This window comes from Castanea sativa, chromosome 11, assembly GCF_040712315.1.
Source record: "Castanea sativa cultivar Marrone di Chiusa Pesio chromosome 11, ASM4071231v1".
In the NCBI taxonomy this organism is placed as follows: Eukaryota; Viridiplantae; Streptophyta; class Magnoliopsida; order Fagales; family Fagaceae; genus Castanea; species Castanea sativa.
The window spans coordinates 3,116,198-3,188,286 of record NC_134023.1 but is presented as its reverse complement, the minus strand read 5'-3'; the positions used below and the strand labels follow the sequence as shown (position 1 = coordinate 3,188,286).

Sequence of the window (72,089 nt, the reverse complement as noted above, 5' to 3'; positions counted from 1 at the left end):
TCCATACCTGAAACAGTTGAACCTGTTCCTAAAATTGAAGAGAATGTAGATGATGATTGTTATATATCAGAAAGGTCAGAAGGTACAGCGGCTATTTCCTTTCAACGAAAATCAGATTCTCACATTTCAAGTTCTTCATACTCTAGGCATTTTGAAGATAGACAGTTAAATAAGGGAAAAACAATAGACAATTAACTCATCAACAAAATTCTAGTAAAACCTTTTTCTCAAGTCATATCAGCATCCACTTTTGCTTTAGCCAATTTCATTCTCTCCAAAATCAGTCAAAATCTCAGTTTCCCTTGTGAATTAGTTTCAAAAATGTTTCCCTTGAATTGGCATTTACTTCTCCCAGAAAACTTGCACCAGAAAAAGAATTTCAGTTCTCCTTCCTCATACAAAATGCAACTTTACACCAATAGAATGGCTTTCTCTAATGGGGTATTAATCTCCTTTGGGAATGAGACACTTTTTTCAACCCTTCCAACTCCCTCTTACAGTTATTATGATTAGCATGGTTTGATGCTTTCTCTTTCAGAAAATTCAGTATCATTCTCCCTCAGTTCTCTCCAGATTCCAAAGATTGTTACTCTTCTTTATCCATTATAAGTTACCATTAAGGATTAAGTATGTTGTCAGAAAGACTTCGGTTGTGACAATATTGTATTAGAATGTGTCCCGAAGGATCAACATCAGTTTGTTGTACATAAAAGTATGAACTATGCTAAGTTTGCTTCAGTAGAATAAGGGAAAAAAATGGAGAATAGAAAAATGTTGGAAGCAGCAACTCAAATATCAGATGAAGACCAAAGTGATTCTCCACTTCCAGATTACTTTCAAGATGCTCAAGACTTGTATGGGATAACATTTCAGTTGAATTATTGCACCAGATCAGTATATAAGATTTTCAGCATTTTTTGTATCAAAATAAATTAGAGGATTTTACTCTTGGTATTATTAGACAAATTACTTTCGGTGAATTATACAGTTCTGGCAGCTCGTATCAGACCTTTCACTATTCATTTGCAATCTGCAGTATCATTTGAATTTTGGTGGTATCAGGAATTATTCAAGACTTTTCTCTATTCATCTATCATCCTCTTTTGGCAGTATCGGCGATTATTGGAGACTTTTCTATTTTTTTGGTTAAACTTATTGGAGATTTTTCACTATTGGTGAATATTGTTGTTCATTTTACTTTCCATTGTATTATTGCAATTTTATTATTTACTTTTGTAGCTATATAAGACACACCTTGTATTGGGGCACTTAATTTCAGCTCTATGTTTTCCTCAGTTTCCAAACTATCCTTTGCAACCTTCTTTTGTATCCCAAATCTTCATTTTTATTCCTAACCTCAATCTTCCCTTGTAATATTATAAAATATTTAAATGAATTTTAGAGTTTCAATTATTACTTATATTTTGTAACTTTCGTTTAACCTTCCTCTAAAGGAAAAAATAATCATCTTAGACTATAAGAAAAACCATAATTTTTTTCCATTTAATTTTTCAAAACCATGTTTATTGTGCTCAAATTGGACCATCAAATTAAAAAGATATGACTAGATCAAGTTTTAATAGTCAAAATGCATTTGCATAGCTAAGGTGAATCACATGTGATTACTACTAATTAATTATGATTGATCTATTAAAAGAATTAATATAATTATTGTGAGAGGAGTAGATTCAATTCTGGGCCGAGGCCCAAAGGGCCTTAAAGCTTGCACTAAAAAGTACGGGCTAGGCCCACTACTATGAATCATTAAGGAAAGTGTCCCCTAGGTGATTCTCGAGGAGTTCATGATATGTTATCAACACTAAAACTCTCATCTAAGGAAACAAATATGGGTGACCTCAGATAATACAAAGGAGTAATCATGGAAAACTAGTTTCCTTTTCATAATCAAAGGTACCACTCTCATTAAGCATATCATGGGAAACTCCCTGAGGGGATAAGCATCACAGAGATTGCCACCTCCGCTTTAATGAGAGGTTCTTTACCTAATCCCTGCTTTACAATCTAAAGTCTTGAACAGTACTAATATCCTGAACAATATTAATATCCCCAAAAGTCCTTTCAGGATAAGAATGAGGGAAACCAATAGGAGGAAAAATATCTAAAAAAGATCTAGTTTTTTTTTTTTTAAGGGTAAGCCAGCTAGAAGGATAAGGGAAGGAAAAAGCTTATAAGAAAAGAGGGGGGCGGGGGGTATGAGAAAAAGGGATCCCGAAAAAAGGGAGAACAAAAAAAAGAAAAAAGAATAAAAAGAGAAGAGTGGAGAGATTTTTTCTTATCTCCAAATCCCATCACCACAGGAAAAGTGTGTAATGATTGTCACTAATAATATTACTACAATATTGCTTTCATAAATTAATTGTTTGAGTTTTTCATTGTAGATTTTTCATTTTGTACATTAGATAAATAAATTATGGTATTTGGATATCCAGGCTGAAATATATCTTTAAGGGCTTTTTGGCCTTTTTAGATTGTTTTTGACCTCCACAATTAATTAGATATATATTTTTTGGGTTGTCTTTTTTATATATATATATATAACTCAAAGAAAATTTAATTATATTTTAATTAAATTCTCAATTTTGCATCACGTGTCCCATCAAATTTTTTAATTTTTGTGCTAAGTGAATTATTGAGTGTAAAAATCGATGAGTCCAAATTCATAAATTTTAAATTGGATTTTAATTGGAGTCCAATTTTGTGGCACGTATCTATCTAATTTTTTTAATTTTTGTGGCAAGTGACTCATTAGGTGCAAAAACTGAATAGGATAAATCCAATTAAATTCTAAATTATATACTTATAATGAGAAATAATTATATATTTTAGAAATGCATAGTTTAAAAAAAGTATAAGCTAATACTATGTATAATTTGAACATCTTCTAACAAAAATCTATTATTTGAAACGTATAATTGTGATTATTTTTAATTATAACTGTGTATATGCATAGGGTTATACACTAATAATAATAATGATAAAAATCTATACGTTTTAGATATTCTAAGAGATTGGATTATCAGAAAGTTCATAAGTTTTAAACAACTAATTTATTTTAAGTCATTAAGTGTCTAAAAATGATAAATATTATGAAAAAAAAAGGCCAAATCTAGACGGTTAGGATAGTAAATTAGGACTCTAAAGTCAGAACAAGTTCAAAAATTAATTCAAAATAGTCAAACACCCAAAACTTAAAACAGAGAACCCAAAAAAAAAAAATTGTGATTTTTCAGATTCCAGCTCAACTCTTAAACCCAAGGCTTTTACCTTTTTATAAATAGAGGAAATCCCTTCATTTACAAAGCACACAAAAATCCTTTGAAAGGGTTTTTGAGAAAAGAGACATAAGGTGGTTGCTAATCGTTTTTGTCATCTATTTGCTTGGAGGTTTTTTTCCCCCTTGTATTAACACAAGGTAATGCTTTTTGTTGTTAGGTATTCCTTAATTGCATCCTGCCTCAAAATTTAAGTTCTGATGACAAGCAATAATCATGATGTTTGATTCTGCTTATGTTGAAATACTTTTGCACAATGTAAACTATTCATGCTTGTTAGGCATGTTATGAAGAAAAGTATTTTATCTGCTTTTTGTCAGATTTTACTTTAGATTTTCTATTTGAGATCCTTGTTTCCCTAGGAAGATTATCTTTGTAAAAATTTTGTATTCTCCTTATTTTTTTGCACCCCCTTCTTTGATGGTCTTTTTTTTTTAAATTACATTTTTGAAGTAAATTTTTCTACATTTATGTTTTTGAAACTATCCAAATGTATCTGATTCTTTATATAATTTATCTTATTTTCAGTTTCTATGAATCATTTTTTACCAATTATTTCCTTAATTATGGAACCTTTTCTTTGTATGCTATTGGTATTCTTATTTACACTTGTTTGACAGTTTGTCTCAAATTTGTTTATGAGATTTTCTCAAACTTTAGTGTGCTTTTTCAGTTAAAATTTTCTTTTTAGTGGTTCATTTTGTGGGTTGGCTCTTCTATTTTAAGGTTAATAGTAATAGAAGTGATTGCTCCATCTTAGTGCCTGTTTGGTTCGGCTTTTTAGGGCCAAAAAACACAAAACCAAATTGTAACTTTTTTGCCACGTTTACACGTTGGACCCCAAGCAATTTTAGATTTTGCATTTTCGGCCCTAAAACAGGAAAAAACACATTTTCACATTAGACCCTTAGAGGTACAATACTGCAATGCAAAAATGCAATACAAATCGGGAACCGTTTGAAACTTTCTCCCATATCCTTTAATAACCTTTACAATTTTTTCAAAAACCCACCAATTTTACCCTTTTACCTAACCACAAAACAAAACCCATTCTCAGAAAATCACCATGTTGCTGGACTCACCTTGCTGGTACATTTTTCCTTTATGTTTTCTTGCGTTTTCTTGTGCATTTTTCATCTATTACATTTTTCTTCTACATTTTCATCACAAAGCAACTTCAAGTGACCTTGTGAGATGGGCAACCACAGTTGTTGATGAGAAATTGGGAGGGAGTGAGAACTAAAGAGAACTTTAGGTGTTTACTAAAGAGAAGTGACGACAAATCTCTCTGGTCACGTGTCCTTGGATGCTTGTCACTTCTCTCGGGCCACCACCTTAACATGTATGCTGCAAACAAGGTTTCAACACATACTAAGAAATTTTATTTTATGTACGTGTTGTCATTTTTGGTAATTTATAATTTAAATTACAATTTTGATAAAATTTAGTCAAACACTGACAATTTTCAAAAAATACTTTTTAATTTTTAGAAAACGCTTTTATTTTAAATAGAAAAATCTAGGGGCTGTTTGGTTGTATTGTTTAAACAACAGTTTTCATTGTTTAAATAACACAACATATATTTCTACAACACTTAAACAACGTTACTAGAACATTTCCAAACAGCCCTAATATCATACCTCAATTTTAAAAAACGCCTTAAAAAAACACAATTACAAAAAATTGAACTAAAGTGACTCTAATTTGTGCTGGATTGAGATTAGGTACATTAGTGAGATTTTAAAGTGAAAAAGAAAAAGAAAAAGAAAAAGTAAAAGTAAAAAAAGTAAGAGAAAGTAAACAAAGAAAGAAAGTAAAAGTTAACCTCGAAATCATTTCATATCATGGCTTTATGTTCGAATCAGACTCTTTTGGCTCCACCAGGAAATTATTGAGTACTATTTGAGAATATTACTATACATATTTTACTTTTTACTTTTATTGTTCATCGAATTATTGTAATATTACTAATTACTTTTGTACTCTATATAGTTATAAGGATGCGCCCTTGCTTTCTACACCCTTTGTTATCCAGAAAAAAATCTTTCGTCCATTACCTTCTTCCATCTAGAAATCTTTCCCTTTGTCATATTTGTAGAATTGAAATCAATTGCAACACTTGATCTAAGTAAGTCTCTAAACTGTTTTCTTGAACTGTCATTTGGTTTTTTGCAATCTTCATCACTTTTTTGTTCTCTGTTGCTCACTTGTTCTCTACTTAGGAGTGTGTTGGGTTATCGTGCTAAATTTGCTGATTCTTGATTTTGCTAATTCTTCTTCCTCAGGGTCTCCATGTCGAACCAAAATCAAAGCGATAAAGTAGTAAATAATGAGGAGATTATTATAGAAAGAAATCTAAAAGATTGGAAAATGGCTTCAGTACCTATTAATCAAATTTATAAGCAATCTATTTTTTCAAAATTTTCAACTAATTCAGATTATAAAATAAAAACGTTTGAAAGAACCTTCTCTTTAAATAATGAGAACGAGTCAATACAATTATTCAATGAGGAATTAATGCAAGAGCATAGGCAGGAGTATTCATATATTCATCTTGGATTAGTTCAAGTTGCAATTAAACCACTAATAAGACAGGGATTAAATACAAGTGTGTTATTATGTTTAAGAGATTGTCGACACCTTCGTTTTGATCAGTCTATAATAGGAAGGATTGAAACATCTTTATATGAAGATCCACTTTATTTTAATTGTTTTCCTAATTTTCCTTTATCTTTGACTGATCCACACTTATTGTGCGCATTAACATTGGATGTTAAAATTAATAATATGGTGAGAGGATCACAACCTTTAACAATTATGTATAGGATTTGTTATAAATTGATGAATACATTAATTTCAAAATCATCATTTGGTATTAAAAGCACTCCGTTATTACAAACAAATGCTAGGAATTCTAGTATTCTAAGTCTGTGCTGTGTATCCAAGAGTTAGACCCTTTTGAATATACACTACTGTTAGTTTCTTTAAGACATTTTCTTCTCTTCCCGTGTATGTGTGTTAAAATATTTAGTATTGTCAAAAAAAAAAAAAATCGTATGTAAATTGAACGGAATCAAATTACACTTCCAAATCAATTGATGTCAGAAACACTTGAACGTCCTAATGTTGGAAGCAGCAACTCAAATATCAGACGTAGAGGATGAAGACCAAAGTGATTCTCCTTTACCAGATTACTTTCAAGATGCTCAAGACTGGTATGGGATATCACTTCAGTTGAATTAATATAAGATTTTCAGCATTTTCTGTCTCAAAATAAATTAGAGGATTTTACTTTTGGTATTATTAGACAAATTACTTTTGGTGGAATTAGACAGCTCTAGCAGCTCGTATCAGACCTTTTATTATTCATTTACAATATCATTTTGGTGGTATCAGGAATTATTGAAGCCTTTTCACTATTCATCTACTGTATTGTTCTGGCAGTATCAGCAATTATTGAAGACTTTTCACTATTCGAGAATATTGTTGTTCATATTACTATTTATTGTATTATTGTAATATAATTATTCACTTTTGTAGCCTATATAAGACTCCCTTGTTTGGGATCCGCTTATTTTCCAAAGTTTCCTTTGCAACCTTCTTTTGTATCCCAAATCTTAGCCTCAATCTTCCCTTGTAATATCTAAAATATTTAAATGAATTTTAGAGTTTGAAGTATTATTCAAGATAGCTTCAAGTAAGTTTTAGAGTTTTACTTTGTCTTGCAGCATACTTTCTTCATGATTCTTATTTCCTTGTTATCCTCTTTATTGCTTCGTGGGATACAAAGAAGAGCACAAGTAACAGCTTCACCTATTAAAAAAAAGTAAGCATCAAAGATGAAATCTTGAATTTAGAGAATATAATTGTAGACACTTATATTTTGCAACTTTTGTTTTACCTTGTTCCAAAGGAAAAATTAATAATTTTATATTATAAGCAAAATCGTAATTTTGACCATTCGATCTTTCAATACATCATTGAAAATAAATATAGTACTTCTTAATGATCAAAACAATGTATTGTGTGCTCAAATAGGACGATCAAATTAAAAGATATGACTAGATCAAGTTTTAATGGTCAAAATGCATTTGCAAAGCTAAGGTGAATCACATGTGGTTACTACTAATTAAATACGATTGATCTATTAAAGGGATTAAGTATAATTAATTAGATATAATTTTTTTGGGTTGTCATAATAATAATTGTAGAGATCCACGTGTTTAAGACATTCTAAGAGATTGGATTATCAGAAAGTTCATAAGTTTTAAACAACTAATTAGTTATTTTAATTCATCAAGTGTCTAAAAATGATAAATATTCTAGAAAAAAAATCTAGATGGTTAGGATGCTAAATTAGGACTCCGAAGCCAAAACAAGATCTAAAAATTAATTCAAAAGAGTCAAAACACTCAAAACTCAAAACAAAGCACAAATGTAGGATTGGGTCCAAGTGCCGATTTCCTCCTAGATTCAATTGTTTTGTGATTTTTCAGATTCCTGCTCAACTCCTAAGCCCAAGGCTTTGCCCCCTTTATAGATAGAGGAATTCCCTTCATTTACAAATCACACAAAAATCCTTTAAAAGGGTTTTTGAGAAAGAGAGATAAGGTGATTGCTGATCATTTCAAATCACTGAGAACTATTGTTATTTTGCTCAAATCTTCAACTAGCACAAAGAACATCTGGAGCACACTTCGAATGAAGGAGGTGTTGCCCATCTAGTACAAGTCCCAATTCACATCCATACATCTAAAGGCAGGGGCAGAGCCAGAGGGTCAAGGGGGGCTGGTGCCCCCCTTGGCTCCTCCCAAAAAAGTCATTCATATATTTATAAATTTGAGTTGTGCTCCTAAAGTTAAAATAGAAAAGAAACATTTTTTCTCAAATCGTACCCTTGACATCAAATGAAAAATAAATAAAATACACATTTCTATTTAAGAAATTCTAGAGACACAACAAAATCTCACAATATTTTCACAACATTTTTATTTTTAGTTGGAATAAATCCCAGTATAAATAGATTTTATTTTATTTTGACTAATGATGTACTGACATATCAATTTATTGTAAAAGTATTGTGAGATTTTGTACGGTTATTCAAACAACTTCTCCCACTGTAAACAATTAGCCTACATTAAATAAATGCCACCAAACCTGGTTACACTTTTGACCAATATACTTTTTTTTTTTTACTTATGCAAATTTCTTTCCTTTCATTTCAGGTTAAGTAAGTGGAACTCAAACTTTACAAAAAATAATAATTATATAATAATATCTTTGAGTATTAATTATTTTAACACACACACAGGAAAAGAGGAGAATGTCTTAAAGAAATTGACAGTGGTGAATATCCAAAAGGGCCTAATTATAATTGTGAGGATATATGTGAACATTGTTAGAAACATATATTATGTAAATTGGCTAATCCTTTGACAAAACACACTTTACTTGTAATTGGGTAGATCTCGGATGGGTTTAATACTTCTATTGAGCATTTTAATATTAAATAATTAAAATGAATAAATTTTATAACATAAATGTAAAGATGTGGGAGTGAATGTGGAAGATGAGGAGTTAGTGAAAATATTTAATCCCACATTGAAAAGGAGAGAGATTATTTTGTTCTTTTTAATTGTGGTGATTAATGGGCAAGCATGAATTGTCTCAAATATTGGACCAGATACGTGCGCAAGGGGGAGGTGAAGGGTGGATGGGTCAAATTTGGAAATGAATCAGCACCTTGGATCCTCCTACTTGACAGCCCATTCAGAGTAATTACCATATCCGTTGGTGAGTAAATGACCCGAATTAATATTCCATTTTTATTATGGAAAATAATGAGCCATTAACCCACTTAATGGACTATCCGTTTGGGCCTTTTCATTATTCAGAAAACTCCTTATCTTACCATTAATTATGTAACTCTAGCCCATCAGAATAATATCCAACAATTAATCTTGTAACACCCACTATATCAGAATAATGGACCTAATTAATCATATTAATTTGGGTAGTAATTTCGTGAGGCCCATTGAGCCTATAAATAGACCCATTCAGACACAATCTAAGTTACTGCAATATACACTAAAAAAAATGGAGAGATTCTTGGAAGAAAGGGTGTTCTTTCTGGTGGAGCTTTGGGCTTGAACACTTTGTGCAGAGGTTGTTCTAGCCATACGACACTTGTTGGGCTGTTGTATCCTGGGGGAGACAAGTCAGAGACGGTCTGTACCAGTTACAAAGTTTATCCAACCAAGGGCTTGAATCTCCTTAAAGAGAGCGAGTATCACGCCTCAGTTCAAATAGTGTTATGTAATCTCTTTCTTTAGATTAATAAAAAATTCAGAAGTATTATTCAGTTTCTCTTCATGTTATTTCCATTATCATTGTGTTTGCACCAACAATTTTAAGGAGATTCAACACATAGAGTATACACAAGAGAAACCAAATGAGCCTGTTGGAGATCTTAACAAGCCATTTCGCTTTAAGGGAGCCCACTTCAAGAGGTGGAAAGGAAAGGTCCTCTTCTACTTGAGCCTTCTCAAAGTTGCCTACATCCTCACTGAGAAGAATCCGTCAAAGATTCCTACCGATGAGATGAGTGACGAAGAATATATTCTTCATCAAGAAAAAATAGATAAGTATACAAAAGATGAATATAATTGTTGCTCTTATCTATTGAATTGTCTTGCCGATCATTTCTATGATTATTATGATACAACTTACAAGTCTGCTAAAAAAAATTGGAAAGCTTTACAAAGCAAGTATGATACCGAGGAGGCAGGTGCAAAGAAGTATACTGCTTGTGGATTTTCCGTTACCAAATGGTGGATGGAAAATCGGTGGTGGATCCAGCACATGACTTCCAAATGATTGTAGCAGAGTTGAGATCCGAAGGCATAAAGATCGGAGACAATTTGGTGGTAGCTGGCATAATTGACTAACTACCACAATCTTGGAGGGATTTTCAAAAGACTTTGTGGCACAAACAAAAGGAGACATCCTTGGAGACCTTGATCACACGCATCCGTGTGGAGGAGGAAGCTAGAGGACAAGATGCACTCATGATACAAGAGAGCAATGGTAATTCCACCACAAAGATAAACCTTATTTCATCCAATAATAATATGCCCAAAAATCATTTTCCTAGAAATGGTCAATTGAAGCCAAAAAAGAAAGCCTTTAAAAACAATAATAGATCACCTCAAGGAAGGGGAAATTCGAATAAAAATTACAATAAGAACCAAGGACCCCCTTCACAAGATCAATTTAATAGATCCTGTTTTGTTTGTGGCAAGAGTGGGCATATTGCTCGATTTTGCAAATTTCAGAAACGTGAATCTGTCCCGCAGGCTAATGTAACCGAAGAGCCTTTAGTGGCTATGATTATAGACATCAATATGGTGCAATATGTTGAAGGGTGGTGGGCAGATTCTGGTGCTAATAGGCACGTCTGCTATGACAAAAATTGGTTCAAGTTGTACACTCTTTTTGAAGAAGAAAAAACTGTTATGCTTGGTGACTCTAGTAAAACCAAGGTTCTTGGGAGTGGTGAGGTTGAATTGAAATTCACTTCTGGACGTGTGCTAACATTGAAAGATGTACTTTACACTCCGTCCATGAGGAAGAATTTGATGTCAAGTTTTTTGCTTAACAAGGCTGGCTTCAAGCAAACTATGGAATTTAATAATTATGTAATCACTAAAAAGGGATTATTTGTGGGCAAGGGTTATGCTTGTGATGGAATATTTAAATTGAATGTTGAGAATAATAAAGTATCTACCAGTTCAGTTTATATGTTTTCTTCTATTAATTTTTGGCATGCTCGTTTGCGTCATATAAATAGTAGATATGTGTGAATTATGAGTAGTTTAGGATTAATTCCAAGACTGTCAAAAGATTTTGAAAAATGTGAAACTTGTAGTCAAGCTAAGATTACAAAAAAGCCTCATAAAAGTGCTGTAAGAAATACCAAATTGCTTAAGTTAATTCACTCCGATTTATGTGAATTTGAGGGAATTTTAACTCGTGGAGGAAATAGATATATTATCACTTTTATTGATGATTTCTCAAAATATACAACTATTTATTTGTTGAAAAATAAAAGTGATGCTTTTAAAAAATTTCAAGATTTTTTAAAAGAAGTTGAAAATCAATTCGGTAGAAAAATAAAAAGAATAAGAAGTGATAGAGGCCATGAGTATGAATCAAGTGCATTCAACTCATTTGTTCAATCTTTGAGAATTATCCATGAAACTACTGCTCCATATTCACCTGCTTCTAATAGTGTAGCTGAAAGAAAAAATAGAACTTTAATTGAGTTAACAAATGCCATGTTAATTGAATCTGGTGCACCTTTACATTTTTGAGGTGAAGCTATTTTAACTGCATGTCATGTTTTAAATAGGGTGCCACATAAAAAGTCACATACCACACCTTTTGAGATGTGGAAATGACATAAGCCAAATTTGGGATATTTGAGAGTATGGGGTTGTCTTGCTTATGTAAGGCTTACTGACCCTAAAATACCTAAATTAGGTATAAGAGCTACTACCAGTGTTTTTCTTGGTTATGCATTTAATAGTGCAGCCTATAGATTTTTTGATCTTGAAAACAAAATAATTTTTGATTCCGGTGATGCAATTTTTCATGAAGAAAAATTTCCTTTTAAATTGAAAAATAGTAGGGGTGAAGAAAATATTTTGTCACAACCTAGTTCTTCTACTTCACATTTACAAAATCAAGAAAATTTTGAAATGAAACCTAGAAGGAGTAGAAGAGCTAGAGTTGAAAACGATTTTGGTCCTGATTATTATGTTTTTAACATTGAGGAAAATCTCCAAAATTTAAAAGAGGCCTTAACATCACCTGATGCTATATTTTGGAAAGAGGCTGTAAATGATGAGATGAAATCTTTAATTTCTAATAAAACTTAAAAATTAGTAAATCTTCCACCGGGTTGTAAGACCATAAATTGTAAATGGGTCATTAGAAAAAAGTTGAAACCGAATGGATCAATAGATAAGTTTAAAGCTAGACTTGTTGCAAAAGGCTTTAAAAAAAACCTGATCTTGATTTCTTTGATACTTTTTCTCCGGTAACGAGAATTACATCTATTAGATTGTTAATTGTTATTGCTGCAATTTTTGATTTGAAAATTCATCAAATGGATGTAAAAATTGCTTTTCTAAATGGGGACCTAGAGGAAGAGATTTATATGGATCAACTCGAAGGCTTTGTAGAGCCTGGACAAGAAAGCAAGGTATGTAAGCTAACTAAATCCCTATATGGCTTAAAACAAGCACCTAAACAGTGGCATGAAAAGTTTGATTCCTGCATGATTGAGAATGGTTATAAATCAAATGAATGTGATAAATGTATTTATTCTAAATCATGAATAATTTATATGTTATTATTAGCCCCTATGTGGATGATATGTTGATTTTTGGCTCAAATATGCATGTTATAAATGAGACAAAAAATATGCTTAAAAACCATTTTGATATGAAAGATCTTGGTGAGGCTAATTTTATTTTGGGCATGAAAATTACAAAAACATGTGATGGAATATATCTTGATCAATCACATTATGTTGATAAAATATTGAGAAAATATAATTTTCATGATCACAAAAGTGTAGCTACTCCTTTTGATTCTAGTGTTCATTTATTTCCTGTGAATAATGATGATGAGATTTTTAATCAAAAGGATTATGCTAGCATTATTGGTAGTTTGCGTTATGCTACTGATTGTACTAGACCTGACATTGCATATGCAGTAAGAATACTAAGCAAGTTTACTAACAAGCCTAGTAAAGATCATTGGCTAGTTATTGAGCGAGTCATGAGATATTTAATTGGTACCAAAAGTTATAGCCTATTTTATAAAAAATACCCTGCTGTGATTGAAGGTTTTAGTGATGCCGATTGGAATACTTTGTCAGGTGATTCTCTCTCTACCACTGGTTATATTTTTACCTTAGGTAGTGGTGCCATTTGTTGGAAATCTAAAAAGCAAACAATAATTGCTAATTCAACAATGGAAGCTGAATTAATAGCATTAGCTTCAGCTAGTGAAGAGGCAAATTGGCTTAGAGATTTGTTATATGAAATTCCACTTTGGGAAAAGCCAATTCCATCTATATTAATTCATTGTGATAGCACTGCTGCAATTGGTAGAGTTGGAAACCGTTATTACTATGGTAAATCCAGACCTATAAGAAGAAAGCACAGTACCGTGCGATCTTATTTGAGTAGTGGCATCATAAATGTGGATTATATTAAATTTAATGATAATCTTGCAAATCCATTTACCAAGGTCTTGGCAAAAGATAGAGTCTGGAATACATCGAGGGGGATGGGACTAAAGTCCATAGAATCATGAGCCATGTATGAGGATACCCAACCCAAAGACCAGAGATCCTGAGAATTGGGTTCAATGGGAAAAACGAATCATACGATGGTCGTAAGAAATGCACAATTTATTTTTGTTAATTATTTATTTTGTAAATAATTTTTTAATTGTTCATCTATATGATGTAAGTGCATTTATCCTGTAATGTGGAGAGGTTGAGTAAAAAACTCTTAATAAAATTTGTAGCTCGTATGAGTGGGGTGTCAGAATTACAGGAGCACCCTTGACAAAATTTCACCTATGTGAGTGTGGGGGTGGGGCCGCTCCCTATGAGATTTGGACTTAATCTCAAATACACTCATGAAACTGGGATCAGCACATGGCCGTAAAGTGCTAGCTATAAAAGCTCATGTCAACACTTGGGTTGTTATGTGTAAGCAGTAACGCTTAATTTCCCTAAAGCAGTCCTAGTTCAAGTCGGAGACCACTACGACTTTGGAGTTGAGATCGCTGTTTTACTAAGTGAAGGTTCAATGCAGAGCACACCTTCATGATGCATAGTGACCCATCTTTGCTTGGTAATCTCTCTTTAACTAAAAATTTAATATTAAAATGAGTGGTGGATTGTTGGAACATTTTAATATTAAATAATTAAAATGAATAAATTTTATAACATAAATATAAAGATGTGGAAGTGAATGTGGAAAATGAGGAGTTAGTGAAAATGTTTAATCCCACATTGAAAAGGAGAGAGACTATTTTGTTCTTTTTAATTATGGTGATTAATGGGCTAACATGAATTGTCTCAAATATTGGGTCAGATACGTGCGTAAGGGGGAGGTGAAGGGTGGAGGTGTCAAATTTGGAAATGAATCAGCACCTTGGATCCTCCTACTTGATAGCCCATTCAGAGTAATTACCATATCCGTTGGTGAGTAAATGACCCGAATTAATATTCTATTTTTATTATGTAAATAATGAGCCATTAACCCACTTAATGGACTATTCGTTTGGCCCTTGTCATTATTCAAAAAACTCCTTATCTCACCATTAATTGTGTAACTCTAGCCCATCAGAATAATATCCAACAATTAATCTTGTAACACCCACTATATTAGAATAATGGACCTAATTAATCATATTAATTTGGGTAGTAATTTCGTGAGGCCTATTGAACCTATAAATGGACCCATTCAAACACAATCCAAGTTATTGCAATATACACTAAAAAAAAAATAGAGAGATTCTTGGAAGAAAGGGTGTTCTTTCTGGTGAAGTTTTGGGCTTGAACACTTTGTGCAGAGGTTGTTCTAGCCATACGACACTTGTTGGGCTGTTGTATCCTAGGGGAGACAAGTTAGAGACGGTCTGCACCGGTTACAAAGTTTAGCCAACCAAAAGCTTGAATCTCCTTAAAGAGAGCGAGTGTCGCGCCTCAGTCCAAATAGTGTTGTATAATCTCTTTCTTTAGATCAATAAAAAATTCAGAAGTATTATTCAGTTTCTCTTCGTGTTATTTCCATTATCATTGTGTTTGCACCAACAACTTCAAGGAGTAAGAGTTCAAGTTTAGTATTGAAGCCATGCAAAACTGTCCAAAAAACAAGTGAAAAAGTGTTGTTCATTAAAGCTATACAGATTTATATCCGTCGAGGTTTAATGATAAAGCTTGACAACAACTCGATAGAAGCTGTATCTATCGAGAATTACGAAATTCAAATTTCCAGATCTGATTTCATGCATATCCATGTGTATTTGTGTAGGGTTTTTTTTCTCACAATCTTAGACATGTATAAAGATTTTTTTAAGGGTCGTCTAAATTGATGCAAAGTGATGCATCTACCTTGCAAAACAAAATAAATCTCACCAAGAGCTCTTGAATCTTCACCCAAAGCTTTGATCAAACCTTGTACAACTTGATCTTCACCTCAATGATTGTGTGTGGCTAAGAGTGTTGGCTCATCCTTTGTTGAAAAGGCCATAGAACCGAGTATACTAGGAGAGAGAGAGATTAGGTGACTAGTGTTATTAATTTAATGTGTAGGAAAATAGTTTATAAAAATTAAAATTTTAAATTGTTTAGAAAAATTGATTGTCCATATTATGTCAGCATACTCATATCATTCCTTTGTTTTTTTTTTTTTTTTTGAAACAGATATAGTTTTAATTGTATTAGATTTAGCTCACAATTTTGGGATAAAGTTCATTTCCATTTTTGTTTCTCAAAAAAAAAAAAAAAAAAGCTCACAATTTTGGGGACCTTAGGATAGGGAAGAGAGTGTACAACCAACCTATGTTGTTGTTGTTGTTTTTATTTTAAAAGCCAATTACCCCCTTCCCCCCACTTCCCTAACAAATTTGAAGCGTTTTGGGGGCTTCATTTTTTTTTTTTCAAAAAAAAATTGAAGACCTTAGGTGAGTTAGGTCTACGCTAAAATCCATGGTCTAAAGCTGGCCATGAGTGCTATCATTGTAGCTTGTCAAATACTGTACACAATAAAGCTCTTTTTAATTAAAACTATTTATCGCGAAATCTCTAGAATTACAATTCTATAGATGAAGCTCTAATTTTTGAGAGGGTACATAATGTTTTGGGTCAGGGATGGAGCCAGGACTTGTAGTTAGGAAGGGCGACTTTGCTGATGATTGTGTGCGGTAGCTTAGCCATTAAGGGTGTTTTTTTTTTTTTTTTTTTGTGATTTTAATGCGTGTTGTTGGGTGGGGACAATTATTTTGTTTGAAATATTTTAAAATTAGATCGGGTTGTTTGTTTTGGGTAAAATTGGTTGATTAGACTTAATTATTTTTTTAGCTTTACTATTGGCAATTTTTGTTGTTGGGCTAATTAATTTGGCCTTGTATATTTTGTTTAAAATTTAAAATTTATAGATTTTTTATGGTCTTTTAAAAGAAGAAAATGCTAGAACTATAAATTTTTTTTACAAATTGCTGATGTAGTAAGTGATTATTGGTAAGTAAAAAAGTGGTAAGTGATAGGATCTAGATGCGAACCAATAAGAATTTACTACCTCAATAATTTGTAAAAATATTGTAGAAAGATTTATGGCTATAACATCATACTTAAAAGAATTAATGATATTATTAAGGGGGCAAAGTATAATTTTAAAGAACAAAATTGCTAAAATTAATACGTAGTATATATTCTAATATTTAAAAAAAAAAATATTTGGGGGGGGGGGGGGGGGATTGCTCCCCAAAGTCAAGGGCTACCTCCGTCCCTGTTTCAGGTTAAATCCAAGCTCTCACAGCATGTGAGACCTAATAGTATATAAGTCTCACATGTTGTGAAAAAGCAGGATGTTTACACCCGAAATATAATATCAATTTGCCTATTTTCTATTGTAATATACAACAGAACAACCCCTCTCTCCCACTCCAAGATTAAAAAAAGTATAAATAAAAATTATGATTCTTTTGAAGGGGGGAGAAAAGAAAAAAAATGAGAGTAGAATATATATACATAATGTACACATGCGGGTAGAACTCGAAGACGTCAGTTTGAGACTTTTTGAGTAAAATAACATATTTATAAGAAGAGAGGTGTTACGTTCACAACATTTTCACAATAAATCACAGGTGGTTAATTGTTATTGGTTCTAATTTGAACCTAACACTAAGATTACTTTTTTGCCCCAATAATAACAACCAGTAACAACCAAACACTACTGTTCTTAGGAGGCTAAGAACGGCTTGTGAGAAGGCAAAGAGGCTCTTTCTTCTGCTATTGAGACAAACATTGAAGTCGATTCTTTGTATAAAGGTATTGATTTCTTTTCAACTATCACCCATGCCAAATTTGAGGAACTCAATTCTGATTTGTTCAAGAAGTGTATCGATATTGTGGAGAAGTGCCTGACTGACGCTAAGATGGACTAGAGTTGTGTCCATGATGTTGTTGTTTCGGGAGAATTCCTAAGGTGCAGCAATTGTTGCAGGACTTCTTCAATGGGAAAGAGCTTTGTAAGAGCATTAATCCAGATGGGGCTGTGGCTTATGGAGCTACTGTTCAAGCTGCTATCTTGACTGGTATAGGTAATGAGAAACTTCAAGATATCGTGCTCTTTGATGTCACCAGTGGCGGCGCCAAGTTCATTCTAGGGTGTTCCTAGGAACACCTTGAACTGAAAAAAAAATTATATATAATAATTAATTTTTTTTATTTGTTTACCCTTAAAAAAAAAATTGGAACACCCTCAATCAAAATTAGGAACACCCTCAAATAAATTCTTTTTTATTTGTTCTACTTTCAAGCAAAAAAAAAAAATTGAACTAAAATCTAGAAAAAAAAAATTGTAACATAGCAAGCGGCAAGCGCACGGATTCTCAAAAAAAAAAAAAAACAACGGATGGCAAGCCCACGGCAAGCCCAACAGATTACTGATGGTAGCAAACCCACAGAATCTCAAAAAAAAAAAAAAAACAAAAAACAAAAAACAAACAAACCAAAACCCAATATAGTGAAATCGGAAACCAACGGACGACCAAACACTAAGAGATGTTGAAAGAAAGAAAGAAACCTAACCTAAAGGAAAAAACCTAACCCAACGGACGGAGAAGGAGATCGCCACCACTAAACGGACGACAACAAGTTGGTGTGTTCACAGATCTTCATTTCAGGTTCGTTTTTTGTTTTCTCTTCCTTTGCCTCTTTCGTCTTCTTCATGGTTTGCTTCTTTCGTCTTCTTCATGGTTTGCTGCTCTTTTTTGTTTGTTCTCTTAAATTTTGATTTCTTTAGATTTCTCTAGAAGGCTATGGAATGGTCCGAATGGACCCACTTAATTTTGTTTTGTTTTGTTTTTTTTAAGAAATCAGATTTAGTGGAATGAAGTTAAAGTATTGATCCAGTGATCCTAGTCTTACACGTTTTTTAAAGTATTGATCTAGTGGTCCTAGTGCAACATGTTTATTTTTTATTTAAAGAAATCAGATTTAGTGGGATGGAGCCATAGAGGGATAGTGGGCGGGTCTAAGGGTCTTAGTCTAAGTGGATCAAGTTGAGTCCTACACATTTTGCTAGTGGGCTGGTCTTACTTCTTAGTGGATCCATCATCCAATCAAGTTGAGTCCTACACATTTTGCTAAAAAAAAAAATGGTTTACTGCTACATAAAAAAAAAAGAAAAAAGAGTATTGATAAAAAAATTATAAATTTAGAATAATTTACTTTGTATTAATATTAATTTTAATTTATTTGTGCAGGTTTAAAATGTAAAGTGATCATATTAAGTAAAGCTGCAATTGTGCTTTCGATAAACCAAGTTCTATTGTTTTATACATTAAATTTATATTATTCTAGTTAAATTGTAATTTTTTTTTTTTTATAGATTGTGATTCATTTATTCATAAATATTTTTTAATTACAAATGTCTACAATTAATTGTCTTTTAGTGTTGGTGTCTTTTGCTAAGATACAATTAATTGGCTTTATCTAATTGGCTCTAGTCTTGTGATTCGGGGCCATGGGGGCATTGTGGCTTGTCTGTTGAATTGGGGGGTGGATGGGGGCATGGGGCCGGGGTAAATGCACATGGGGTGTGTGGCTGTGTGCTAATGCAGCAGTGCAACTAATAAACAATCATTTAATTAACCAATAATTAATTTGAAGAAACAACTAATAAACAATGATGAATAATTTAATTAACCAATACATTATAAAAGATCTTGGAAAAATTCCTGGGAATACCCTGGGAAAAATTCCTGGAGCCGCCACTGGATGTCACCCCTTTATCTCTTGGCATATCAGTTTGTCATACGAATGATATGTTTGTTTTGATTCCAAGGAATTCTTCCTTTCCTGCCAAAAAGGAGAGAAACATCACCACTATATCTGACAACCAAACTTCAATGAGAATCTCAGTTTATGAGGGTGAGAGTGCAAGAAATAGGGATAACATCTTCTTGGGGGAATTTGTGCTTCATGGTATTCCTCTAGCACCGAGGGGTGTAGCTAATGCAAAAGTTTGCATTGATATAGATGCTAATGGTATCTTGAGTGTTTCTGACAAGGAGATTACCTCTGGTTCGATGAGGAAGATCACTATCACTAAATATAAGTCAAGACTGTCCAGTGAAATGATTAACAGGAGGGTCAAGGATGCAGAGATGTACAAGGCTAAGTGTAGACGACTAAATTTCTTAGATCGAAATAAATCAAACAAGTAAAATAGTTTCACAAATGCGGATTTGTATTGATGAATATGTGGTACAATTCTCTATAATTACAAAAGAGTGATCCTCTGATTCGATCTCCTTGAAAGATTTGTTGATTGGAATTGTGGTAATGTGATTTTGATTTGAACACAAGATATCCTTCAATTTAGCTGAGGAATGGATCGAAGATCTTTGAAACGGAATTACAACGAATCTCTGGCTATGAGCTTGTTAGAAATTCTTTGTTCTTCGTGTTCTTCGTGTGTTCTTCGTGTTTGAAGGTTTATAGTGGAAGTTCTTCGGTGCTTTAGAGGCTTGATTCCGCAGAGCTTCGTTGATTTATGGTGTGTTGAGGTTCCTAGAGGCTTTTGAGCTTGATTCTAGTGAACTTTGAGATTTAGGAATATGATTTGGATGATTCCTCTTCGATTGTTCTTCGTATTTGAAGGTTTGTGGTGAAAGTTCTTCGAGGCTTTGGAGGCTTGAATCCGTAGAGTTTCACCAATTTGTGGTTTGTTAAGGTTTCTGGAGGCTTTTGAGCTTGATTCCAGTGACCTTTGAGATCTAGACAAGTAGTTTGGATGACTTTGCTTCGAATGTTGCCTATATTCGAGGTTGAAGTTCTTGAAATTCCTGGAGGCTTCGGGGTTTGATTCCGGCGGAGCTTCTGGATTTCTGAACTCAAGATATCTTTTTCTCCGTCTGTCCTCCCTTATGTCCGTCTGTCCCTGTGTGTCCTCCTAAATGTCTTAGGAAGGCTTCTATTTATAGGAGTTTAAGGGTGGGTGAGCGACACGTGGCGGAGTCTGATTGGTGACACATGTCATAACCTGATTGGTCCGCTTATGCCATCGCTTACACGTGCATGATTGCTTGTGTCATCGCTTACACGTGTTGGATTGCTTGTGTCATCGCTTACACGTGCAGGGCTGTTTGTGCCATCGCTTACACATGCTGATGCAGTTTCATGCCTCTATTTCAATGACACTTGGCAAATTTCTATTGGAATCTGAATAGTGATGGCAAAACCTAGCAGCAGTACGTGGTGCTTTGTAATTGGTTGTATTTTGTGGACTTGGTAGTATGATGTGTTAGTTTGTGATAGGTTGGGAATTTTCCCTCTCTACAAATGCCCCCTCGAGACTCGTTCATGCACATAGTTTTGGAGTGTGGTGAGTGAATGAGTCTTGAAAGAAAATGGATTTTTTTATACTTGACTCTTTTAGTGAAATAGTTGAAGGTGGTGGAGCTTTTAACAGGATGAAGTAATTGCAGAAGAGTAGACCCACCCATATGAAAGGCTTTGATGAGACCGAGAAGGGGTCTGCGAGTATTTGAATGTACTCGTGTGACCGAGCTTTCTCAACAGAGGTTAAGTCAAAGTAATTTCAGAAGAGTATTTTGGATCGTTGGTGGCGATCACAGGGTGTTGAAGATGGAGAAGAGGTGAGAATGTTGGCTGGGTACAGCATGCAGAGCTCTGGAGCTAGCCCCTTATTTTTAAGAGCTTTTGGTGAAGTTATATCTGAAGGGTATAATTCGGATCACAGAGAGAACATGTGGGAGTGTGGTTGAATGTGCTTGTGTTATCGCATCACTCAGGTTAAGTTGAGGTAATTTCAGAAGAGTGTTTTGGGTGTGTTGATGTTGATGGTGAAGAAAATGGTGATGAAGCAAAGTGAATGGGCGAAACATATGACACCATGGCCCTGACCCTGCATGTTGGGGACTCTTTGGCGTAGATGCCTTTGGGATGTACACCTTCCGATGTGGGACTGGCTGCATGATAAATGAGGTCCGACAGCAAGTCGTTGAATGCGCATGTGTAACTGGACCATACTGACGAACATTAAGTTGATATAATTTTAGAAGTATATTTTCTGAAATTCTTCAAGCTGATCTTAAGTTGGAGTAATTCCAGAAAGTGTGTTTTGTGGTACCAGCAACGATGACCTTTGGACCCCGCGTTGGTGGAAACATGGAATGAGGCTTTTTGCGACCATTTGCCGACACCAAAGGCTAATTTCTGATGAGCTGGTACCTTGAAGGTCATTGTAAGTGTTGGATGGGAGACAATTTGTAGGATACCCCAACACTTTTTACCACTTTCACCAAATGCAACTTTGTTGGGAAAACACAACAAATGAAAGATGGAGCTAACTTGCGATCTTAGTTTTAGAAACCAGTCAAGCTACTGTTTGTTCTGAACCACTGCTTCCGATGGGAGACCAAACAGTTTAAGAGAGACTACGGAAGCCCTGATTTTAGGAACAGGTGTCTCTGCTGGACTTGGATTTCCTGGCCAACCAAGTCCAAGGAAGCATGGGAGGTCAATGCAGACCTTGTTATGAATAACTTTATGAACAAACGTGGTCATTATATGAGAAAACAAAATTTGTTTGAATCCTAAAACAGTGATGATGTTGTGAGAAGGGTTACTATTGAACCATGAAAGGGTTGATTTCAAACCGATTATGAAGCAATTTTGGTTGCTAGGTATTGAGAATGACGAGGCCATAGTGAGAACTGGCTGTGAGAAGGAGGACTTGAAAATTTGAAAGAAGCAAATTTTCATTTCATGATTCAGTGTATGTGTGTGTTTTTTTTTTCTTGATGGGCTTTAGTGAATCCGGCCCTTCTATTTATAGCGAAAAGATGAAGAACGGTAGTTGGGTAGTTAAGAACAGCGGACGAGACCTTTTGGTGAGAATGGTGGACGAGAATGGTAGGCACCGAATGGGAATGTTAGGTTGGAGACTGGTAGGCACCGACGGAAATGGTAGGCTGAAGTAGTGACTCAATGTAATTTCAATTTTGAGACATACTTGTGAGAGTTCTTCTGTTCTTTAAAAGGAGAGCCTTGATCAAGTCTGGAGGATAATTTTGAGGGAATCTAGACCAAATGGATAGATCTCAAATTATGATCTTGAGAGCTTAAATTTTGGAAACCACTAGTACTTTGGAGAAGTGGGTCAGATTGGTAGTTTCTAAGTCCAAAACAAATACCTAGATTTCAAAATCAAAATCTTTGTGAAAACCTGATAGGACAAGCTTTGATCGAAAATCTTGATTTTCGGTCAAAGTTTACATCAAAGCCAATAGTTGTAGAATCACAATATTTGAGCAATTTTGGATTCTCAAATGAATAAATAGACCCTAAAATTAGAACGTACGCGAAAAATCAAGCAAGATAGGACCATTTCAAAAATTTTGACTTTTGGTCAAGATTTTGTGCAAAAGTCAACTTTTTAGAAATTAGACTGTTGTGCAATTTTCGAGTCTCGGTTGAAGAAACAGACCCCAAAATTGGAAAGTACGCAAAAAATTGAGTGGGACAGGTCCATCTCAAAAATTTTGACTTTTGGTCAAGATTTGTGCAAAAGTCAACTTTTTAGAAATTGGACTGTTTGTGCAATTCTCGAGTCTCGGCTGAAGAAAAAGACCCCAAAATTGGAAAGTACGCGAAAAATTGAGTGGGACAAGCCCATTTTTAAAATTTTGACTTTTTGGTGAAAGTCAAAGTTTCAACTTGTCAAAGCATTTTTTTTTTCAGGCGGTCCGGATCCGGGTCAGTTTTCCAGGTCAAACCGGGTCGGTCTGGACAAACGGTTCAAACCGGGTCGGTGGGAGATGACGTCATTGATGACATCATAAGGGCGCGTGTGAGCGCGTGAAGAATCCTAGAAATGCGTCGGAGTGGTCCTAGCGCGTGTGAGCACGTGGTCTCATCTAGCGGCGCGTGGGAGTGCGTGCATCTGAAGCTGTGATTACCGGACCTTCTAGTGGCGCATGGCAGCGCGTGGTTCATCGCTTGGGCTTGAAATTTTCAGGTCTTGTAGATCGGTGGCCGCAGGATCGAGTGGCAATTTCTGTTTTCTGAATTGGTGGCCGGATTTGCACAGAAGTGAATGAAGAGGCCGCGATCCTCTGAAGCTTTTGGCGGAGCGTGGAGGTGCGTGTTTTCCCCGGTGTTGATCATCTTTCTGGGTTTTGTACATCGAGGGCCATAGAAGACTACTGTGGTGTCAGTTTTGTGAAATAAGGTCTGGATTTTCACAAATTTGGATGAGAAAGTCGCGGGTCTTTGTTGGACTTATGGCCTTTTGGTCTAATTTTGTGGTGGCCGCCTTGACAGGATGGTGCTAGGATTTTAGACTTTCCAGGTGGGTAATGAGCCATTATCTTCTGTCTCCATGGCTGAATATGCTCTTTCATTTCAAAATTCAGCGCAAACTTCTCTGATTTTAAGTGCATTTGAGTTTGCAAAATCTGACTTTGAGTTCCAATTGTTTTCACATTTCTGAAACGTGAATATAAGTTTTTTCCATTGGTCGGTTGGTAGAACTATTTAATGGTTTGCTGACTTTCTTCATTTTTCTTGTCTGCTAGTTTAGCAGAAGTTCTCTATATAAGATGTGAGATTGGCTTCGTTCATTTGGTCATTCTTAGCCTTCAGTCTTCTTCTCCAGTCTTTTAAGATTTTTTTTTCTTTTTCTTTTTCTTTTGTCCTTTGTTTAGACATGCAATGAGATTTTCGTCTGACATTTTTTTTTCGTTGTTGCTTGTTTTTGTTTTGCAACTCAATTTCCTTGATCTTTGGGTTTTGACATCAAACTTCACGTTGACGTTGTCATAGAAGTGTTTGCCTTCATTTGGTGACTTTGTATTTCATTGATAGCAACGTTGCAAGAACATATGCCTTCATGTTGTTACATTCTTTTCTTGCATCAAAAATCTTTTAGTGATATTCGTCTTTGCAACGACGTTTCCATAAGGATATTCAGCTAGGCAATAATGTTATCACCAGTACTCGTCTTTGAAGTCGTACTAGCTCTGGTGTTGGCTTTAAGCCGTATCAACACTTGTCTTTGCAACGTAGCCATATTAAGAATCTTTGCACCGTAGCCACATCAAGAGCCTTTACCATGAAGCCGCGCCAGCATTCGTCCTTGTATTAAAGCTGCATCCATATTTTCCTTTGCATCGAAATCGCGTCACCACTTATCTTTGCCATGAAGTTGCGCCAACACTTGCATTTGCATTGAAGCATCACCATTTGCCTTTGTAATGAAGATGCATTGACACTCTTCTTTTGCCATAAAGTTGCCTCGACACTTTATTCGCATTGAAGCCATGCCGATATTTACCGTTGCCATGAAGCCACAACAACACTACATTTGTACTGAGATCGTGCCAACATCCATCTTTGTCGTGCTAACATTCATCTTTGCCATGCCAACACTCATTTTAGCCATGAAGTCATGTCAACACTCCATTTGCACAGAAGCCATGCCAACATTATTCTTTGCCATGAAGCTACGTCAACACTTCATTCGCATCGAAGCTGTGTCGACATTCATCTTTGCCATGAAGCTATGTCAACACTTCATTCGCATCGAAGCTGTGCCGACATTCATTTTTACCATGAAGTTACATCAACACTTCATTTGCACAAAAACCATGCCAACATTCTTCTTTGCCATGAAGCTACGTCAACACTTCATTCGCACCGAAGCTGTGCCGACATTCATCTTTGTCATGAAGCTATGTCAACACTTCATTCGCATCGAAGCTGTGCCGACATTCATCTTTGTCATGAAGCTATGTCAACACTTCATTCACACAGAAGCCATGCCAACATCCATCCTTACTATGAAGCTATGTCAACACTTCCTTTGCATCAAAGCCATGCCGACATGCATCTTTGCCATGAAGCCACGTCAACATTCCACATTGGCATTTGCATTCGCATTGATGTTGCACCAATATTGGCCTTTATAATAAAGCTTGAAGTTTCAAGAAGCTCCCATCAAGACTTTGAGGGTGCAAAGAGATTCCAACAAGACGTTGAAGTTTTAAGAAGCTCCCATCAAGACTTTGAGGATGCAAAGAGATGCCAATAAAACCTTGAAGATGTGAGAAGAATACCGCCATGATTTTGACATTGCACGAACATGCCCTTAGAGGAGAGATGATGCAACACCAACTTCAGATGTTGGAGGAAGGTGACATTGTCTAGATTTCAGAGACATTATATGAAACAACACCACTCAGAAGGGAGATGCTGTGGTTCAAATTTCAGAACTATGAAGTGGCACAACCTAGAAGAGAGATGATGTAACTTAGACTTGCAAGGTACAAGAAGATGCCCTCAGAAGATAAGTGATGCAAAATATACTTCATACATGTTGGAGAATGTCCATAGAAGATAGGGAATTCCATACAGAAGTCTTCGTTTTCTACTATAACGATCTTTGAAAAACTCCTCAAGCTAGACTGGCAATCCTTCTTTTTTTCATGTGACTGAACTTAGTGAAAAGTATTAAGCTGCCTACGTACCCCGGAGAGGGATCAAGTCATTACGTAGTTCAACCAAATTTTTTTTTTGATGATTTTTTTTATTTTTATTTTTATGGTTTTGATGATTTTTTTGTTTGTTTTTGTTTTTGTTTTTGTTTTGTTTTTATGGTTTTGATTTTTTTTTTGTTTTGTTTTTTTTTTTGTTTTGTTTTTTTTGTTTTTGTTTTGTTTTTGTTTTTTTTTTTTTGTTTTTTACAAAAAGGGAGGGCTTACGTGCGTAATCCTCGCCCTACACCCCACGACATTTCATGGGTACCAATTGCGCAATAGTGGGTATCACCTCTAATCGAACCTGAGACCTTGGCCTCAAGGGCGACATGGGCATCCAGCCATTACGCCACACTCGCAAATGGTGACATAGAGTGGGATTAATTTCTCCTTATTTTTACACTTTCAAAGGTAATGGGAAGACATCATGTACTCTTGTAGTGCTACAATAGGCAATTTAAACTCTTACCGAGGAACCATTCTCGATTTTCAAGCATAAAAGCGTTTGAGGAACTTCCCATTGATGGGGCCGATCCTTACACCCTCCTGATCAATCAATTTGTCAGCCTTATTGGTGTTTGCCCCCTACTTGAGAGTTGGCAGTACATCATAAGAAACGCTTACATGGTTGGACCCGACAACTTCATCAAGGTCTAGATCAATCTTGTTTTCTTTGGCAAGCTTCATGATTTGTTCTTTGAAGACGAAGCATTTTTGAATTGGGTGGCCAATGATGCGATGATATTTGCAGTAGTGGGGGTCAACAACTTTCCCTATGTCTTCTGGTCGCTTGCATTCTGGCAATTCAATCAGCTTTAATTGCAATAGTTGTTCTAAGATGTTTGGCACATCTTCATCGGGGAACAGATATGCTTTTTGCTCACTTCCTTAAAGGTCAGATGACGCACTTCGTTCTTTTGCCATCCTTCAAGTTGTTTTTCATTTGCCTTTGCTTCTCTCCTTGGAACCTTAACTATGACAGTGTTAACAGTTATTGGGTCTTTGAGATTGCCTTTTGCATTCCTGTCATTCATCTTTACTTCCTTTCTGCTTTCCTCAGGTATGAGAGGTTTTGTATTTCCGTGGCTAGAGATACTTAATTCCATGTCGTGTGCATGAGTTGCCAATTCTTCGAATGTTCGGGGCTTTATCCCTTGTAGGATGTACAGAAGTCCCCAGTGCATGCCTTGGATGCACATTTCTACAGCAGATATTTCAGAAAGTCTATCCTTATAGTCTAGACTCAAAGAACGCCATCGATTGATATAGTCAACAATGGGCTCGTCTTTCCACTGCTTAGTATTGGTAAGCTCCACCATGCTTACCGTACGGCGTGTGCTGTAGAACCGGTTGAGGAACTCCTTTTCAAGTTGTTCCCAACTATCGATTGACTCAGGTTCTAAGTCTGTATACCAATCAAAGGCATTCCCTTTTAGTGAACGAACGAACTGCTTTACAAAGAGACCTCCTTGAGTCCCTGCGTTCTCGCAAGTTTCTACAAAGTGAGCAATGTGTTGCTTAGGGTTTCCCTTTCCATCAAATTGCAAGAACTTAGGAGGTTGATACCCATTTGGCATTCTCATATTATTACTGCGTTTCGTATAGGGTTTTGAATATATGAGAGAATTTGTAGAAGAACCTCCATATTGTGCTCGTATGGTATTCGTTATCATGTCCTGCAGTTGTTGGACAGATATTGAGGCCATTGAGGTGGATTGTTCTTGTCGGGGAGTGTTTTCGATTTCTTTCCCTTCATCATCCTTTGCAGATGTGAATTTATGACCATGGCTTGATTCACCAAGATCTTGTACTTCGAGTTTGTTCATTAAAGTTGCAATTTGGAGGTCCTTATCTTCAAGTGCTTTTGTGAGAAGGACGACCCTTTGTTCCATTTCAGCCATCTTTTCTTCCATGGTAGAGGTGTTAGTCATCATGACTGACACAACTTCCACAGATGATGGAGAAGGAAGTGAATTGAAGTGAGCAAGTGAAATCTCATCTTTTGGGTTCCCTTTGATGAGAGAGAAATCGTGCGACAAACTTCTTGTGAAGGAAGAAGGGGATTTGCCCCCATACTTGTGGTGTTCCAAGGTGGAGATGTCCTTGTTGATGACCTTGTTTCTTTTAAGAGGGTCCAAGGAGATGATTGTCTGGACCTTGGCTTCCTTGGTTGATTGAGATTGAAATTGATTGTGAGCTTTAGGTTGGCTACAATTGATTGCTCCAATGCAACTGTTGGTGGTAGCCGTACCAAGTTTAATTGAAGTAGCTATTGTTGAAGCTTGAATGTTCTTGCTAGAGGTCATTGAAGTTGGTAGCAAGATGATGAAGATTTTTTTTTCTTTGAAGGAGAATGAGATGAGAGGCAGAGATGTCCCACTAGGCGTGCCAGAATTTGTAGACGACTAAATTTCTTAGTTTGAAATAAATCAAACAAGTAAAATAGTTTCACAAATGCGAATTTGTATTGATGAATATGTGGTACAATTCTCTGTAATTACAAAAGAGTGATCCTCTGATTCGATCTCCTTGAAAGATTTGTTGATTGGAATTGTAGTAATGTGATTTTGATTTGAACACAAGATATCCTTCAATTTAGCTGAGGAATGGATCGAAGATCTTTGAAACGGAATTACAACGAATCTCTGGCTATGAGCTTGTTAGAAATTCTTTGTTCTTCGTGTTCTTCGTGTGTTATTCGTGTTCTTCGTGTGTTCTTCGTGTTTGAAGGTTTGTGGTGGAAGTTCTTCGGTGCTTTAGAGGCTTGATTCCGCAGAGCTTCGTTGATTTATGGTGTGTTAAGGTTCCTAGAGGCTTTTGAGCTTGATTCCAGTGAACTTTGAGATTTAGGAATATGATTTGGATGATTCCTCTTCGATTGTTCTTCGTATTTGAAGGTTTGTGGTGGAAGTTCTTCGGGGCTTTGGAGGCTTGAATCCGTAGAGCTTCACCAATTTGTGGTTTGTTGAGGTTTCCAGAGGCTTTTGAGCTTGATTCCAGTAACCTTTGAGATCTAGACAAGTAGTTTGGATGACTTTGCTTCGAATGTTGTCTGTATTCGAGGTTGAAGTTCTTGAAATTCCTGGAGGCTTCGGGGTTTGATTCCAGCAGAGCTTCTGGATTTCTGAACTCAAGATATCTTTTTCTCTATCTGTCCTCCCTTCTGTCCGTCTGTCCCTGTGTGTCCTCCTAAATGTCTTAGGAAGGTTTCTATTTATAGGAGTTTAGGGGTGGGTGAGCGACACGTGGCGGAGTCTGATTGGTGACACATGTCATAACCTGATTGGTCCGCTTATGTCATCGCTTACACGTGCAGGGTTGCTTGTGTCATCGCTTACACGTGCTGGATTGCTTGTGTCATCGTTTACACGTGCAAGGCTGTTTATGCCATCGCTTACACATGCTGATGCAGTTTCATGCCTTTATTTCAATGACACTTGGCAAATTTTTATTGGAATCTGAATAGTGATGGCAAAACCTAGCAGCAGTACGTGGCGCTTTGTAATTGGTTGTATTTTTTGGACTTGGTAGTATGATGTGTCAGCTTGTGATAGGTCGGTAATTTTCCCTCTCTACACTAAGGATGATAAACACAGAAAGAAGGTTAACGCTAAGGAAGCATTGGAGAACTATTATGCGTACAAGATGAGGAATATTATCAATGATGAAAAGAGTGACCCTGCTGCAAGTAAGAAAAAGATTAAAGATGCTATTGAACAGGTGATTCAGTGGTTAGGTGGTTTCCTGCACCAGCTCCAGGATTCCGAACTATATGAAGACAAGCTAAAATGGCTCCAGAGCGTTTGCAATCCCATCAGTATTTGAGGCAGCCCCCAAAATAGATGATATTCATTAGAGTCCGTAGCAGTACCGTCGTATCTTTTTTATGTTTTACTACGTTTGTTTTCGTTCTAGCGTTTTCTTGTTAGTTATTTGGTCTTTGTTAGGAAATTGTTGAGAATTTTGAAGACATGTCCACTGATAAGGATTTAGCTTCAGGCCTTCAACCCGTAGCTTTGGTGTCGACGCTGGGGCGGAGCTGTGTTGAATGCCTCCCCCAAATTTTGAAAATTTTAAAATTATTTATATATATATAATTATTTTAGTATTTTCAAAGTTTAGTCTATAAAAATAAGAGTTGGCTCCCCCAAATATTTGAATTAGTCCAATAATGCTCTTAAAAAAAATATTTGGTCTAATAGTTATAGAGATATAACTTTATTTTTCATAATTTTATTTTTTATTCTAAAATGTGCTCTTATATCTGTTAAATATTTGATAAAATTTGGCATCAAACATGTTTAAATTTATCTTTTTTAACCCGTTATGTGACGATTAACAAATTATTGACTTATTAAAAAAATCTTGTCACTAAAACTACAAATGAAATGTGTCTTTAGTTGACACATAATAGGTTAGAGTAAGATAACTTTAAATATGTTTGGAGTCTAACTTATTTTAATGTTTTTAGTTGTATGTTTTTGAAATTTTCATTAGTTCAATTGAAAGATTTTTTACTTTAGTATAAAATTTGATAATTTCTATTTAAAATGAAACTTTTTAAGAATTTCACTATGAAAATGGAAAAAATGAATTTTAATTTATAAAGATCATCATCAAACATAATTTTGATTGAAAATACTAAGTTTTTTTTTTTTTTTTCGTGAGTGTATATATATAACTTATCAAATAAAAAGGTGTGTGTATATATAATAAAAAAACGTGTGTGTGTGTGTGTGTGTGTGTGTATATATATATATGTATATGAGGGTTGTCTTGATAAATATATTAGTGCCGCAATTTGGCCCCCCAAACAAAAATTCCTAGCTCCGCCCCTGGGTGTCGTTGAATTCTATTTCAATATACATATCTACTTTAATCATTATTATTGTTTAAAAAATAAAACTACTTTAGTATTGGGCTGCTTTATTATTATTATTATTTTTTTTATATAAAAAGTATGGGCTTTAATTAGTTTTTTTTTTTTTTTTGAGAAAGGGCTTTAATTAGTTTAAAGTTTAAACATACATAGTTTAGCACTATTTGTAACTTTAAAAATCAAATTGAAAATATATATCAGACTTTTCATGTGAAAAACTATGGATTTTTGAAAATTTATATGGTAACTTTAAATAAAAAAAAAAAAAAAAAACTATAAGTAAAAAAAGCAAATCTAGACGGTTAGGATGATAGTAAATTAGGACTCTGAAGTCAGAACAAGTTCTAGAAATTAATTCAAAAGAGTCAAAACACCCATAACTTAAAACAAAGCACCAAAAAAAAAAAAAAAAACCGTGATTTTCAGATTCCAGCTCAACTCTTAAGCCAAAGGCTTTTACCTTTTTATAAATAGAGGAAATCCCTTCATTTACAAAGCACACAAAAATCCTTCGAAAGGGTTTTTGAGAAAAGAGACATAAGGTGGTTGCTAATCGTTTTTGTCATCTATTTGCTAGTAGGTTTTTTTCCCCCTTGTATTAACACAAGTTAATACTATTTGTTGTTAGGTATTCCTTAATTGCATCCTGCCTCAAAATTTAAGTTCTGATGACAAGCAATAATCATGATGTTTGATTCTGCTTCTGTTGAAATACTTTTGTAAAATGTAAACTATTCATGCTTGTTAGGCATGTTATGAACAAAACTATTTTATCTGCTTTTTGTCAGATTTTACTTTAGATTTAATTTTCTCATTGAGATCCTTGTTTCCCTAGGAAGATTATCTTTGTAAAAATTTTGTAATCTCCTTTTCTTTTTGCACCCGTTTCTTTGATGGTTTTTTTTTTTCTTAAAAAAAAAAAAAACTTTTTTGAAGTTTTTGAGGCGCTTTTTTTTATAAAAAAAATGTTAGTTTTTTCTTTGCCGAGGATGTTTTTGAGACAATGATAAATGCTTAATCCCAGCTGATTATATTTATGAGACCTTTCAAGGTCTGGGAATGAAACTATCCACACCAAACTATCCACTGGGAAGTTGATTGGTGTGGATGGCAGTGACGGAATTGTGAAGGTGGACAACTCTCGTGATTATAGAATTGGTTCTTTTGGCAAAACTAACATAGCCATGATTTAACTTTCGTAGACTGTTAGAATTGATTATTCAATTTGTATTAAGGATTTATGTTTGATTCAACTCTTTAGCTTTAAATTTTTAATTTTGTTCTTTTATTTGTATTGAAAGAAGATGTAAAAGTTAGATTTTAATTTTTACAAAACTTAACTTTTAGATCTTTTTTTTTCTTGATTTTTTTAGTTTTTTATGTTTTGAGATGAAAGAGATATAAAAGGGTAACAAAATTACAAATTTATTCATGTTTTTAATAGATGTGAGTAACGGAAGACAAACAGAACTAACTTCAAGTGGGTAAAATGTCAATTTTAAAACTACGAGTAAGTAAAGTGTTTTTGGAGCAAACCACAAGTGGACAAATTGTAATTTCTCATTTTTCTTATTTTCAGTTTCTATGAATCATTTTTTACCAATTATCTAATCTAATGTAATACTATATATAAAAGCAGAAGTCCTCTAACGAAGTGCTGTCACGTATACAGCTTTAACGTAAAACAGCTGTACGTTACAATTTTTCGTTTAAAAAATAAAAACCTTACGGTGCACCGTTTTTGGGAGAGTCTTATAAAAACACATACCCGCTTATTAAAAAAAAAAAAAAGGGTAAACTACGTATTTGGTCCCTATTCTATACACCATATTTCAATTTGATCCTTAATCTTTTAATTGTGTCAATTTGGTCCCTAACCTTTCTTTACCGTGTCAATTTAATCCTTACAGTTATCTTTTTGATGAAAATTAATGACATGTCTAATGGCCAAAATAAAAAATTAACTTCTGTTGATGTGATAATAAACTAAAATTTTATTTTTGCTATTTGCTATGTAAACAATTTTCATCTAATATATAATGACAAAGACTAAATTGACATGACATTAAAAGGTTAAGGACCAAATTAACACAATTAAAATGTTAAAGACCAAATTGAAATATGGTGTAAAAACTAGGGACTAAATATGTAGTTTACCCAAAAAAAAAAAAAAAAAAAAAAAACCAAAAAGTCCAAAAACCCAATCGCCATATTTCCCGAATACAAGTTCAGACTCACTCTGACTTCCATCTCTTCTCTGCAACTCCATATATAGGCAGATCAGAACAGCGTGTTCCAACCAACAAACAGAATCTTCCTCTCAATCTCTCATCAAACGTTTTTATAAAAACAGAAACCCACTTACCAAAAAAATAAAAAAACACAAACCCAAAATCCCTTAACGCCGTATTCCCGATCAAAAGTTCAGACTCACTCTAACTTCCGTTTCTTCTCTACAAATCCATATAAACACAGATCAGAATAGTGGGTTCAATTTTCCTCTCTTGGATTCTCTCTGTTCCGTGTCTTATTACTTGCATGTTCCGTTCCAAACCAACAAACGGAGGAAAAGCGCAAAACAAGAAAAAAAAAAAAAACCGTGAAAACTTAAATACTTTGTTCGTTCTCTGCATGACTGCAACAACAGACATTTCAGAAGGTAGGCATGGTTTTTTTCCCCTTTTTTCTATTCAATTACCGTTTCAAATTGTATAAAACTATTCGCAGATCCTTCTCTGACAATTCACTTCTGTTTCTCTTCTGTTTTCTCCCAATTTGGGTGATTTACCAGAGGACTGCGTGGCTCTGATTCTGGGAATTGAAGTTGCCCTCGAATTATGAAGTTCTTCTTCGGAAAGTGTTCGATGATTGTACTAAGGTGTTGCTCTCTCTATCTCTTTGTGTGTGTTTGTTTTCTGTTTGGGTGCTGAGAAAGTGTGTGTGACAATTAAAAGTTTCGAGTTTTAGATATGGTTTTTCATTGGTTGTGATGGGGTTTTCGTTTATTAGGAAATAAATACGGCTCTGTGATGGGGTTTTCGTTTATTGGGTTTTGAGAAAATGAGGGAAAGAAAATAAATTTTAATTTGAAATCTTAGATTTTATTTTAATTAATTGAGAGGGGAATAAAATTATTTGGTTTTGTTAATGTGGGTTGCATGTTTTGTTCATTAAGAATGATGCTGCAGTCCCATGGTTTTTCCTATCTTTGCTAGGGACTGACAAGGATATTTTAATTAGTTCATGCGTGTGATTTGTATAGTGTATGTTTGGTATCATGTGATTAATGTTCATTGTTTACCTTTCTTTTCTTTTTCTTTTTTTTTAGTTTTTTATTTTTTACTTCTTTTATCTTTATGTTTATTGCCTAAACGGTTTCCTTATTTTGTTGCTACCAAGCCCACATGAAGAAACAATGTTTGAATGAAACATCTATAACGGATGAATTTTCACCCTGCCAATCCTGTTTTGAATGTACCTATTATGTGATTTATATTATTATCATATAAAATATGAGTGGGGTGGGGGGTAAATTGTGCTGCTTCTTCTTTCCTGATTGCTTACTATAAGTTTATACCACATGCATGTTTGAGTCTAGAAAAATCCTTATCCTTTGTTCTGTGTTTTAGGACCATGCATGATTTGTTGTTGTGTTTGAATTTTTTATTAGAGGGAAGAGACGTATTTTTTATTAGTTATGTACACAATGCAAGTTAATTTAATTTCTTTGTTTGACTTGATTTCATGTGTTATAATTCAGATCCTCAGACCCACCTTATTAACCAACATTATTGACAAAGTTATATTATAATGAAAGTTGTTTGTTACATTCTATAATTTCACAGCTCTAACACAAGAGTTCCTTTTCTCCCCCTACTTGGATCAAGCTGTATTGGTTTTTGGTGGACTTAGGAAGAATTTTGCAGGGGTGGGTCATTTGAATTAAGCATATAATACAAAGTTAAATTTACTATCTATGTTTTTTTTTTTTTTGGGTTTCTTTTAATGTTTGATAAATTGTGCTGAAAAGCTTAAAACAACCATGCTAATGGTTGGAGAAATTGGAGGGAGTGATTATAACTATGCATTGTTTCAAGGCAAAACAATTGAGGAGGTTAGACACATGGTTCTAGAAATTGTCCAAGCAATAAAGGATGTTGTTACAGTAAGTTTTTTTTTTTTTAGTAAGCAAAATAAATTCTTTTTTTTTCCTTGCAAAATGACTTTCTATGATTATTGATTCCTAATTCTCTATTATTGTTCCATAGGGTCATTAGTTATGGTACTACCTGAGTGGTTGTCCCTAGAATCTTCCCAATAGGCTGTTTACCAATATATCTTGCAGTATTCTAGACCAACTCTGCTACTTATGACAAATTTTTGTTGCCTGAAGGGATTGATTAATTTCTCAATAAATCAAAATGATCAACTCAAGCAAGCCCTTTAAAATTTGAGAAAATGAAAATTCTGAAGTTGTTATAGTATATGGTAATTATTGTAGTGGTTTCCAATGGGTTTACCGTTATTCTCCACTTCTTGGTGAGTCTTATGATTTTTTAATTAATACTTAATTCTGTGTTTTTTTCTCATATTTTCACCCAAAAAAAAAAAAAAAAAAACCCCAATACATCCCCTGCATGGCAACAACACCACTGGCACAACCATCACAGCCATGCCGCTATTGCCTCTATGTTCCACATATTATACCATCTTTTTGTTCTTAATAATCACACCAAAATTTTTTATTAATTGTATGTAATTTATTATTTGTAACATAAACTAATGTTTTTGTGTATAATTTATATTTTATAGTATAATTCTTTTTGAAATTTAAATATTTTATAGATGAAATAACTACTCACTTTTTATTAATGAGAAAATCATTGAGTGATGTAACATTAAAAGGTTTATACCACTCAAATAAATTCTATCATGTGGTAAAAACAAGTCCACTAATTGAATCAAAGTTTTACAACCTAAGTAATCATATTCTTAATTAGTTAAACTTATTATTGTTACCCAACCTAGCTCCAAAAGTCCACTGACTTTTTTAGGTATGGAGATGTTACATGTGAACCTAACGATCACGTCCATGAGTTCAAGTATCCACTTGAAGATTCTGCTCTAGCACTTGTAATTCGAAATTGAGAGCATCTTCAAACACTTTGAATCTAGATGTGCGTCAAGTGTGATTACCAGTAGTGGACATAGAGATCATACGTGGCACAACCAAGGTTTCAGATCCGAACCGGACCGAGAGGTCAGACTGTGAAAATTGGGAATCGGATGGAAATTCGTTTTTTTAAGCATAGAGAATCGGGCATATGTGGCAATTCCGTGAACCCCTAAAACCGTGGTTGAACCCCTAAAACCGGGGTTGGACCGCACGATCCAACCCCTTTGCAATTTAAAAAAAAAAAAAAACTTAACACAATTTTTTTCTATTTAATTAAATTATCCATCTCTTACAAGGAATAAAATAAAATTATAATTAAAATTTTTCAAAGATATTCAACTTTACTTTAAAAATTAATCATAAATTTTAATGTTTTCATGGTTATCATTTTATTTTATTAACTTTTTTATTTAATTATTAAATATATGCTTAAAAATCATTAAATTTTCCTGACATATGTAGATATATTAGTCAATTTTGCTAGTTTCCTTAATTATGGAACCTTTTCTTTGTATGCTATTGGTATTCTTATTTACACTTGTTTGACAAGTTTGTCTCAAATTTGTTTATGAGATTTTCTCAAACTTTAGTGTGGTTTCAGTTAAAATTTTCTTTTTAGTGGTTCATTTTGTGGGTTGGCTCTTCTATTTTAAGGTTAATAGTAATAGAAGTGATTGCTCCATCTTAGTGCCCATTTGGTTCGGCTTTTTGGGGGCCAAAATGCACAAAACTAAATTGTAACTTTTTTGCCACGTTTTCACATTGGACCCCAAGCAATTTTAGATTTTGCGTTTTCGGCCCTAAAACATGAAAAAACACATTTTCACGTTAGACCCTTAGAGGTACAATACTGCAATGCAAAAATGCAATACAAATCTGGAACCGTTAGAAACTTTCTCCCATATCCTTTAATAACCTTTACAATTTTTTCAAAAATCCACCAATTTTACCCTTCTACCTAACCACAACAAAACCCATTCTCAGAAAATCACCATGTTGCTGGACTCACCTTGCTGGTACATTTTTCCTTTATGTTTTCTTGCGTTTTCTTGTGCATTTTTCATCTATTACATTTTTCTTCTACATTTTCATCACAAAGCAACTTCAAGTGACCTTGTGAGATGGGCAACCACAGTTGTTGATGAGAAATTGGGAGGGAGTGAGAACTAAAGAGAACTTTAGGTGTTTACTAAAGAGAAGTGACGACAAATCTCTCTGGTCACGTGTCCTTGGATGCTTGTCACTTCTCTCGGGCCACCACCTTAACATGTATGCTGCAAACAAGGTTTCAGCAAATACTAAGAAATTCTATTTTACGTACATATTGTCATTTTTGGTAATTTATAATTCAAATTACAATTTTGATAAAATTTAGCCAAACACTCACAATTTTCAAAAAACACTTTTTAACTTTTACAAAACGCTTTTCTTTTAAATAGAAAAATCTAGGGGCTGTTTGGTTGTATTGTTTAAACAACAGTTTTCATTGTTTAAATAACACAACATATATTTCCACAACACTTAAACAACGTTACTAGAACATTTCCAAACAGCCCTAATATCATACCTCAATTTTAAAAAACGCCTTAAAAAAAACAATTACAAAAAATTGAACTAAAGTGACTCTAATTTGTGCTGGATTGAGATTAGGTACATTAGTGAGATTTTAAAGTGAAAAAGAAAAAGAAAAAGAAAAAGAAAAAGTAAAAAAAGTAAGAGAAAGTAAAAAAGAAAAAGTAAAAGTTAACCTCGAAATCATTTCATATCATGGCTTTATGTTCGAATCATACACTTTTGGCTCCACCAGGAAATTATTGAGTACTATTTGAGAATATTACTATACACATTTTACTTTTTACTTTTATTGTTCATCGAATTATTGTAATATTACTAATTACTTTTGTACTCTATATAGTTATAAGGATGCGCCCTTGCTTTCTACACCCTTTGTTATCCAGAAAAAAATCTTTCGTCCATTACCTTCTTCCATCTAGAAATCTTTCCCTTTGTCATATTTGTAGAATTGAAATCAATTGCAACACTTGATCTAAGTAAGTCTCTAAACTGTTTTCTTGAACTGTCATTTGGTTTTTTGCAATCTTCATCACTTTTTTGTTCTCTGTTGCTCACTTGTTCTCTACTTAGGAGTGTGTTGGGTTATCGTGCTAAATTTGCTGATTCTTGATTTTGCTAATTCTTCTTCCTCAGGGTCTCCAATGTCGAACCAAAATCAAAGCGATAAAGTAGTAAATAATGAGGAGATTATTATAGAAAGAAATCTAAAAGATTGGAAAATGGCTTCAGTACCTATTAATCAAATTTATAAGCAATCTATTTTTTCAAAATTTTCAACTAATTCAGATGATAAAATAAAAAAGTTTGAAAGAACCTTCTCTTTAAATAATGAGAACGAGTCAATACAATTATTCAATGAGGAATTAATGCAAGAGCATAGGCAGGAGTATTCATATATTCATCTTGGATTAGTTCAAATTGCAATTAAACCACTAATAAGACAGGGATTAAATACAAGTGTGTTATTATGTTTAAGAGATTGTCGACACCTTCGTTTTGATCATTCTATAATAGGAAGGATTGAAACATCTTTATATGAAGATCCACTTTATTTTAATTGTTTTCCTGATTTTCCTTTATCTTTGACTGATCCAGGCTTATTGTGCGCATTAACATTGGATGTTAAAATTAATAATATGGTGAGAGGATCACAACCTTTAACAATTATGTATAGGATTTGTTATAAATTGATGAAAAGATTAGGTACACAATCAATATGTAAAAGCACTTCGTTGATACAAACACATGCTAGGAATTCTAGTATTCTAAGTCTGTGCTGTATATCCAAGAGTTAGACCCTTTTGGATATACACTACTGTTAGTTTCTTTAAGACCTTTTCTCCTCTTCCCGTGTATGTGTGTTAAAATATTTAGTATTGCCCAAAAAAAAAAAAAAAATCGTATGTAAATTGAACGGAATCAAATTACACTTCCAAATCAATTGATGTCAGAAACACTTGAACGTCCTAATGTTGGAAGCAGCAACTCAAATATCAGACGTAGAGGATGAAGACCAAAGTGATTCTCCTTTACCAGATTACTTTCAAGATGCTCAAGACTGGTATGGGATATCACTTCAGTTGAATTAATATAAGATTTTCAGCATTTTCTGTATCAAAATAAATTAGAGGATTTTACTTTTGGTATTATTAGACAAATTACTTTTGGTGGAATTAGACAGCTCTAGCAGCTCGTATCAGACCTTTTATTATTCATCTACAATATCATTTTGGTGGTATCAGGAATTATTGAAGCTTTTTCACTATTCATCTACGGTATTGTTCTGGCAGTATCAGCAATTATTGAAGACTTTTCACTATTCGAGAATATTGTTGTTCATATTACTATTTATTGTATTATTGTAATATAATTATTCACTTTTGTAGCCTATATAAGACTCCCTTGTTTGGGATCCGCTTATTTTCCAAAGTTTCCTTTGCAACCTTCTTTTGTATCCCAAATCTTACCCTCAATCTTCCCTTGTAATATCTAAAATATTTAAATGAATTTTAGAGTTTGAAGTATTATTCAAGATAGCTTCAAGTAAGTTTTAGATTTTTACGTTGTCTTGCAGCATACTTTCTTCATGATTCTTATTTCTTTGTTATTCTCTTTATTGCTTCTTGGGATACAAAGTGGAGCATAATTAACAGCTTCACCTATAAAAAAAAAGTAAGCATCAAAGATGAAATCTTGAATTTAGAGAATATAATTGTAGATGCTTATATTTTGCAACTTACGTTCAACCTTGTTCCAAAGGAAAAAGTAATAATTTTACATCATAAGAAAAATCGTAATTTGACCATTTGATCATTCAATACACCATTGAAAATAAATCTAGGACTTCTTAATGATCAGAACAATGTATTGTGTGCTCAAATCGGACAATCAAATTAAAAGATATGACTAGATCAAGTTTTAATGGTCAAAATGCATTTGCAAAGCTAAGGTGAATCACATGTGGTTACTACTAATTAATCACGATTGATCTTTTTTTTTTTTTTTGAAAGAGAGTTTCAACCTATGACGTCTGCTCTTGATAATAACTCTTTATTATTAGACCAAAACACTAATAAGCTTTTAGTGTAAATAGGGATTGAACCCCAGATCTCTTATACAACCATTAGAGACTTTATCAGCTGAGTTAATTGGAACCTATATGATTGATCTATTAAAGGAATTAAATATAATTAATTAGATATAATTTTTTTGGGTTATCATAATAATAATTGTAGAGATCCACGTGTTTAAGACATTCTAAGAGATTGGACTATGAGAAAGTTCATAAGTTTTAAACAACTAATTAGTTATTTTAATTCATCAAGTGTCTAAAAATGATAAATATTATAGAAATATATATATATATATATATATATATATATATATATATATATATATATATATATATATAAATGGCTAGGATAATAAATTAGGACTCCGAACTCCAAAGCCAAAACAAGCCCTAAAAATTAATTCTAAACACTCAAAACTCAAAACAAAGCACAAATGTAGGATTGGGTCCAAGTGCCAATTTCCTCCAAGATTCAATTGTTTTGTGATTTTTCAGATTCCAACTCAACTCTTATGCCCAAGGCTTTTCCCCCTTTATAAATAGAGTAAATCCCTTCATTCACAAAGCACACAAAAATCCTTTAAAAGGGTTTTTAAAGAGACATAAGGTGGTTGTTGATCGTTTTTGTCAATCTCGATACACTACCCCTCAAAAATCCAAAGTTTATTACTTCCAAATCATTGAAGAACTATTGCTATTTTGCTCAAATCTTCAAATAACACAAAGAACAGCTCGAGAACACTTCGAATGAAGGAGGTGTTGCCCATCCAATCCAAACCCCAATCCAAATCCATACATCTGAAGGTAATGCCCAAATTCCAAACTTGAAGGAAGAACATGTTGCACAATGATCAACAATCACAAGAACATTTAAGACTACTCTTGGACGATGTTGGAAAAACATATGCACCATGTTGCCATCATACATGTTATATGCAGCAGAAACAAAACTAAGATCTACTTCATATAATGCATAAACCACAAGCAAGTATGAATATGAAAATTGTGAAGTAAAATCGTACCATTGATGCATCTACCTTGCAAAACAAAATAAATCTCACCAAGAGCTCTTGAATCTTCACCCAAAGCTTTGATCAATCCTTGTACAACTTGATCTTCACCTCAATGATTGTGTGTGGCTAAGAGTGTTGGCTCATCCTTTGTTGAAAATGCCATAGAACCGAGTATGCTAGGAGAGAGAGATTAGGTGACTAATGTAATTAATTTAATGTGTAAGAAAATAATTTATAAAAATTAAAATATTAAACTATTTAGAAAAATTGATTGTCCATAATATGTCAGCATACTCATAACATTCCTTTTTTTGTTGAAACAGTTATAGTTTTAATTGTATTGGATTTAGCTCACAATTTTGGGGACCTTGGGATAGGGAAGAAGAGAGTGTACAACCAACCTATGTTTTTTTTTTTTTTTTTTTTTTTTTTTTATAATATTTTTTTAAAAGTCAATTACCCCCTTCCCCCACTTCCCTAACAAATTTGAAGCCTTTTGGGGGCTTCTTTTTTCTTATCTTTTTTTTTTTTTTTTTTAATTGAAGACCTTAGGTCTACGCTAAAATCCATGGTCTAAAGCTGGCCATGAGTTCTATCATTATAGTTTGTCAAATACTCTACACAGTAAAGCTCTTTTTAATTAAAACTATTTATCGTGAAATCTCTAGAATTACAATTTTATAGATGAAGCTCTACTTTTTGAGAGGGTACATAATGTTTCGGGTTAAACCCAAGCTCTCACAACATGTGAGACTTAATAGCAGGGACGAAGCCAGGACTTGAAGTTAGGGGGACGGCTCTGACCATTGGCTTTACTGTTTCTTAGCTACTAATAACGATTTTTTTTTTTTTGAGTTTTTGATGCGTGCGTCTTCTACTAGGTAAAGACATAATAATTCTGTTTAAAACTTTTTAAAGAGTTGGTTGTTTGTTTTAAGTAAAATTTGTTAATTAGGCTTAATTATTTTTAACTTTACTATTGATAATTTTTGTTATTGTGCTAATTTTTTTGGGCTTGTATATTTTGTTTTAGATTTTAGATCTATAAAATTTTTAATGGCCTTTAAATGAGAAAAATTTTAGAGTTACAAACTTTTTTACAAATTGCAAATATAGTGAGTGGTTATTGCTAAGTAAAAAAGTGATGTAAGTGGGAGGTCCAAATGCGAACCAATAAGAATTTATACCTCAATGGTTTGTATAAATGTTATAGATAAGTTTGTGCCAATAACATTAGTTTAAAAAGAATCAATGATATTGTTAAGGGGCAAAATGTAATTTTATTGAACAAAATTGCTAAAATCAGTATATGTATATATCTATACACACACACACACATAGGGGTGGCACCATGGCTAGCCCAGGGGGTTCAAATGAACCCCTGACCTGGCCTAAAATAAAATTATATATGTAGTATTTATAAAATTTTATTGTTTTGACCCCTACAATAAATATTTGAACACCTGATCCTAATTTTTTTTAAGCCCAACTGAAATTAGTTTGAATATGATTCTCTTAGTACCACTTTCTCAATATTTTCACAATAAAGGTTAAATGGTAAGTCGTAACCAGTTTTTATTTGGATCCATAACTGATATCATTTTTTTACCTACCATTAATAACTTGTCACCTAAATTTTGTTGTGAATTTTTTGTAAAATTGTTGTGTTAGTAGCGCAACTCTTAAAATATTTAATTTTACAAGAAAGAAAAAAAAAATGTTTCAAATTTTGTTCATTCGTTTAGAAAAGAAGAAGAAGAAAAAAAAAAAAAAAAACTCTCAAGGACTCTAGCTTACTTTGGCATTGACAACATAAAGTATCTACATTTGTGTTTTTTTCCTCATTCTTTCTATCTTTCTTTCTCCCTTCTATGTTTTCTTAATTTTTCTCTATGTCCGATCAAGTAATTTGATAAATGCTCTACAAATTTCGAAATCTAAGAAATCTTTTACGGCTTGCTCTAATTTGAAGAGAGTGAACTCATGTATGATTAAAAAACCATACACTTGAAAGGCAAAAACTTATTACTATTCTTTTTCTTAGTTTCACGTTTCCTCCCATCTCTACTCCTAGGTGTATTACTAACTTATTGTTCTTATTTATTCTATATTTTTTATTCAATTGATATAACTTATAAATATAATAAGTTATTATTAATTTGACAAAAATGTATGATTAGTTATTTAATTTTATTTGTTTATGCATCCAATGATTGTGGTCTTAACGATCTTTAAACTATAAATAAATTTCTTTTTTTACTATTGTACAATATAGATGTATTGTGTATAATGTGGAAGTGTGTATATATAAATAATCATCTTATTTTTCACTCGCCTACCCCCACCTATAAATTCTTGGCTCTGCCATTATTGACTTCCCTAGGAAAAAGTTTTGGAGCCGCCACTATATATATACACTATATTTTTTAATAAAAAATTTGGGAGGCTATTGCCCCCTTAGTCAATATATGCCTCCATCCCTGCCTAATAGCCACTGGCGGAGCCAGAGGGGGGCGAGGGGGGGCACCTGCCCCCTGACTCCTAATTTTTTTTTTTTTTTGGTATTAGTAGTCTCATGGAAAAAAAAAAAAAAAAAAAAAAAAGACTCTACATGTTGAAACTTGAAAGTGACCAAACCATCTATTTCACTATTTTTTTATTTTTATTTTATATCATTATTTATACCATTTTTACTATTTATAATACTTTTCACAACATTTTATCTTTGAATGATGCTAGAGATATTACAAATTTTACTACTTATATCTTACAAATTGGCATGTCACCAATCACAAAAAATAATTTCAAACATTTATTCATTATATTTTTTAAGTAACACTAATCATATTTTTACTCCATTAGTTTGTAAATCTTTTAGTAGCTATAAATTGGTTGTTTTTGTTTATTTATTTTAATAATATGAAATATATTCATATTTGCTTACAATCATTTATTTATTTTGTTATTATTGTTGATTAATGTTTTTTAGATAAATTTCACTTTTAATATCGTCTTTTAATTTTGCCCCCTCTAGACTAAAATCCTAGCTCCGCCACTGCTAATAGCGTATGAGTCTCACGTGTTATGAAAGAGCCGGATGTATACACCTGAAATATAATATCATTTTGCCTATTTTCTATAGTAGTATACAACGGAACAACCACCCCTCCCCAGCTCCAAGATTAAAAAAAATTTATGATTCTTTTAGAGGGGGGAGAAAAGAAAAAAAAAATGAGAGTAGAAAAAAAAAAAAAAAAAATATATATATATATATATATATATATATATATATATATATATATATATATATATAATGTACACATGCGGGTAGATTTTTTTTTTTTTTTTTTCAGAAACCATGCGGGTAGAGACTTTTTGAGTAAAATAACATATTTATAAGAATCTTAAAGAAACACAGCCATCAGCCAAGTATATTTAATGTTGTTTATTATAAGGCTGTTAGTGATGAACTGAACTAAAATATTGTCATGTGATTATCATTGACAACATCCGCTGCCAAGTTTCTGCTTTTCAGTTTTCTGATTTCTGTTTTGTTAAGTGCATCTGTTTGGGAACAACTTATTTAGTTGAAAGTTGAAACAGAAAATTTTTTGCTGAGAGTACTGTAAACAAAGGTAAAAACTAACTGAAATAATACCGTAAGACCCATGAATAGTATCAAAAAATGCAGTGGGACCTATGAATAATAATAAAAATAAGCTGAATAATAACAAAAATAAGTTAAATAGTAAAATAAGTTGACTTTAAACTTTAATCCCTAACACAATTATAATATTGTTACTGATGCTCTAACAAAAAGAAGCTAAAGATAGTATGGGGCTACAGGTTTAGTTGGAAGACTTATTAGACTTTCTAGATGTTCATTAATTTTGTTTTGAATAAATCCCCAGGGCTGTTCCAGTCTGGTTTCTCAAAAAAAAAAAAAAAGTCATGTGAAACCCTTATATAGGGAAAGTAAAAATATTTCATTATTTTGGGCTAAATTTTAAACATGTTCACCTCAGCAAAAAAGCCAATATTAATGAATTTTTGGTTAAATTGCTCTTTGCCTCTTTGGCTTGGCTAGAGAATTGAAAGATACTAAAATAAGAGTATCGAAAAAGGAATGTGCTCTCTTTCTTAACAGTTTCTTTGAATAGGCCCAACAGAATATCCTTTTCAAATGCCCTCCAAAAGTGTACTTATTTTCCCCACTCAAATTGTTGTCATGTCCTCTAAATCATAACCTTATCCAATGCTTGAACTGAACCCTTCATATTTGAGCAAATCAGACAATGAACTCACCTCTAGTGTTTGAAAGCTATCTGGATTCAATGGTCATCTGGGCCTTAATTGTGCTTTTCATAGTTTGAGATTGTTTTTTAGCTTTGCTTGAATTATTGTACCAAATTCAACCAATTTTTCAAAGTTTTAAAAGTAATTTTAGTACCACATAAAACTCTACAACTTTTGCCACAATTTTTTCCATAACTATCTTATGTGGCAGATTGAAATTGACTTCATGTCACTTTCACACGAACTTACTACTTTTTATCTGCCACTTAGTCTACCGCGTGAATAGCTTTAGCTAAAGACTAAAGTTGTGGTACATCACAGAGTCTTAGAATTTTTTAAGTTTTAAAAGGCAAAACCATTGCAAATTTGCAATGTTTTTAAGTGCTTTTCATGAATGTTTAGTTTTGACTATTCTCAATTAGGCAGATTTCATAGTTGAATGGTTTGTGAAGCAGCCACTTAAATCTGAATTGACTAGTCATAAATGATAAAACTTGCTTGCTATCATACAGAGGAACTATTTTTGAACAGGCAGCTAGCTTGAGACACAGACTACCAGTCCTTTTCATCTTTGAGCTGCTATGCACAAATAACCTAAAATAGTAAGGTACTTCTCATTTTGTTAGTATCTAACTAGGAGGAGGCGAATCGAATTGTGTGGATAATATGAATCAAATAATGGGTTAATGTATAATTTAGAAATTATGACTATCTTGATTCATTGTCTATATCTGAATTTAAATATTTATTTTTGAGAATCATTTTTTTAAAATATTTATTTGGAAACTAAGATATCATGACATTCTTAACTCATAGAGTCTACGTTGAATTTATAAATAAACTTTCAACTAGATAAAAAATATATATATATGTTCTTAGAATTTATCAACAAAAATTATTATAATTCATCCTCATTCAAACTAAGTTGAATCAACTTTCTAGATACTGATCAAAATGAACAAGACGGGATGGGATTAAATTGCTTTGTTCATGACCATTCTATGAAATTAGAAGTCGTGGCCTTGAACCATATGGATATAGTGATATACAATATATGGAGGCAATAATCTCAATTTAATATTCACCATTTTTGTGGTTTAAGGTAACTCAATTGATAAATTTTTTTGTTGTTGAATCGGATATGAGTTCACTTTTTGCTATAAAAAATTAATTGGTGTTTTAGTTTGAATAATCACCATAGAGTGAATATCACAAATTCAAATATATCACATCAATTAAGAACAAATCACCAATCCCTAACCTAAAAAACTTTGATAAAAGTAAAATTCTTTTGACACAACTAAATTCATCTATATATAAATTATAAGCATCCAAGTGCTTCAAATAATGGTAACTTGATGAGATATATGAACTTTGTCTTAGAAATGGATTCTTTTTTTTTTCTTTTTTTGGTTGGGGGGTGTTTCTGCTAAGAAGAGAAAAATTTGTAGTCTTAGGGTAAAATACAAAAAACAACCTATGAGGTTTGGGCTAATACTAGGCACTACCTAGTCTTCTAAAAAATATCCAATTTACTCCCTATGCACAAACCAAATAACACTATTTGTGCTCATTTCCCCAAAAACTAATTTGCGGCAAGGTTAATTGGCACAATGCGAACCCATAGTAACTATATTGTGACAAATATATGTATGAGAAAGCTTTTCAATAATAAATAGTAGATAAATACAAATTAGAGAATAAAAGCAAAAGAGGACTTGGAGAATCAAGAGAACTATCCAACAATTTTAAGTGTGGTTTGTACTTAAGGGTCAAATTAGATATTTTTTTGAAAAGTTTAGGTAGTACCTAAAATTAGCCCAAACCTTAGGAGTGGTTTTTGTATTTTACGATTTTCTTTATAGTCTATGACAATAGCTCTCTCTCTCTCTCTCTCTGTTTTAATAAAAGCTTTAATTTCAAACCTTTCTTTTTGAACAAGAATAATAATACTGCACTATTTTGTTATGGTAAAGTGTGAAGCACACCTTAAAAAAAATATAAAACCACGTTGAAACATGTAAAAGCAGCCTAAAAAATTGTAAATAGTTAGAAAATATGTCATCCCTTAGAATTTTTCTAACTTTTCCTAGTAAGGTTGAAATTATTAAACATAAACTCCTAATCCTAAACAAGCCCCCTCCCCCTCTCTTTCTCAAGAAAAACTCTCCCCAAGGATGCAAACCACAATTCTAGTTGTTCTTTTCAATAATAGAAATTTCATAGAAATGTACTCGTGCCTTCCATGAATGGAACTTTTCCACTTTAGAGAAAACACCAATAAACCATAAAGAGTGGTGAAACTTTCCTTCATTGAAAATTCATAGAAAAAACGATCTAGATTTCGTGTGCACAAATAAGAACAAATAGTAAGTCAAGTCATAAAACGTAAGCATTTTTTATTAACATGTCTATGAACCATGAGTGGATAATGTTCATGTTTGATCTGATAACCACCAACGCCATGGTTGGTTTATTCAAACCAAAGGTCATATAATGTGAATTCAATTTTTCCTCCTATTGAGAAGGGTACAATAGCAACAAAATTTTCTTGTTCACATGTGGAAGACAAATATACCAAATGTAGTGCACAATGTCAAAATCCCACAAAACGACTAAAAATTTCACATATTCATTTGGACCATTTTCATGGCCAAGTTCAAAATCACTAAAAAATCCAAATCATAAACCTCAATTTGTTTCAAAATTTCAATTTTCCTCCTATTGACAAGGGTACAATTGCAACATAATTTCCATGTTCACATGTGTACGAGAAATATACCAAATGTAGGGTATAATGTGCAAAATCCACGAAACCACCAATTTCACATGTTCATTGGGACCATATAAGTCCATTTGCCATGTTCAAAACCACTAAAAAAAAAAAATCATAATCACAAATCTCAATTTGTTTCCACGAACTCAACAAACACGAAACAAAACAGTCAAACCTTAAACACAAACACAAAACACAAATCTTTCCCCTCTCTAAACTCTCTCTCTCTCGTCCACATGAAAAGCTTAAAACTTGAGAAAAACCCAATTGAAGAATAATAAAGGCCATGTCTTTTCTCCTACCCAACCTCTCTCCCTCTTTTGTTCTTCATCACAATCACAAATCAAAAGAAAAAACCTTCATCCACCAATCACTCTCCCCTCACCAACCAAAACCCAATTCTCACTCTCACTATATCTCTCCTCTCTCCGTCACCAGCCTCCAAACCCCTCCTCCATTACAGGGTGTAGCTCAGGTTAACACTCCTCCTGGTGCACAAGATAAGCACCAAAAAGATGAATTCTATGTCAACCTTGGCCTTGCTGTAAGGACACTCAGAGAAGACCTTCCTGTGCTATTCACCAAGGACCTCAATTATGACATTTACAGGTTATTTTCTCATCTGGGTATTTCATATTCTTTGATTTTCTTATCTGGGTCTGTTTTATTTTCTGTGATAAGTGTTTGGGTCCTGAGAAAGTTGGAATTTTTTGTGGAATGTTATAATATATTAGGCTACATCTTTTATATGCTGAATTGTGTTATAAAATTCCAATATAAATAGTAATACATTAGGCTTGATATGATAACCCTAAAACCATAGTAACCCTATTGAATTTTACAAAACCATGCTCTTCTCAATTTATAGAAATGTCCTAATATATAATATCCTAATATGTTCCAAGTTCTAACATGGAATTTGATTGTTTTCAGGGATGATATTACATTTTTAGACCCATTGAACAAGTTTACTGGTATTGAAAACTACAAATTGATCTTCTGGGCATTGAGATTTCATGGTAAAATTCTGTTCAGAGAGATTTCACTTGAGGTATATAGGATTTGGCAACCTTCTGAGAATGTGATTTGGATAAGGTGGAACTTGAGGGGTGTACCTCGGATTCCATGGGAGACCAAAGGGCAGTTTCAGGGGACTTCAAAGTATAAATTGGATCGAACTGGGAAAATTTATGAACACAAAGTTGACAATTTAGCATTTAATTTCCCACAGCAGCTCAAGCCGGCTGCTTCGGTGTTGGATTTGGTGGGTGCTTGCCCTGCAAGTCCTAATCCGACATTTCTGTTTGGGCCAGTGGATGTATATTCATCTTCATGGGTGGAGCTTTATCGGGCAGTGAGGGGGACATTGAATCGAGAAGGGTACTTACTTTCACAAGATGGTTTGGTTACTTGTTCATAGTTTAGTGAGCAACTCCATACATGGTTTATACTCGAAATTCAATATACATATGTATTAGTATTTAGTGCATTTCATTTTGTATGATATGTTATATTGGTCTATAGCAAATAATGGTTTTTGATGGCCAAGGGTGGTTGTACATAGGCAGGGATATTGGAAAGATCAATGTAATTCTTGTTATGGTGGAGGCAGAGTAGCTTGGGCATATATGGTGAGCTAATACAGGTCAGAGATGTTACATATATATGTATACAAAACCTTGATTCTGTTTCCAGTGAATCTAATTCTACATTTATTCTGTCACAAAATTGAATCCTATAGTTGATTTACTGCTAAAATATGATGGAGTTTGTGTCTTACATCTATGGTTTGTTTGGCTCCAAAGATTCTTCACCCATAGTTTTATATGATGCTCACCTTGATTTGAGGTTTAGCGTGGAGGAAGGTCATGTTTATCCTTAGAAGTCTTCCTTAGGTGAATTTTTTCCCTGATTGGCCAACTTTGCATCTCATAGTCTAATTCTCCATGCTATCTTCGCTATTACTTTTTACTTTGTTTACTTTCTTTCCTCAATTTGGTCTTTTCTCTCAAGCCTGAGTGGCTGACTGACTCAACAGATGTAAGGTATCAAGATTATTTTATTTTCTCAACCACACGGACGACATGGTCAGATACTGTCTATAGTATACCTTTTTAAGAAATCAGTGCAACATAACATTGAAAGTAGATGAGGACTTTAAATATATAATTGAACTGCTGTTTGTTTCTTAAATCCTGATGCTCCTTTTGTATTGAACCAGTTCAGTCAGCCAAAACTAGATGTGAATTTTGAAATACCTTTCTCCTTTGTGCTTACTAAACTCTTCATGGATGTTACAATAATACGAGCATATGTAAAGTTTGAACAAATTCTAATAATCATTTAGAGAGTATTAGTAATTGTGGAAGAACCTCAATGATGGGCAAGGAGCGGTAGAATGGGTTTATGAACTTCAGGGCACAATCAATTGAGAGCCATGCTCATGAAGTGGAAAACACTAGTTTTGCATCCCCTCTTCTTCCTCTTGAGGCCAAATTCTCAATTATCAAAAACATATTGTTTAATGGTCACTACAACAGAGGAAAAGGTGTGCTTTGTACTTATATAATGGAAAAACTTGTGTTCGGATGGCAGATTTTCACCTCAAATTTTTTGCCGAGTCTTATAAGTCTATAACAACTTAACACACACACACACACATAAAGGAGCCATTCAGTAGTTTGTGAGAATCAAGAGTGCAAAGCATACACAACTTATGGAAAAATATCTAATCTTTATTACTATACTGCAAAAGTACGAAAGATACTAGGGTTTGCGCTCACAAAATACTCACTAGGAATTATGCCTTAGTCAAGACTAACCACCAAAGCTTATAAATTAAAAACATGCACAAAATACATTGATCCTACACAATTCAATTTTTTTTTTGCCCTTTATTCCTTCTTTTGACACCCCTAACCATCTATGGGAACCTGTTTTGCTTTACAGCCTAAGTTACATGTTGACACTCCTTACAACTTAAATAAACATACAAGAAATAATTGTTGTACTTTGCTACCGGGTCCAGAATCTAGGAATTGCCTTTAGGACATAAATGACTGCTGCCTTGGAGCCTTTCCATGTTGCTAGCAGGCATGCAACTACTTGATAACTTCCACACCATGTTGGTGCCACTTGTTCTGCGAGTAATTTTAGTGTCATCTAAAAAACCACAACTTTTACCACAACTATCCTACGTGGCAGACGGTGATTGATAGCCTAATATTTTTACATGGTCCCGCCACTCATTTGTCTGTCATATAGATAGTTGTGGCAAGAGTTGTGCTTCTTCTTCTTCTTCTTCTTCTTCTTCTTTTTTTTTTTTTTGGTGGTATTAGATTTTTTGCTTGTTCTAGTCGTGCATTGTCCATGCAAATATATCTGATAGCCTAAGCACATGCCCAACCACAATATTAGCCAATGCAAAGGGTTTAGCCCATGTCAATACCACCTCCCAAATCTGACCACACAATGCCACAACAAATCATCTCCCATTTGCAGCCCAACAATGCATCATGCATGCCACAACTTAATCTTTTTTTTTTTTTTTGAGAATCAAGCCACAACTCAATCTGATTGCCCACATGAACCAACATGCCGACACGTTCCAGTTCTGCCTTACAAAGAAGCAATCAATCCATTGCTCATTACGCGTTCATGGCTAATCCACACAAGGTTGCTATGACTCATCATCGCACAAGTTGCTTACAACACACGCATGGCCTGCAAAATATCAAGGCATGACCACGATTTCATCACATTTACAAGGCCATCAACATGTTGCCATCTCAGATTGATTGTACAAGCATTGACCACAAATGGGAAGCATAGCCTGCTACTGCCTAAAACTCGTTTCTTAGCCTATGACATAGCTGATAGCTCCTCATGCCCATGGGTTTGTGTTTGTGGCTTGGGTCCAAGGTGCCTCTACATGCAACCAACCATCTCAAGGATCAAGGGTTTAACAAAAGTACCATACCATTCAAAACTAGTTATTTTTTTATTCTCCAAATTTGGAGAATTCAAAAGGAGGAATTATAATTTAATGATTTTTTTCTATCTACTTCTATAGAGTTTTAAAGGAATGAAATATTTATCCTCATCATACACCCACAAGTCCCAATCTATTCTCCTCCACCGCCATTTCTCTCTCTCTCTCTCTCTCTCTCTCTCTCTCTTTTTCGGGAAAAAAGGGATAAAAATACCAAATCCATAAGCATAGGGGTGTTCCTCAAATATGAACACAGTTATATTGAATATGGTTCTTTTGTGAGTCCCTACATAGTTTATAGCAAAGCTCATCTATGAAAAATTTTCCACATCCTAAGCTATTTTGTGTAGAGAGTACCACATTGAATTAGATGTGCAGTGGTATGAGGTTGATTTGCTAGTTGAAGCTTTCCATCTAATATACATGTAGGTTGGATGTTCTGAAATGGTATGAGTCTGGTTTGCTTGTTTATTGGACCATGCTCTGGCCCATCTAAATTTGGGTCTTGAACGTGAGATGCAGTATTAATTGGTTAGATGTAGACTTTGATATGAATTTATGTACTTGTTGGGACTCCACCTTATAGCTTAAGCTTTTGGATTGGAATGCCCATTCCTCTCCAATGCTTAAAAAATAAAATAAAATAATACACTCAAACTATAATTTAAAGGGTGCTGTTAACTTTAGAAGCATTTATTAATGTAGGAGTGGAAAAATTGGACACGATCCACTTACCCGACACAAAATTAGCAGGTTATAAGTTGAGGCTTAATGGGTTTGTATCATATTTGGGTTGACACAATTGACCCGTTTAATAAACGGGCTGGGTTAGTGTTCAACCCATAGAACCTACTTGACCTGTTTAATTAAATGACATTTTAACAATATGCCCTTCAAACCCTACGTATATAAACTTATTAGTTATTATGGTTTTTTTTTTTTTTTGAGATGTTGTGATTGATTCTTTGTGATATTGAGATATGTTTTAGTTTTAAATAATTATTTGTGATGCAGTTACTCTTTAGTTCTAAATTTTATATTAAAAATATTTATTTGTTTGTTTGTTTTTTCATAATATATTTTTGATAAAATGTGAAAAACAAGTCGACATGATTGACCCGTTTAATAAATAAGTTGTATTAGGGTTGAGGAATCATGACGTGTTTAATAAACATGTCGGGTTAGTATTGACCCACTATTGATGCCCACTCTTGTAAGAAAGCCCAATAGCAGGATGAAGCACAACAATATAAGAGGAAAATAGTTAGTAAATTGAGAAGAAAAAAATCATTACGCTCGAATGGCAAGAATCGTGGATCATAGGCCTAAGAAATAGCAAAAGGGCCTTAAAGAAAGCAAGCAGGTCCAAAGGAGCCCAGAAAAAGAAGTAGCAAACACATGGTCATTATAAGAAATAGAAAGCAAGCAAGAATCGGCCAAAGAAGCCCAAAGCGATGAATTAAGTAAGTAAGAGGTTAAAAAGGATGTGGTAATTTGAGCCAAGAAGCCTAAAAGACTAAGCAAAAGCCCATGGGAACGAAGAATTGGAATAGGCTGAGGATGCCTAAGGAAATGAAACATGCCGAGGATGCCCAAAAGAATGAAAAGGGCCAAGGAAGCCCGGAAGCGATGGAATGGGCCAAGGAAGCCTAAAACAGTGTGGATACTAGCCCAATGCTAATACTAGGCCACTAGAATTAAGCAAAGGGAAGGCATAAAGTAGGCTCAAAAAAGGTCCAGCAAGCATGAGTCAAATAACAGCATGGCAAGAAGGACCAAATGGCATGGCAGAATTGCTAACCGAATTGCAAAAGGGGTAAAGGATGGATTAGAGAAAGAAAAGCCCACAATCAAGCAAGGCCCAGCCCGGGAAGGAAGAAAGACATAAAGAATGAAAGCTTAGAGACTCATTCACGTCACAAGAGGTCAAAAGCGAGCAACAGAATGTGCAGACAAGCCTTTAGGCCATGACAAATGCATGAGCAACAAACAAACCATAGACACACATGGAAATGGAGCACACACAAGACTTAGGCACCACCAACTTATACCCAGTCAATACATAAATGGTGGGCCATGGGTCAAAGGTAAGAGAGAGTATGGTCTAGCGATGGGGAGAAGAGGAGAGTCTATTCTAGGGTTCCCGCTCAAACTCTTTTGGGGGAAATGTCTTGCTAGGATGACATACCACCTAAAAGAGGGAAATGTGTGTTGGAATCATCAGGTGCATGCCATGAAGGATAGTGAGAGAGAATGCCCACCCTTATTCGGATGGGAATACCATGGTGAGCAAGTAAACAAAATAAAACTCTTTGTTTGGTAATGGGATGTGGCATGACCAGCACAGGTAAGTGGTGGTGTTTAAGCAGCTGATAGACCAGTGGGTGGTGTGGAAAGGATACCCACACCAAAACAAAAGCGGTTAAAGAGTAAAATAGTAAAAAACCCAGCCACGGCAGGCAGTATAAAAGGGGCTTTAGCCGTGCACAATGAACAACAAGGAGAGGAGAAAGAAGAGAGTACAACATAACAACACCACGACGGAACTAGAGAGTGAAAAATTGAGTAGAAAACTCAGAAAGGAAAAAAAATTAGAAAGAAAGACAGAGAATAGGCAAGAGTGAGATAGGAGGCATGCACCAATAGGCTAATCTCTTCTCTCTCTCTCTAAAAGTCTACCCTCTAGTAAGGATTAAGAAATTTAAGGATAAGTCATTGAGGCCAATTCTCTCAAAGTGGATAATTTCTGTGGCAAAAAATCTTCCTATGAGATTGCCCATATTATGGTTCACTTCATAGACTTAACTCCGTAGGGAAATCAAACATGGCAAATTGACCATTCCTCCCTTTATTTTATTGATTAAGCATTAGTGTGTTTTCTTTTCTTTATCATTATCATCTTATTCAAGTTGCATTTATGTTTGCTGCATTGACTCTTCCTTTATTGAGATCATCATTTAGTATTTCTCCATTTTCTAGCTGACGATAAGCGTATTTATTTTGTTGTTATTATATTACATCTATCTGCCATAACTCTTTTGCAACAGTTTCCTCTACCATTGGCATGTGACCAAAGTTTTAGCAAAAGGGCTTCAGTTTATGCATAAATTGGCTTGGGCTGTGTTGCAGTCAAGTCAGTCCTAAATCTCCTATACAGAACCATTGGGCCATAGTGTGGCAGGAGGCAACCTAGCCTGCAGTTGCAAAAAAGGCCCACCACACCCATATAGTCGGATATTCATGAGTTGACATAACATGAACCCGACATGTGAACAAAAATTGCTACCCCTATATTAATGGTAGTAAAATCAATTTTTGGAATACTTCTACTGTAATACCCTTACTTTAATGGGAAAATCGAGAAAAACAAATCAACTGAATAATAGTGTCTTAGGCAGCATAGAAAAGAAAACAAAATCATTTCATTATGACTTAAATATCCTTCGAAACTATTAACAAAAGACATTTTGGCATTGTTTTAAAATTGTGAGAGTTTTTAGGGTTTTTTCACACTTAGAGCATGCCCATTAGTGGGACTATTTTTTTTTATAGGGTAAACTACATATTTGGTCTCTATCCTTTACACCATATTTCAATTTAATCCTTAACCTTTTAATTGTGTCAATTTAGTCCCTAACTTTTCAACACCGCGTCAATTTAGTCCCTACTATTATCTTTTAGATAAAATTTACTAGCGTGGCAAATGACCAAAATAAAATGCTGATGTGGCATAGTCCATATCAACTATTAAAAAAAATATTAACACGTAGGATTTTAAGTTTTAAGAAATTATCACATCTTAAAAAAAAATTTAAAACACAGAAACTATTAAAAACAAAAACCCCAATTTCTTTAGAGTCTATCTCCTCCTCTCCTCTTTACATTCATTGCTAGAGTAAGCTTGAATTTGCTCTCTCCGGTAACTACTAACGACCAGCCACATTCTTAAGTAGTCCAAGCCCGCTCTTCACCACTGAGGAAGAAAGTAAAAAACTGGAAATCTGACCCATTTTTATGAATCGATCAAACTCTAAATAAGAAATTCAATAACCCGTTGTGTTCCACTTAGACATAAAACACTTTTGAGTTGAAATCCTTTTTGCCAATCACAAACAAGGGTTTCAAGAATTGGCTTCAGTGTTCCAATACAAAGCCAGTCAACCGCCTATTCACATTTAATCCAAGCAATTAAACCCCCAACCGCCTATTCGCATTTCACTGTGAAATTTTACCAGAAAAAGAAAATCCTTAGATAAAGGGATCTCATATTCAAAGATTCAAAGCTTAAAACCTCAAAAAGCTCAAAGCTCAGTAACAGTAATAACTCTCAAAATATTCATCCAAATTAAAATATCTTTTTTTATCCAAAAGAACATGGGAAATCAGATTTCTGCCTCTGCAGCTGAAGAAATTCTCATTCCAATTTTAAACCCAAGTTCCAAAACTCAGGAATCGTGAAATACTCTAAGGCAAAAATATGGGAGGCTATAGTCACCGATAGTGAAAATTTTAAAGTGTAAAGCTAAGAAAAATGGAAGAAGAAACGAAATAGAAAAGGCATTGGCTTTTGGGGTCAGAGGGAAAGGGAGAGAAGGAAGTTAACGAAGAGCTAATAGTGAAAGTTGGGGGCGAAGAGCTTCGTTAGACGGAGGCTTGAACAGTGTGGCTGGTCTCTAGTAGTCACCGGAGAGAACAAATTCAAGCTTACTTCGGCGATGAATGTAAAGAGCAGAGGAGGAGATAGACTTCAGAGCATTGGGGGTTTTGTTTTTAATAGTTTTTGTTTTTAAAAAATGATAATTTAAACTTAAAATCCTAAATCCTACGTGTTAATCTATCTTTTAACTAGTTGATGTGGACTATGCTACATCAGCATTTTATTTTAGTCATTTAACACGTCAGTAATTTTTATACAAAAAATAATGGTAGGGACTAAATTGACACGGCACTAAAAAGATAGGGATCAAATTGACACAATCAAAAAGTTAATGACTAAATTGAAATATGGTGTAAAAGATAGGGACCAAATATGTAGTTTACCCTTTTTTATATAGTTTTTAGCAACTTAAAAAGCTACTACACCTAGTATCAATGGTTCTATTTCTTTTTTACAACTTCATTTAATATTATTTATTTATTCTTCCTCTCTCTTTTCCTCTTCCTATTTGTGAACAAACAACAAACCCACACCACTACCAGTCGCATCCACCACCACCACCACCACCACCAAAAATCCACCTCAACAACCCATCATAAAAATTCCCCCCACAACAGCAACAACCCAATTTCAACCATAACAGCAATAACCCAGCCTCTTATCCCAGCAAGAATCCAGCCTCCAATCCCACCAATCCTAACAACAACCCACACCACCACTAGAACCACCAATCCAAACCACCCAACCACACAAACCTGAACCACACCACGAACCCGCACCAACCCACCACCACGAACCCACACCAACCCACCACCATGAATCCACACTAACGATCTCAACGAACCTAGGTAACACCATGAAGAGAAGAAAGGCTTGGTTTAGTTGAAAGGGAGATAGAGGTAGCCCTGGAGAGAAAAAGAAAGAAGGAAAAAAGGAGAGAGAATGAGAGAAATAAGAGAGAGGACCGAATAAACAATTTTTTTTTTTGGGCATTTGTTGCTATAGTAGACTGCCAAAGATGGCAATTTACTGGAGGAAGGTTGTAACATTTTTAACTATGCCACCACTGATGTAGCATGTATTTTTGTTGTTTGTGCTGCTAAAAATAGCAATTTAGCCTTTTAGCACTACCAATACTAATGTTCGTTTACTCTTCCTTTTTTTTCACTCACAATAAAGTATCTGCCATTTATTAATAAACAATTCATTTTAAACCGATGTCGCTCAACACCCGATAACAAAGCCTCCAGTGCAATGCACGGCTTAATAAAAAAATTATATATAAATTAAAAAAAAAATATTTTTTGATAATATAATTAAATTTAATAAAAAATAAAATAGTAAAAAAATTATAAAAATTATGGCAAGTTTTAAATTTCTAAAAGCTCTTTGCAGTGACGGAGGCATTCATTGACCAAGGGGGGCAGTGGCCCCCCCTAATTTTAAAAAAAAATATTTATATATATATATGCATTAATTTTAGCAATTTTGTTCTATAAAATTACATTTTACCCCTTTAACAATATTATTGAATTTTTTTAGAGTAACTTTAAAGATACAAACTTATTTACAATATTTTTATAAACTGTTGGAGTACAAATTCTTATTGGTTCGCATTTGGGTTTATTACTTGCATCACTTTTTTACTTATCAATAATCACTCGCTATATCATCAATATACTTCTAGCACTTTTCTCATTTTAAAGGCCATTAAAAAAATTTATAGATCTAAAATCTAAAACAACATATACTAGCCCAAAAACATTTGTGCAACAACAAAAATCACCAATAGTAAAGCTAAAAAAAATTAAGTCTAATTAACCAATTTTACTCAAATATACAACTGCCCTTTAAAAAGTTTTAAATAGAATAATTGTCTTTACCTAGCAAATGCACACATTAAAAACTAAAAAAAAAAACCTCTACAACTAAGAAGTTGTCAAACTAGAGGTCAAAGTCGCCCCCCTTAACTTAAAATCCTGGCTTCGTCCCTGGCTCTTTGTAGTGCCATATATATATATATGTGTGTGTGTGTGTGTGTGTGGCACTTAAAAAAATCTTTCCATTATACTTGATAACATGTAGAGTAGTGAAGTGCTAACCATATATAAATTTCTTACATATATAACCAAAAATAATAATAATAAAACCATAAATTACAAAAATAAAACAAATTGCAAAAATATAAGTACTTAGAGTTTCTGGTTTGCAATGTAGATGTAAAAGTTCACGTATAAATTATTTTAATGTTGCCAAAGTGTGGAAAGTTGAATGCTTGAGACTTAACTAATCAAGTTAACTGGAACCTACTATACGAGACTTTAAACACCACTGGTGGGATATAATTAGATTTAAGAATTTAACCTACCTGACAAAGTCACCATTTCATTGGTAGTGAAACCTTTGTTTGAAAAGGCGTTGATAAGGTCACTAAGATCTAAGGTTAGAGTAGGGATGTTGGAATTAACAGCGGCAGAACTTTGCAGTGGTGGAGTCTCTTCTGCCCAAATCAGTAGTCCAACTCCACATAGGTGCACTTAGCTGAATTAAAACTAATAACATGATGCAAATGGCTTCAAGTGAACAAGATTTTAATAATAAAGTCAAACAAGTTTTGGCCTGTTGCCACAACTTATCTTCATTTTATTCAGTTTCCACTTAGCTGAATTATAACCAATAACATGATGCAAATGACATCAAGAGAATAATGTTTTAATAATGAAGTCAAACAAGCTTTGGCTTATAGCCACAACTTATCTTCATTTATGAAGTTTATTTGATTTATGTACAATTTTTTAAAACTTGGCTTTTTTTTTTTTAATGTAACATTGTACTTTATCCGGTTTATTTTTTAAAACCAAATAAACTCATGGAAATTGTGGGATACAAAAATTTAATATGATAATAGTGCCACATGTCATACCTAATGCCGAAGAGGCTGGCACAATTCCGAGAAGGCCATATCCTCGAACGGCAAGGCCAAAGAGGCGAGCCATGGCCACGTCGATGGCACATCACTAGAGGAGGCCTCACTGTAGAGAAGGAACTTCAGAGATGGAGGTTAGCCCTAACATGACTGGAGGGATGGTAGCTACCACCACATTTAATGCACCCCACCAAACCCCTTGGTCGCATTTATGTGAAAAAGACCCCTGAACAGTGCTGTCTTGATTGTCATAACTCACAAAAGATCTGGGAAGAGCATCTGATGGAACAAGCACTCGAATAGCGTCTTGCACTATCAACAAGTGGAAGGCCAAGATCAACTAAAAGAGGCTATATAGTGTAGGAGATCCTCCAAGGAAGGGGTTCATCTGAAAATGGTGGAAACAAACACTGTAGCAACCAAGAACTAAAATTATAACCAAGTCTGAAGAAATAAATTCAAGAACTACTCTTCTCGGACTTTGTCGAGAAAGGATTTTCTTTACACACAGCTTGATTTTCTTTGCTTTCTTACAATTCTTAATCCCCTATGAGCATTGTTCAATCCATTGAAGCCCAGTTTATAAACTCACTCTCTACAAATTCATTGTGTTGGGCTCTCTGGACCCTAAGTCTGTTACTTTTTGGGCTTAGGATTCAAATTATGCCCTTACAGAAATAAATTGAACTTGTGGGTTAATAAAATTAATAAGTAATATAAAAGTTTGAGTTCTTTCTTATCGCAACAACTGAATCTCTTGCAACAACGGCTAAAATATCAGCACAAGACACAACACTGGGGCAAAAATTCTCCAACTGTGATTTGATCCCTTCAAAACCCCTTAAAGAAGCATTCAGAGCAGCATTTTTCTCTCCTTTGTCAGTTGTTGTATTGTCCAATAGTACGGATGCATCGCATCTCTGTTACAAAATGTTATTCAGAATGAAAGTCGAATGATCCATTAACACAATATAGTTTAGTTTCTTATATAATCAATTAGAGGCACTCTCCAATTTGCATGGAAATTAATTTTTCGCTCTTATGAAACTATATTATGGGCTTGTAAATGACTTTAGCATGGGTTCAAATGACCTTTTAACTTATTGCTGGGTAAGCTTTGCCAATCCACTTCAATCATCAATCTATGTACACAAGATTCACTTTGTACTTGAACCTCAGTATCCTCACAAAAAGGTAATTATACTCATATGGCCAAATCCCTAATTTGGATGGTTAGAATACTCTATAATCTATATATTACTATGATATAACCTCTACATGAGTTAATATGTAAATATATTTAGTGATACAAGATTTTTTACATTTTTTTTTAATGATTTATTGTGATTAGTGTATAATAAAAATTATCTCCTTGACAAATCAACTGAAAGTAATATTTCTCTATTCATAACAAGTCACAAGTGAAAAAGTTGTCAAATATATTGTATTCCTAATGGTACTTTTAGAAACACACGCACAAAACACGCAGACTTTTGTAGATTGATATTGCAGAAAGAAGAAGAAGAAAGTTAGAGATGACTTGCATTAACAAAGCAGTCATGAAAGTGAAGGCAGAGCAGGGATGCTCCCATACGTGCCTCACTTGACACTGCAGACGCTACAGCCGATTTAATGGTGGAAAGGGCACTAGGGCATGATGTTGCATAGTCATCAGAGGACAACTGAGCAGAGACCATCCCCACAAGAAGTGGAAATAACAGGCAGAACTTAATTGTAGTGAGAATTGATGGGATAGAGTAATAGGGAGCCATGATAATGATATAAGGAAGCAGATAAAGAATAAGGCTTTCTCGCTTGTTTTGTGGTTAATGCAGTAGGGTTCTCATGTATTTATACAAGATCTCTGTTTCATGGTAATGGCATGCATTTTTCACCTGCATCGAGTCAACCTTAGGGAAAAAAAAAAAAATTTCTTTTATATATAAAAAAATGCAATAAATTTGTGTCTGATTTATGCTATAAATATATTTATTATGTTTTCCAATGAGTGTGTCGAGTGAGAATAGAATCCTCTTCATTTCACTTGAAATAGAGAAAATCTATTTCATAATTAAAATTTTATTTTCTGGATCTGATGGTGTACATATTATTTAAATTTTAAATGATGTGACATTAAATACATCTTTAAGTTTGTGATATTTAATCAAGACCACAAATTAATTTATTTCAAATAAAAATGATCCTATTTTGTAGGGAGAAGTCATTTTTTTTGTTTAATCAAATGTGCGTGTAAAGTGGCTATATTATTTACTGGACAATTTCAACTCTCTCTCTCTCTCTCTCTCTCTCTCTCTCTCTCTCTCTCTCTCTCTCTCTCTCTCTCAATAATGAAAACTATAGTACATTGATGCTAATGAAAGCATATAATATAACACTCCAAAAAAATTAAAGTAAATGAGTTATTTATTTATTTGGATGTATATGGCTAGCCAAGGATGCGCTACATGTCAACATTACTCAGTTACAAACTTAGTTGCAAAATTTATACAAACTTCTAAGCTAGATATTTTGTAGACTAATAAAGAGTTAGGCTTCCCATAAAAAAAAAAAATTAAAAAAAAAAAGAGTTAGGCTTGGATTCAATGCACTAGACCTGTTGAGATAATGACACAAAATACCATCATAACGATTCCAATGTACAATGGCATTGGACAAGCTTTGCCCACTTATATATACTTAGTTAACTTCTTTATTTTTTATTTTTTAATAAAAAGAAGAAAAAAGAAAAGAAAATTTAGGATTCATTTAACCCATTATGAATGAATTAATTTGGATAACTAGTATTAAGGTTGTTCATAGGTTGGTTCATGTCAGGTTTGTGCCCAACCCGCAATCAACCTGATCAGATTGGTTGGGGAACTTCCAAACCCGCAGCTGACCCGTAAGGGTATTGGTTTGGTCAATTCGAATTTATGTCGGGTGGTGGTTGTGGAAACAACAAAGGAGTCGTCTGCTAGTTTAATTTTGCAAGGCCTAGGAACCATGAATATAGCATCCTTTCGAGGAAAGAGCACTGATCTTACTACTAAAGTATGGGTTTGAAGTTTAGGTACGTCCTTGGGAAAGTGTCCAATATTGTTTATCTAACTCATGCACACGCTAGCATACATCTAACAATCAACATGGCATCAAACATTCCTAAACAAACACCTATCATACTTCCTTCATGCTATATCATAACCCAAGCCTAGCATACATCTATCATGCTTCACAAAACATCCTAACATACATCTAGCATGACATCTCATATCAAGGCAACAAACAAATCATGGTAGAAAATGAAGCAGCAAACAAACCATGTTATAATACAAAGCATGACACTTACATATACATGTTCATCAAAAGAAAGGTAAGGTTTTTAGAACGAACAAATGCATGTTCATATGAATGCATGACTTACCTCACTTACCTTACAACATCACAGCACCTATGGCATCGATGAATGGACATATGAATGCATGTTCATGGTATTTAAAAAAAGAAATAAGAACAAACCCTAATTTTGACTTGTTAAAGGTAAACCAACAACCAACATGTGAAACAGAGACTCAAAACTATATACAGATACATGGGGGATCAAAGCAGGAGTATAGCATGTGAAATGAATAAAGAAAACAAAGCAAAACATAAATTAAGGTTTTTCAAAAAATGACTTGTGTACACATACAGAAGCCGGCATACACAGGCCAAATACTTGCTTGCGTAGCATTTGACCTGTGTACGCATGCATAAATCATGCGTGTGAAGGGTTGTTCAAAAAATCCTAACCCAAAAACAAGGCAATACTTAAAATTGTAAATCTAACACCCTAACATGCTTTAAAAACATAAACAAGACTAAACCTAGGCTAAACAAACATGTTATAACATAAACAAAGTAGATAAACAAGATTAAAACAAAACTAGAGGCAGAAAAGAAAGGAAAGTTTGAAATATATACCTTAAAGCAAAAAGCTCCTAGGTTTGATTTTTTATTGTTCTCCTCAATTACATATATTCACAACCACAAAAAAATGATTAGTAAACTTCAAAACTTGAGGATCAAGGCTAGAATAGGTTCCAATCAAATAAAATTGACTTGAGGTTGTTTTGTGAAAAATTCCATTTTTTATTCAATATTTCTAGCGAACCTTAAGTTTTTTCCCTTAGGATTTCTGTGTGTTTGTGAAAAAGTACCATATATGGCTATTTATATTGTGAAAACTAGGGTTTAGAATGGCTTCCAAACGATGAGGGATTCATTCCAAACCTCAGCATTAATGCAGAAAACTTGCCCTTTTATGTCTCTAAAACTCTACCTGCGTTTGCAAGCTCGTGCCTGCGTACACATGCTTAAAGGCCGTGCACACAAGTTCATGCCTGCATACATAGGCCGAGGGCTTTCTTTGGCCTTTCTTTTCTAAAAATAGATTTTTTTGCTCATTAAGAAGTTAGATTTTCCATTTTAACACCTCTCAAGTCAATTGGCAATCTGATTAGGCCCTAAACTAACCTTGGATATTAGAATTTCGGCATCATTAGGGAACGGGGGCCCAAGTTGTAAGGGGTACAATACGGTGTCTATAGTGGTTGGTTTTGGGTGAAGTCGAAAACCACTGAAAAGCAACGAGATTCCAACATCTCTTTAGATTCGAGAAGATCTTGCCAAATCCGCCCAAGATCCAGTGAGATCTGGCGAAGATCTTGTCAGATCCGGAGAGAGATTTTCACGAATTCGTGTAGAGAACTTGTCGAATTTGATGAATTTTTGTCAAATTTGGTGCATCTTCGCTGGATCTAGCTGTGTTAGTCATCAAAATCAGTTGTATCTAGCTGGAAAAGTCACCGAAAAGTTTGAGAAATTGTCAGAATTGATGTATTTTAGTCGAATCAGGTTCATGGGTTTTGGAGGAGGAGACCTGCAACTGACTTGCCAGCATTGGGTTTTTGAAGGTCCGAATCTACGTCTGACCACCGAAGCAATCGAATCGAATGGCAATGGGTCGGATGGGGTTGGGTTTGGCTGGTTAATCAGGTGGGTTGGACACCTCTAATTAGTATATTTTGCTGCAGAGGATCGAAATTTTTTTTCTTTGAAAAGTCAAAGGATCGAAAGTGGATCTTATAAACCTTGAAAATGATACGAAAGATATCTTGGGCTTATTTAATATTTCCTAGTCATGTTTCTAGCTTATCTTTTTATAGTATCTCCAAGTCTCCAACTCCAAGTCACATTTCTTCTTTTAGATAGTATTAATTTATTCGACAAAAACACAAACACATACGCATTGACGCTCACACAACTAATGTAAAATAGACAGATTGAAGGATAGTGTTATTTAATTAGTCCACCACCATTGCTTATGTAACCTTTATGCCTTTTCTTTGTTCATTTTTCCCACTCTTTTTTTTTTCCCCTTCTTAACAACTAAAAGTGGTTATAGGTTTATATTATAAACACACAAAATATCTATACATTATAAAAGAAATTTACGTTGCTAGTACAATGTAAAATAAGAATTTTCCATTTAACTTTTACTCTTATTCGTATATAGTTAATACGTCTCTTATTTAATTTAAAGAATATCTGGTATTTTACACTGTGACTAATGTGAAAAGGAGGACAGACATGCATGGCAGTGCAAAAGACAGAGAAATTCCGCGGTCACCAACTTCCACCGAGTAATAAAGAAATGATTGATCCAAAGTTTCAAAATAGACTCAGCAATCCGCATATTTAATTACATATAGTCTATTTAAGCATTCATAATATTTGTTTCTCCAAACAAAAAAAGAAAAAAGCATTCATAGTATTCTATATAAAATAAAATAAAAAGCATTCATAGTACAAATTGCTCTCCTGGATAGTTCTAGATCTCATCCTATGTTAGGTCAGCTATGTTAGATCATTCTGTTTTATTATCTTATTTATTCTTTGTTTTAGTTTATTCAAACAAATTGTGATAAAACATTATAGATAAATGAACAATATGATGTTATTCCAGAGTTTGTTTCTACTACAAACTTCAAATCAATCCAATAATTTATCATGAACATTCTGATGCTTTGCAAGGTTGGTACACTGCATATGTATTTGAAATTGGTAGCACAAGTGGGAGATTCTACAGTTTCGTAATTGATTATTTCAATCATCTAACACAATCTGCAACAAAAAATTTCAAAAGTAAGGAATAAGAAGGCATAACTTATTATTAATTGCCATAAAGGAGAAGAAATGAAGACAATAAGCTAACCTGATTGAAGACAAACTGGGCTATATCCATGCATTACCCTGATAGTCTTCAACCTATACATAATGTTTAACTCTGGTAAATCATTAATCCGATAAATAGATGTCATCTAACACACACTCTCATGAGATTATATCAATCAATTTCTTCTAATGAAAAGAAAGGTCTGAGAAGGTCTATTTATAATTAAAATTGCTTAGGATTCATTACTCTTTACGTCTATGAATGTATATATCACAACAGCATGCTTTGTGCAAATGTTGGCATGCAAATAAAGAATGGATAATCACCAATTTGATTTCTTACCATAATTTCAAGGTGCATTTATATAATGTTTCCATGTAAAATACACTATTTAACATAAATGTAAGGGCACTAATTATGTTACCAAGTATATTTCCAAAGCATTATCATATATTGGATTTTACTTACCGAAGTAAATTGTATGCATTTAATATCATTAAGTTTGTTAGAATGATACAACATGAAATGACAAATAATTTTTTTTTTTATAGTTTTCATTGTAGCTAGTCACTAACCCGTATAAGTGTAATGCTTGAAAAAAATAATATAATATTTTTTTCTCTTTTTTTTTTTTTTTTTGTCTAGGTATGAAATTTAATAATTTTAATAGTTATAAATATACATTTATTATGATTACATTTGTATATAAAACTATATATTTTAGCATTATTAAATATTTATTAAAGAAAATATGATGTATGAATATTCTATCTATATATCGTATATATATTCTACTTGTCAATGTTAAATTTGTTGTTCTATGAGAGTGGAATTAACATAGTTCGTTTAGAACGAAAAATCCTTAATAACTATTAATTTACTATATAAATTATTATCATCTAATATTGGAATATATAATTGTTAATTCTAGATTAACCTTAAAAATTTTGTACTTGATTCACAAATATGATTTTTTTTAGAAATATTTATTTTTGAGGAATATAGTTATTTTGTAATGGGTGTACATCGAATTTAGATATCTTAGATCATAACACCTTGAACCTTCAACCGACAACTAATATTCATAAACATAATTATACATGAAGCGCGTAAACTTTTAGGTTTTACTCTTTGCTACACTCAATATAAAAATGTGTCTTCTCAAAAAAAAAAAAAATATATATATATATATATATATGTATGTATGTATGTATGTATGTAAATCCTAACTTTATATGGCAACTTACATATGCTCTCATATTATCGAAGAGCTTATAAAAACTAAAATACAGTCAACCTTGTACCGAGACTACTAACTACTTAAGTGTAGATAACCACTTAGGCCACATTTTTTAGCTGCGTTTTACAAAAACGCAGTTTCAAGGTCAGCTTTGAACCGCATTTCTGAAAAACATAGCTCCACCCTAGACGTATAGCTGCGTTTTAAAAACGCGGCTATAGACCTCCCCTGAAGCTGCGTTTTTAAATGTTTAAGCTGCATTTAAGTTGGTATGACTGAAGCTATGTTTTTAAAAAATGCGGCTCTCCACCACATTCTTCCAGAACTTTTTTTTTATTCAATATATCTGGAGCTCCGTGTAAGAAACGCAGCTTAAGAGATGCTTAGAGATGCGTTTTAATAAACGCAGTTCTAAGCATTTGTGGAGCTGCGTTTAATTTTTAATAAACGCAATTCTAAGCATTTGTAGAGCTGCGTTTACTTAAACGCAGTTTAAGAGTCTGTTTGGATAGAATTTGATAGGGGAATAATATAGCCTATCTCCAAGTCGTCCATAAAGGTCGTCCATAGCCCACCTACTACCATAAACACCCTCAGAAACTTACCTACAAGTGCCTCGTCCAGGGAAGAAGAACTCAAGACGAGGTACGCACCATCAGAGTGATGCACTCGTCCAGAGTGTCGACATCCTCGTCTTGAGCAAATTCACCCGTTAGACGAGGCAGCCCCCGCGTGTGAAACAAAGCACGCCCAACTGAGGAACTCAAGGACGAGGTTGTCACACTTAGGAAAATCTCCAAATGAGATATGATAATCCCTTATCCCACGCGTAACCGCCAGGTATCCGTTGTGAAACAAGAGCATAACTTCCAGACGGTTATGCAAGTTACGTTTGATTTCTATCTCTCCTTGAAGCCAGGAGAAGTTCCAATTTTGGTAACCGCCTATGATAACACTATATAAAGGCTGTTTCAGACAAACCCAAGGTATGTTCATTTTATTACTCCAAAAAAGTTGGAACTCAGATTACTTAGAGGAAAAACTAACTTTACCATCGGAGGATTTTTGGCCGGCAGCCCCGGTCGCCTTTGATACGCTTTTCTTTCTTTTTCAGGCCGTAGAAAGAACCAGTAGTCCTTTCAAGTCCGAAGCATCCAACCTACTGATTTTCTTGGCATCATCAGAATTTATTGCTAAAAACTAAAAACTAAAAATACTGTAACAAAATAATTTTTAAATGTGTGAATAATATTGTGAGATTTATTTTTAATATTTTTTTTTCTAAAAAAGTACTTATAGGTCTCATGAACAGTGCGTGAATAATGCATAAATAGTAGATCTGGTCTTCCGTACAGTAACTTCATGTACATAAACAGAAACCGTTACTATTCACGCGATGAAGAAAAAAATAAAAAAACTGAAAACGCAACAGTGAAACGTTTATCCAAGGCTGGAGCTGCGTTTGATTAACCGCAGCTTAGGTTTAGTATAAACTTTTTTTTTTTTTTTTTTTAAAAAAAACCCTGTCTCTCACCTTCTCTCTCACTCTCTCCCTTTGACTCCCAAACCCTCAAGCTCGATTGCCGCCACCGACAAAGCCTGTCTTGCCGTCGATCTGCTAACTATTCAAGGTATATCTCTCTCAATGTTTCCTTCTCTTCTCTCTCACTCTGGTCGGTGGTTTTCGGATGGTCTGTGATGGTGGGGTTGATCTGGGTTTGTGGCGGTTTGTGGTGTGGGTTGATCTAGGTTGTGTGGTGGTCTTTGATGTGGTTTGGTGGTGTGGGTGTGGGGTTTTGATTTGTGTGGGAGTGGGTTTTGGGTTGGTGGGTTGCGGCGAGTCTAGGTCGTGGTGGGTTGTGGTGGCATGGGGGTTTTGGTTTTGGTTGGGTGGGTTCTGATGGTGTTGCCGTGGTGGTGGGGTGGGTTGTTGCCGTGATGGTGGTTGTTGATTCAACGTGACTCTGGTTGTGAGACTTGTGGCTGTTTTTTTTTTTTTTTGTTGATTCTTAGGGAAAACGTGACATGAACTCTTTTAATTTTTAAGAGTAAAATGTCGGTTGATTGGTTTTGGTTTACATTTGTGAACTATGAGCTAACTTATATGTGGTCTTAGCAGAATAGGTACAGAGCATGAAAAATATGGTTTTGAGTTAGGAAGTTTACGTCCAATGAGATATGGACAAATTGCAGAGTTGCTCAATGGTATTGCTAAGAGATTTGGTTGGGATAAAATAATGGAAGGTGACAATGTCATAGGACTCAAACAGGTAAATTGCTTCTTTTTTACTATCTGAGTTTCATTTTTTTTTTTTTTTTGATGGGATCTGAGTTTCATTTTAGTTAATACAAAGGATACAATTATACTCACAATTTAAAATGGTTTCTCTCCATGTCAAACATCAACATGCTTTCAAATTCCCCTCTGTGTTTATTGTAAAAATTGAAAATCTATGGGTAAATTATTCCTATTCCTATTCCTATTCCTATTCCTATTCTTATTCGTATTCCTATTCTTATTCTTATTCTTATTCCTATTCTTATTCGTATTCGTATTCGTATTCGTATTCGTATTCGTATTCTTATTCTTATTCTTATTCTTATTCTTATTGATTCGGTTTTGTTTCAGAAAGCATTGATTCGGTTTCAGATTAAAAATTCATATTGATTCGGTTTTGTTTCCAGAAAGCATTGATTCGGTTTCAGATTAAAAATTCATATTGATTCGGTATTCTTATTCAGAAGGCATTGATTCTTTCAGATTAAAAATTCATATTGATTCGGTTTTGTTTCAGAAAGCATTGATTCGGTTTCAGATTAAAAATTCATATTGATTCGTTTTTGTTTCAGATTAAAAATTCATATTGGAAATTAATTAATATTCACTTGAGCTCAAAAAGGCATTCATTGCATTGATTCGGTGGATTGCTTTATTCTTAAATTGCGAAAATTATATCTTGCACCCGGCATATATGCCGGGTGAGGATATACCGGCTCAATTCACCAATCAAATTCAAAAAGGCATTCATTTCATTGATTCGGTGGAAAGACTTTTGCTTCCTTCTTACTTATCTCTTGTGTTGTTCTCCATTTAAATAGCCCATAAACTTAGATTGATATTGATGAGAAGCGCACTGGCATGATTCCCTTTGTCTTCAATGACTCTTTTGGGTTAGTTAATTTTATTGTCACTTGTAGAAGATAGCAATCTATATGTTGACATTGCTTCATTTTGTGAGAAAAATAGATCAATAAGGCTAGTTTGTTTCAACAAAAACTTTTTTTTTTTTTTTTTTTTAATATAACTCGCTTTCATGTGTTTGTTTGCAACTTGCAACCATAAAAATTAGTTGGCAAACATTTTTCAAGGTTAGGTTTCAATAATATTTTTTTATGATTCTTATATTGATATGAATACAACTTTTATTAATAGCACAATTAATTTAAACATTTTAAAATTTTCTTTATGCAGGTTTGTGCGCTATATTGATTATGCACTTGATGTTCCAATGGTTTGTGCTTATCGGCAAAAGAAGTACAAAAATTAATTTGAAATAGCATCTGCTATACAAAAATTACTGTTTACCATCAATTCCAAATAATAATGATTGGTTTTTTTTTTTTTTCTGTAAGATTTGAACATAAGTTCCTTAATTGATGAGAAGATAAAATCATAAAAATCATATGTTCCATGCTCAACTATATTCTCTATCACACTTTGTCACACGTCCGATTTATTGTTTCGCATAAAGTATGGTAAGTAGATTCATAGGGGCGGAACTACGTTAACAGTAGGGGCTCCTAAATATGTTGAAATTTTTTTATAATAGGTAAAATATAAGACCCCAATCCTTTTTTTTATTAGAGCTCCCCCACTTAGATATAGGTAGGATTTGTATGACAAACACAACTAGTGCTAGATTAATATTATAACATAAATCTTTTAGTTAAATATGTGGTACCACTAATCTAATATAAAAAAAATCTAATACACGTGTCAAAACTAACGAATTTATCTCTGTGTTTGACAATTGGAGAAGCAAATCTTGAATTGATATTTGAAAATTCATTAATGCAGAGATTAGTGCCAAACAAATATTTTTGGTTTCGTCTCATGAAATAGAACATTCAAGACTTTACTAATTGAGTTAATTATAACCTATTATGTGAGACTCTAAACACTACTAGTTGAATAAAATTAGAGTTACTAAGAATTGAACCCTTATGATAGAGCCACCATTTCTTTGGCAGTGAAACCTTTTTTTGAGAAGGCATTGATAAGGCGGGAAGCGGGTAGTACTTGCTGTGGCAGAGTCTCTTTTGCCCAAATCAACAGTCCAAGACCAAATGGGTGTACTCAGTTGAATTAAAACCAATAATATGATGAAGATAAGATCAAAAGAACAAGGTTTTAATAATAAACAAACTCTGGTCTATAACCACAACTTATTTTTAACTTATTTAATTTATTTGATTTATATACAGTATTTTAAAACTTGACTTTTTCTATGTAACATTATACTTTCTCTAGTTTATCTTTAAAACTAAATAAACTCAAGAATATAAACTCCTCACAGGATCACCTAATATTATGGGTTTAAAATAA

The 72,089-nt window shown here is 33.8% G+C and overlaps 1 protein-coding gene, 4 long non-coding RNA genes and 2 pseudogenes across 6 annotated transcripts; 5 read left to right on the top strand and 2 right to left on the bottom strand.

Annotated features, from left to right (window-relative positions):
• The first annotated feature begins 5,291 nt into the window (after window positions 1-5,291).
• On the top strand, window positions 5,292-6,980 carry LOC142615239 (uncharacterized). The gene is made up of 3 exons (XR_012840700.1): window positions 5,292-5,421; window positions 5,579-6,508; window positions 6,690-6,980. It is a non-coding gene; the product is annotated as an uncharacterized LOC142615239 (long non-coding RNA).
• A 9,271-nt stretch (window positions 6,981-16,251) lies between these two features.
• LOC142615906 (heat shock 70 kDa protein 4-like) lies at window positions 16,252-29,993 on the top strand (annotated as a pseudogene).
• A 5,226-nt stretch (window positions 29,994-35,219) lies between these two features.
• LOC142614562 (uncharacterized) lies at window positions 35,220-39,834 on the top strand. Its single transcript, XR_012840470.1, has 2 exons — window positions 35,220-38,274; window positions 38,432-39,834. It is a non-coding gene; the product is annotated as an uncharacterized LOC142614562 (long non-coding RNA).
• An 8,767-nt stretch (window positions 39,835-48,601) lies between these two features.
• LOC142615061 (uncharacterized) lies at window positions 48,602-50,183 on the top strand. Its single transcript, XM_075787742.1, has 2 exons — window positions 48,602-49,064; window positions 49,389-50,183. Exons 1-2 carry the CDS (start codon window positions 48,742-48,744, stop codon window positions 49,873-49,875), a joined length of 810 nt encoding a protein of 269 aa, XP_075643857.1. The 5' UTR covers window positions 48,602-48,741; the 3' UTR covers window positions 49,876-50,183.
• A 7,513-nt stretch (window positions 50,184-57,696) lies between these two features.
• On the bottom strand, window positions 57,697-61,801 carry LOC142615905 (cationic peroxidase 1-like; annotated as a pseudogene).
• Window positions 61,802-65,888: 4,087 nt separating this feature from the next.
• LOC142614745 (uncharacterized) lies at window positions 65,889-69,152 on the bottom strand. Of its 2 annotated transcripts, XR_012840534.1 has the most exons (4): window positions 69,018-69,152; window positions 68,536-68,642; window positions 66,283-66,335; window positions 65,889-66,191 (listed from the first exon to the last, which is right to left on the bottom strand). It is a non-coding gene; the product is annotated as an uncharacterized LOC142614745 (long non-coding RNA). The 2 variants fall into 2 exon arrangements; XR_012840535.1 differs by lacking the exon at window positions 68,536-68,642 and having other exon boundaries at window positions 69,018-69,146.
• Window positions 68,727-71,182, top strand: LOC142614744 (uncharacterized). Its single transcript, XR_012840533.1, has 3 exons — window positions 68,727-69,114; window positions 69,603-69,753; window positions 70,956-71,182. It is a non-coding gene; the product is annotated as an uncharacterized LOC142614744 (long non-coding RNA).
• The last annotated feature ends 907 nt before the right edge of the window (window positions 71,183-72,089 follow it).

Coding starts and splice junctions, on each gene's coding strand:
- LOC142615061 (XM_075787742.1), top strand. CDS start 48,742: ATGTCTTTTCTCCTACCCAACCTCTCTCCCTCTTTTGTTCTTCATCAC. Junction 49,065..49,388: donor CTCAATTATGACATTTACAG/GTTATTTTCTCA, acceptor GATTGTTTTCAG/GGATGATATTACATTTTTAG.